At 40.2% G+C, this 72,089-nt stretch overlaps 1 long non-coding RNA gene across 2 annotated transcripts; it reads left to right on the forward strand.

Moving 5' to 3' along the window:
- The first annotated feature begins 2,165 nt into the window (after positions 1-2,165).
- Positions 2,166-31,593, forward strand: LOC119018359. Of its 2 annotated transcripts, none has more exons than XR_005074728.1 (3): positions 2,166-2,495; positions 25,156-25,306; positions 30,171-31,593. It is a non-coding gene; the product is annotated as an uncharacterized LOC119018359 (long non-coding RNA). The 2 variants fall into 2 exon arrangements; XR_005074727.1 differs by having other exon boundaries at positions 30,241-31,593.
- Positions 31,594-72,089: the final 40,496 nt, after the last annotated feature.

Below are 72,089 nucleotides of genomic sequence, written 5' to 3' on the forward strand. Positions count from 1 at the left end.
GGATGGTTCTGTCTTTGTAAATAATGAGCATATTATTGGGGAAATGTGTTTTTTTTTTTTATCTTTTCAAAACTAGGAGCATTAGACTCTGACAGTGATGCTTCTTTGCACAAGTAACCGTTTTGTACTGCCCCATAACAGACACATACCAAACTGCCAAATGAACCGTTTTTTTCTCATTTTCTGACTCCTCCACATAGTTCTGAGGCACATTGTGCCCTCGAACAATGTGTCCTTTAGAAGTAATAGAGGTCTGTGTTGATGTTTTTTTTTCAGGAACTGGCAGACAACAAACCAGACCTTGCTGAGTTGAACAGTTTGTAATTCTTTCCCATACACAAAGTAAAATACTCTATTTAATTTTGAACTCCATTTTTACTCTATGTGTGTAGTTTGTCTGACATTGCAGACTCTTTGGTCTAACCACTACTAATGAGTTAGATCTAATGAGTGAGTTAATTGTCGTGCCCATGTTGAGGCTGGTGGTTTTATTGAATCAGCATGGGTTAATGAGCTTGGCATTACACAGGGTGGATGTTTAGCTCTCTTGCTAATACTGCAGTGGTAATAGTGTTGCACTGTTCCGTAGTGTCAATTAGAGTTCAGCCTTCAATTAAAAAGTTTAACCATTGCTTGTCAGACTGACGGTGATACATGTGTAAGCTTCATTTATTCACTCATTCAATCATACAACATCTGTGTTCCTACGCACAACTAGCTGTACCTGCCCTGCACCATATTACACAGCTGTCTAACAGCAATGTAAAGCACCAAAAATGTTGAATGTGCCCGTTAGTATCGTCATTTGTTGCATGTTAAAACATGATGTAATGTGGGCAAAAAAAGCCTGTGTTTCTTGTTTTATTTAATTAATTTTTTTAAGAGCTGCTGAAACTGTATGTCTTGGTTGAAGCTTGATTCATGTTTCAGGGCTGAAGCTAAGTCAGACCTATGGCGTTGGCTCTGTGTGAATGCATGCCCTATGTTGTAACTTAATGCTCCACTGAGGTGCAACTGCACGTCGGCAGAACGAGGCAGACCACAGCTACTGTGACTGGTCTGCTTTAGCAGTTTCTGGCTTCTTCTCTGGGGCTTCGCAGTGGCTCTTATTTGAGGTGCTAGTATACAAGGGTTTTTGACACGTAGTTTCTCCAGTAAAAACACCATCCTCTTTGGCTGTAGCAATGCCTCCTTCTACCCTTCTTGAATTAAACACCTCCTCCAGAGCCTCTCTTCACTGCCAGAGTGTCTCTGGGCCAACGACCGCTGACAGGCATGATGTCCATGCTCTGTCGTGTATGACCAGTGGACAGTCGACTGGTCTACTCTGCCTAGCTCAGACACAGCTGTGAGCCGAAGAACTTGATGTGTTTACAGCTGGCAATCACCACCACCAGAAAGGCAGACATGCCAACACATACGTAGAGATGCTCACAACATCATAGCCACTGGTGTAGGCATAGGTGCAATCCGGAATCTGCTTTAAGTTTGCTGTGTGATCATGCACAGTGAAAAGGTGACCCTTGCTTTCACGTACTCACAAAAATAAACCTCTTTCATTACAGTGTACATGTTGTATGAAACTGTTCAGTTACATGTTTGTAATCAAACATGAGGGTTGATAAAGAGCAGTAAAGGGGATATTAATCTGTCATTTGGGGTTTTCATTAGCTTGAAGAGTTAGTGAGGACAGGACCTCACTGACTGCGGTATTTTAATTTGAAATTAGTGCGCATTGTTTATCAACTACGTCATGAGTGAGCGTCGTCACGAGCTAACAGCGGGCACCTGCCAAACCGCTGGGTGCATCACCAGGCTGCGACAACGAAGAGACAGGAGTCAATATCTGATTTTTTTTTTTTTTTTTTTTTTTTTTACAAATAAACAAGCAAAACAGAATGAGCAAACTACTACAGCTTCCACTGTGGCCTCAACAACAGACCCGAAGCGTCCATCTCCTCCACGGACTCCGACGACCTGCCAAGCCCCGGCTAGCTGCTCTCCTCCGGCCTCCAGCCAAGCTACCAAGGGCCACTGTACAAGTGAGTGTTGCGGGAGCGGTCTCACAAAGCCTAATCAACCTGACGACCCTGCTGTTTGACTTCGACAGTCCGCCTGCACAGTTGAGCATGTCGCCACACACCATAAAGACATCAGGGATTCAAACCAAGTCTGAAAAACATCAGCAAGGCTTATAAGTGAAGCAATGAATGCTATCCCTGTGGCCAAAGAACTTCAGTCAGAAGTACACGAACTGTTGAAACTGTTTTTCACGACCCCAGTCACTTCAGCATCAGCTGTAAGATCTTTCTCAACACTTCGCCGTATCAAAACATACCTGCGTTCAACCATGCCACAGAGAAGGCTAAATGACTTGATATACAACATACGCCAGGATGTTCTGGCACAAGTGGACATGACTGCTGTTGCAAAGGAATTCATCCAGCTAAATGAGCAACGCAGACTGGTCTTCGGGAGGTTCAAGGACCACTGACGTAAGTGAGTTTTTATTTTTACATAACCCACCTGCCATTTTCTGTGCTATGGCTGCAGTAGGCGCAGGCCTGTTTGTGTCGCTTCCTTTTCATTTAACTGCGCAGCTGCGCTTGTTTTGTTGTTGTTGTTGTTGTTGTTGTTGTTGTTGTTGTTGTGTGTGTGTGTGCGTGCGGCTCTGCACGTCAGTCTGATATGAGTGTTGACTTGTGATGATAATGACTATGATGTTGATTTAGATTCAAGTCAGCAAGATGAGTTGTGGTTGTGGACTGGACTGGATGTACTTTGTTGTTTGCTATAGTTTCATCTGTGCGTTTATGTGTAAATAGACTTGGCTTGTTGTGGGTGAATGTTAAAGTGGGATCAGAGGGGTTAATCTGAGCAAGCATGTGTGCATGTTCATCATGCATACTGTAGATGTGACTGTGTGGTGAATAAAAAAAAAAAGTGCTCCACAACGTTATTTAATACGTCAGTAATATTGTCTATTTCAATGCATATGCCCCCTCACCCCCTCTGCCTGTCTTTAATTATGCCCCCCTTGTTCAGATGTGTTTGGTGGTCCATGGGTAACACTATAAGGTGTTACTGTTGGAGCCATAATCATGTTGCTATAATGTGATTTTTGTAATTTTGACATAATCGGTGCATCTATTAAGTCGTCTGAGTGGACGCACCTCAGCAGCTTAAAGCGTTGGCTTAACTGCTACACTTAAATGCCGTAAACCTTGTTAAGTAACACATAACACTGACACATAAAGTGCAGAGACACCGCCAAAATTCTAAAAAGATACTCTGTACATGTGTTTGTTGAATTACTGTACCAATCATTTTGCGTCTGTGTGCTTTTCATTTCTCTTCCCCGAATCACAATAAGTCTAACAAATTTTCAGCAGATGGGCTGAAAGCGCGACAATTCGATGGCATTAAGTCAGGAGCTGGTGGTGGGTGGAGGTCAGCAGGCATGAAAACAAATATGTCTGGGCAGAAGACCAAGAAAAAGAAAAAAAGGACCAGCCTAACAATCTTCGTAATTCATAATTTTCTTGTTGAGTTGGAGGTTGGGAAGAAGGAATTAGTGATGTGGGGTAGAGGAAAAAAAGATGTGTCTCAAGATATGAGGGAGTGGCAGGAGACCTGGATCTACTGCTGTGTCATTACTGATGAAAGCCTTTGCGCAAGGCAGTGTGCAGGCTTATGTTCCTGCAACTACATGTGGGGGTTGAAGTTTCAGGGTCAAAACAGCACAAAACATCAAAAAAGAAAAAAAAGGGGGGGGGGGGGGGAGACATACACGGTAGCTGCATGCTGATATGATTTTTTTGTTTTTCTTTCCACTGCAGCTTCCCTGAAAACTTACACATGTTTATGTGTTCTGCATCTCCTTTGCCATGTATTTAAAATTACTGTATTATGTAATTTACAATTTCACATTTGGTTTTTGGAATCCAATCTTCAACAAAACTATAAGTAGTTGGCACGTGACTCTTCTCTAATAAAAGCAGATTATATGCTGCATGTATCATGTTATCTTGGATGTTTATTCAGCCCTCAATACGCTCAGTCATGCTTTCCATGGGGTCTGTAGAAAAAATAGTCATAGATACTGATGTAAAGATATACCATCCAATGTCCTGTTACTGTTTTCATGAATTAAGCTCCTACTAGTACTGCTGCATATGTATTCATCACAGCCATCCCAAAATAACCCAGGCCTAATTACTCTGCCACCACTGACGGATGTTTGTTATGAAGAGATCCTTTTCTACAAGCGATAATCCTGTTGTACCACCAAAACTACAATGTTTGGACAAAGCAGAAGGGACAATAAAACGAGGGTTTCACATGATGACAGCTCTGAAAAAGATTTTTTTTTCCTCGATGATTGGCACACTTATCTGCATATAAAAAAGATCAGTGCTTATAATTATACATATAATTTTGAGACAATTAGTGATAATATTGGCTAGTTGAAAGTTGCAATTTTACATTGTTTTTCTTCATTTTAAGAAGGCTATGCTTTGTGACAAATAGTGGCTCTAATTGATGTTCTTGCTCGAATGACAATGTGAAAATGATGTGATGTAAGAAAGAGGTTGCTTGCAGTGATGAAAATACAGACAATTATCACCTGAGACCAAAGCTTCCCTTTGGTTTTACTGTGTTGTAGAGTGAGTTTCAGCTGATTGTATAGCTGCATCTCTGAAAGCTCACTGTACACTATCTGCCCAGCATCAAACAGCAGACGGACACAGTTAGCCATGAGCTGGTCCACAGATTGGAGCATGTAGCAGCTAATGAGCCAGGCATTTCCTTCAGGAGCTGGTAGAGATCAAGACAGAGCTAAAATGGAGAGAATATTGGTCCACCCTTGCTAGTCAACAGTTTTAAATGAAAAGGTGAAAGTTCTTCTTCTTCAGCTGCTCCCTAGTGGATTATTGCATGTTTAAATATTCCATTCACCCCACATACTGACAACAGTGCTATCCTCAGTAAAGAAAAGCAATATTTTCTTACCTGAGACCTCAGAACTAACATCCGAGACAGCAGTCATCGGTGTGTTTTGTGCAGAAATTAAAGTAATGTTAACCCACAGCTAACCAGGCTGAAGCTTTTAAATGTAAATCATCACATAACCGTAATGTCACTTGGTGACATATATTATCTGCAGCCTAAAAGCCATTTGCCAGGCCAGTGAAACAGAAAGAAGCTGATATCTAACTACAAGAAGGAACATGCCTTTCAACTCAAATGTACGGCTTACTAGAGAGAAAGACATCAGATATGGCACAAGCCTTAAAAATTCCACCGATAACCTTCACACTGCAATGCCCCTGAATAAATGTCAAATACTATCTGCTGTTTGCTCAGTGGAACCATTGCATCCAATCTGCCCAAATGGAAGTGAAGAGCAGTGAGAAATAAGTCCTGAAATCACAATGTGAGAGTGCAGACAAGACAAAACATTGCTTCATGTATTTATTTATTTATTTTGAATTGCGTCCCTTAATTGCAGAGGTGTACGCACTACATATGTAGCGCACAGCAGCATTCCTTTTTTTTTAAAAGAAAGAAAAAAAAAAAGAATGCTGCTTTGTTTCATGCTGTGTTATCCATCTTAGTCTGTGCATGTAAAAGAAAGAAAGAGAGACAAATGAGAGTTGTGTTACTACACATGGCTGTGTGACAAGCGCAGGGTTTCAAGGACACATACGCTGACGTCAGATATGTGAAATATTCTATTAGGACAAGTTGAAATTGTCTTTTTCTTCAGGGAAGACTCAAGCAGCTCATAATGAATTGAAGGCAATATCTGTGTCTGCTTTTATCAGGGACAGGGTTATTAGTGTGTTTGAGGGAATGTGTGCAGGACAAGACATGAAACCATGAAGGTCTGCCCTTTGGGGAGTAGGCTTACAGCACTGATTGTACAGTCCTTGAAGCAGCCATTTACAGTGTATTGAGATGATGGCATTCAAAAAGCTTTTATAAACACTTTATGTAAGATCAAACATTTTCTTTTCGTTCCTCTGTAAGTAAGTGAATGCTGCAAAAGGATCCAACTATGGAACTGGAGTCTTTATTTTTTTTCAAGACAGGAAATATGCTTACTTGTCACAGATAAATAATGTTTTGTTATTAAAAGCTTGCTCTTTGTTTTGAATGTTTTATCTTCACTACACTTTTTGCTTTGAGTGCAGTCCTTTTGCACTTGTATGCACTAATGTCAAATGGCTGTAATTATGTTTATTTTGTCTTCTCTTTTCTTGCTCTTCCCATGCGTTGCTCTGCAAAGATCGAAAGATCGAAACCTTAAGGTACTGGAACCACATGTGCTTTTGTTTTTCAAGTTCCTGGATTTATTATTAAGATGAACTATATGCTTGAATAACATCTGAATAACCTTAATATTGCTATGATGATTGTTATCTCTGTATAAAAGCAAGGAATCTCTGTCTATGTGTGTGTGTGTGTATGTGTGTAATGTGTGCCTCAAATGTCTCTGCAGATCAGGATCAGACTGGTCTGAGAGTGTCAATATGGCTGCTGCGTGGTTCAGGGGTGTGCAATGTTTGGACTACAATGATACCTTTAATAAATTATTTCATAAATGCTTCACGAATTCTGCTAGCATTGTCAACCATAGCCATCATAGTCACGTGCGCACCAGAGCCAATCACTGCAGAGCTCACTTCCATGACATGCCTTAAGAAACAAGTGGATTTATACCAGCAGTGGTGTGAGTTGGACCGGGATTTTGCTGGGAGTTTGGTCCCGTTCTGTGCATTTAAACTAACTGTTGTGGATTAATGAGACTAAATGAGTCCGGACCGAGTCTGTTCCAGTCTGAGGAGATCCGGATATGTGAGGACAACAAAGTGGAATCGGAATCTGTGGATGTTCATGTTTAGCTAGCTGCTAGCCACTAGCCCACATGGCCCACCTGCCGAGTCGACGGACCGGATGCACCGGCACGTCCAAAACTGGACTTAGGGTAAATAATGTCTGCCACGCTTTTTTTGCGAACGTTGCCGTCACGTTTGCTTTGTGTCTGGTGCAGGAAGAAATGGTAAAAACAGGTCTTTGGCACGAAAGTGTCTGCAAGCAGCAAGTTTTGTTCCTGAGGAACTGGGGAAGTTGTGTGAGGGACGCTGAAGGTGATGCAGCGGCAGAGATGGCGAGTTTTGAGAGTTGAGAGATTTGTGACATATAACGTGTTTGGAGTGTATAGTTAGTGTGTAATGTAGTGTTTGATAAAGTGTGTTTAGTGTGTAGTGTAGTCGTTTTTTTGTGTTGTGAGTCAAAACAAGGAGGAGACTGCTGAATGTAGAACAGGCAGGAATGAGCTGAGGAGCCCTGAGCCTGAGGTATTGCCTGCATTTGAATGTAAATAGTCACATATAACTTTGTAAACTTCAAAAACAAATGCACAAATTTAGAAAGCAACAGTTTATATTTGCATTATAACTAATGCAACAGGTTCATTAAACATATTTGTGATTTTCACAGTAAAACATTTATTTTTTTCCTACTCTGATTTTCTGTTATTTTGTGATTTTAGGTCCATAGTGTTAATATAGTATGTCAAAATAAAAAAATAACTGTACAGTCACAGAGATTGTGCTGAAAATAATGACACCAAACAAGGCAAGGTAAATAGTTTTTAAGGTGAAATATAATGATATAATCAAAAGTAGTCAAAAACAGCCAATTATATTCCTGACGTCCCACCTTCAAACACAGCTTCATTTGGCCACCCATGATAAAGCTACATAACTTCCCACTTTTCTCTAGGAATACATGCTCCCTATGGACAATGCACTAGCTTTTATTAAAAAGAGACCTTCTCCCTCTTGATGTGCATGTGTTGGGAGGTTTCCTTAGCAGAATGCAAAGCACCTCTCTCTTGTCTTATTGAGTGCATCTAATTGAGGGTTCACACTGCACACTGAACAGATTACTTGACCTTTGAATGAATATGCTGTATGCATTTTGTAGGAGCATATGAAAGAATATGGCCAGAATTTCAGTTTAAAACCTTAAAAAATGACCAAAAATTGTCAACATAATATTAAGAAACAGTAGTGTTAACATTATGTGAAAGGTGTCTAAATACTGTGTTGCAGTGATGACTACTTAAATTGGCACGCTACAAGCATGCAGACTTATATAGTTAAGTGGATATGATGCCTTAGTGCTGCAAAAACACTTATATTTTATATTTTTAGTTGGCAAATAATGGACTAATTAATACAGTTCTTACCACTGTAATGTGAAACAACTCAAAGAATGTGATGTTTTTGTGCAGCTGACAAGTCTTTTTTTTTTTTGGGGGGGGGGGGGGGGGGGGGGGTTAAGCCCTCTACCTTGTATTTTTAAAAGTGTCTGTTTATATGTTTGCATGAATATATAAAAGTGTAACCACGAGAAAGTTTTAAGTTGTAAAAGCAGGGTGATTTTTTAATTCTCTCAAGAATGTGCCACATAAACCATGTTTGAACAAAGCCAATTGAGTTGGCTTTACATTGCAGTAAAGGTGGTCATTGGGGACTTCACCTATAGAAATGTAGATGTATTGAAGTAATGCATTTGATATTCAGCAGGGGAGATATAAAGGGAGGTGATGAGATAAAGGTCTCAGATGTAGCCACAGTATTGCAGCACTTCTACCCCTGCCTAGTCATGCTTGCCTCAACCTTTTGACAACACTGTGTGAATTTGAATTTCCAAGGATCCAAGGTGCCACACATCTCCTCTAACATACACTATATTGCCAAAAGTATTCGCTCACCTGCCTTGACTCGCATATGAATTTAAGTGACATCCCATTCTTAATCCATAGGGTTTAATATGACGTTGGGCCACCCTTTGCAGCTTTAACAGCTTCAACTCTTCTGGGAAGGCTTTCCACAAGGTTTAGGAGTGTGTTTATGGGAATTTTTGACCATTCTTCCAGAAGCGCATTTGTGAGGTCACACACTGATGTTGGACGGGAAGGCCTGGTTCTTAGTCTCCGCTCTAATTCTTCCCAAAGGTGTTCTATCGGGTTGAGTTCAGGACTCTGTGCAGGCCAGTAAAGTTCATCCACACCAAACTCTCTCATCCATGTCTTTATGGACCTTGCTTTGTGCACTGGTGCAGAGTCATGTTGAAACAGGAAGGGGCCATCCCCAAACTGTTGCCACAAAGTTGGGAGCATGAAACATCTCTTGGTATGCTGAAGCATTCAGAGTTCCTTCCACTGGTACTAAGGGGCCAAGCCCAGCTCCTGAAAAACAACCCCACACCATAATCCCCCCTCCACCAAACTTTACACTTGGCACAGTGCAGTCAGACAAGTACTCTTCTCCTGGCAACCGCAAAACCCAGACTCGTCCATCAGATTGCTAGATGGAGAAGCGCGACTTGTCACTCCAGATAACATATCTCCACTGCTCTAGAGTCCAGGGGTGGTGTGCTTTATACCACTACATCCAACACTTTACATTGCACTTGCTGATATATGGCTTGGATGTAGCTGCTCGGCCATGGAAACCCATTCCATGAAGCTCTCTATGCACTGTTCTTGAGCTAATTTGAAGGCTACATGAATTCTGGAGGTCTCAACAGGTCACGACTGGATGTACACAAACACTGCTATCTGCTTACAGTCAGGCGCAAGGTGTTCACTTAGTTGGAGGTGAGGAAAAAGGATGGATGTTCCTCCAGGAAGTTTTTAGGAGCCAGTTTCAGGCCATGTAGAGTCGATTGGTACCTGTTTCTTAGTGTCAATTAGTTTACTGCCTCTAACCCTGAGTCCAGCTACGTGTAACTAAATAGGTACCAGTGGACACCAAATGACCCAAAAAATTAATAAAACATAATTTACAGTATCATGACCTTTGACCTTTCACCAAACTAATTCCTTCATAGGTTAGTTCATCATTTCCTTGTCTGTGGAGACATCTCACCTCAAAATCCACTCCAGTGAAGTGATTCCAAAACTTTTGAAAAAGTGTCACTACAAATTGTTACCAGTGGACTCCAATTAGCACGAAACATGCTCCTAGACACTTTCTGGAGGAACCTTTTTGGGAATTGAACATTTACACACACACACACACAGTCAAGTTTCACCTCTGATCTATCCCGTTCATTTTGCACAGGGACATGTCTTATTCAATAGATCCTAGGTCATTTGACCCATTTGACTTTTTAAAAAATTGTACTATTCAAAGTGAATGGGATCGATCAGAGGTGAATTTTTACATACTGTCAAGGCCATAACTGTTCCTCTAGGAGCTGTTTCCCTATTGGGATGATAGGTGTGCCAAAACCCTTCACTTTGTGAAGTTAAGTGCCTTTGATTTACAAAAACCAAACAGTATTAACAGCCTGAACCTCATCACATGAATATTAATGAGATAACTCTAAACTACTGCTTTTTTTTTTTTTCTTCAAAAGATGATCTTAAAAACATCTTGAAATTGTTGGAAACATTCAACATATTTGGTCTCCTAAGGGAAAACAGATAAACCAATAGAGCCACTGTGCATTGTGAGGACACCAAAAACCTAAAAGAATGATCATTTTATTGACAAATACTGTAGACTGGATTGTGGAAGTAATTATGTTTGCTCACAAATCACAAGCCGTGAGCAGCCTTGATTTCCCCACTAGTGGCAGTCCCTCCAGCCTGGCTCCAGCAAACGACAGTTGTCACTGTCTGTGGGTTTAAAGCCATTGAGACAGATGCTGGAGAGAGACTGGGGGTGGTGATAGAGTGACCTCCTACTGTCAGCCCACATAAATCTGCCATATTACTACAATGTAAACTACAAAGTGTATAAGTCAATGTATGTCTTGCAAACATATGCTTAAAGATGTGATATGCATACAGTATGAGTTACCATATATCAAATACGTCATCATGATGAATCCAGAAGTTGCTGATTTTTTTTTTTTTTTTGATGAAAGTCTTTATAAATGACATTATGAAATTAAAACAAGTTTTCCAGAGCTGATAGCAATAGTTAGTGAGTCAGCCATCTTGCTCCTTTCTCATCTTTGCTCAGAGTTTATATGAGCAGTGCCAACCTGGCAGGATGTACAGCTTGCCTTCTCATGTGACACAGTTCAGACTAGCTTTAACAAACATCTGGCTATTGACAGTTGGAAGTAGAAAAAGTGCTTTATCAACCCAAGCACCAGAATAAATGTTACCCAGATCTCTTCTGCAAAACCAAAGATAAGTAATTACGGAGCATTACTTTGACTTGCAACTGTTACATTTGTTTAATTAGAATCTTCTTTTCTTTTTTGTCACAACACTGTGTTCATGCTCTGGTCAGGTTTACCCATAAAATAAAATAGAATAATAATGAAAAAAATGTTTTGCTTAAAGTAACTGTTTTGGTTGCCAGTATCACATCCGATGGAGACAGTCCAATTTCACCACAAAAACAACTGGAAATGTCCCCAGAGGTCTTAAAAATATCAACTTGTGTAACTGGAACTGTAGTTAGCTGTTTGGCCGACTTGTTGCCTTGCAGTAACTCCACCACCATCCTTTCAGCCTCCTCATGTGAGAGGTCAATAATAAGCATATTATCTGACCATGATTTGCTACATTTGGTACAAATGTTAAACCTGGATGTCTCTGGTTTGTCAGTTATACATCTAGAGTAGGGCCAGCCCAGTCACCAGGATGAAATGTTATCAGTTAATGTTTACTGCAAGGGAACCATTCGTAACCCTGTGTGCAGTGGCAGGTACTTGTTTAGTTTACCGTAATTCCCACTTCATATTACAATTTTATCTATGTTTAATTTTAGTCACTAGTAAAGGATGAAAACAACATCAAATCAATGACAATGATGACAAAATCCCTCTCCTACCTTTGTGTTAACATACAGTAGGAGGGTCAAACAAAGTGTTTGGTAGCAACCTGTGAAACATGCATCTCTTCATAGATCAACAGTGAAGGAAGCAGTGACAAAGACATCCGTGCTTTCCAAACTGCCAGAAAGAAATGGAAACACCAATGCCTTTTCAAGATGTACTGTATATCATTGACTGCTGAAGCACTGAACTTCACAAATTGATATTGTGTTGTAATGTGTTGTGTCTTGTGTTTATTAATCCAGCACCACTGCTCTAAACCTGGATCAAAACACTGGTGACAGGTATATTTTATGAAAAACAAAATTCTGTTTTAAAAATGTGTTCCTTTGCTGATGTTGAAAGCACAAGTATCTGCAGAGACCAAACAAGCCTTTTTTGCGCACCAACAGCTGCTTACCTTTCAACACAGCTCTGGGCTCCATTAAGGAGCAACTACTGTTATGTTGTTCAGCCCTGTTAGCTATAGTTGCCAGTTGAAGTGCCACTCAGTGCCCTGGGGTTCAATGGGCCTCTACTAGTCAGTTTTCTTCTCGAGGGACCAGCAGGGTTTCAGCACCTGCTGTGTTTAAGAGTAGCCATGGTGATATTTCAGACTTAGCCGGCTGGAGGTAATTTGTGGCCATTTGCCTAATGTGTTTGTTAGTACTGCAAGAAGGGGAAATGCAGAAAAAAGATGGATGTGTTACTTTCCCTGTAAATTTTCTACATTTTATTCATGGTAGTAAGTCACACATTACACTGCTGTGTTCCATTATTTTCAGTGAAGTTGACAGATGTCACCTCAGTAGTGTTTATACCGTGCACACATACAAATTTCATCCATTTTTCTCACCAAGGGTCTCAAATGAAGAGTGGATTTACAACCCCTCTGACTCCTTCCGGCAGGCTTCTCTTGACCCCTTTCTTTCAGATCTCTTAAGTCACTTCTCTCTTTCAGTCACTCGCACACATTCTGAACGAATTTTGGACAACGCCTGTGTGCTGTATAGCTTTATGCTTCATCGATATGTAGCTGGAGTACAATTAAAAGTTGTGATGAATAAGCAGAGTGTTCCTTGTGTGAAAGCTACTCCAACATTTTATCTGCTATGACTATAAAAACTGTAAAACCTCTTCACCTAGGGGGCCCAATGTGTGCGCTGGCAATGGCAAATGGTCATAGAGCAAGCTTATTTAAGTGTGAGCTCTGCATATTTGGTGAGAGTGGTTCTGGTAAAAAGAACTATGAGTAGGCGGGGGCTGGCATCAATCATGCACATCAAATGGAGCTGCATTCATTCTCCTAAAAAGCGATGCTCTACTGTCCTTTGCTGTTGGTGCAAGCAGTATCATAAAATCACCAAGTGGATGCAGGCTCAAGAAAAATCTGCTTTCAGCCAATGAAATTGATACTTCCCCTGGTGCAAGGTCACTGCAGTTGATTTGCACCAGCATGAAAATGGGCCCCAAGATATTTTATGGGACAGTGTTCAGCACACAATATACCCAGAGAGGCCTCAAGATGTCACTGCATTTGAATTACATTTCCTTCCATCTTGACTCTGAATCCTTTACTTTACTATACAAACATACAAATATACAAAATTAGAAATTTGAGAAAATACAACAGATGCTTTTAACCCTGTTAAATCCCTATTTAGCCACACTTGTGGCAATAAAGAAGGCAATATGGTTGGTTGTTTGGCTCACAACTTTAGTTATTATTGGATTGTTTGTCATAAAATGTTGGATAATCATTCAGGTTTTATATTTTTGGTTCTGATTGAAATGTCTCAAGCTTAACAATACATCCTGTGGATGTTTATTGCGTCTTTCATTATCAGAAACTCTCACCCAGATGACCAAACAGGGCCTCCCTCTTTAGCCAAAGTCACCTGGTGGCCTGCTCTTCGGTGTCAAAGACTGATTGATGGCTCTCTTCTTTGCCAACCCCACTGGCCTGAATTTGATCATGGCTTTGGCGAGTGACTGACGACATTTCTCCGGCAGCTCCTGGTGCTTGGCGTGGTTATTCTCGTTCATTTTGTCCATGCACTCCTCCCAGGGTAAAAGTGGTTTCTAACATGATCACCTGCCTTGTGGCATTAGAGAAGATAACCATGGTTTGGCAAGGTCTTGTGTTTTTCTCTCACCTTGATTGCACAGATGGTAAGAGTGGAAAAAAAATGCTTTTATCCATTATTATTATTTTTTTTTGACTTTCTGTGTTTTACTGTGACAAAACCCTTGCCTTTGAGCAGCTTTCCACATTGGCTTGGAAAAGCATCACATCCACATCATCTCTTCTTTATTTGCCAAGCTTCCTGTCAGCAACTGGCTGTTACCTACTGGAGCAGCCACCTGGACAGGCCCCTCAGGCTAACAGATATGTCAGCGTTCTCCTTGGCTGCAGTTGACTTCCCCTCACCTGGCCTGTGAATGTAGCCAACTGATCTTTGGCTTGAGGTAAGCAAGGAGAGATGGTATTGAAAGGAAGGAAGTGAGCGCAATATAAGGGAGGATGGGAAGGAGACGGAGGTTGTGTTGGGAGAGAAATGAAGTGAGAGACTGAGCGGCGAGTAAGGGAGGGAGGGGCACCTGGGAGTGGGCCATGATCCAGCGTGGACATCTTGTCACACCTGTAGCATCGTCTGTCTGGCAAGCCTGAGTAAAGAGAGTAAGGGGGTAGCCATCTGCTCCATCATGCCCTTCTCCAGTACGCTGCCATGGGGATTTTTCTTGTCCAGCCAAATCTACAGCAAAGGCCTTGCCGATAGACCATAGCTCCCACCCCTCAGCCGCGCTTCCCTCCTGAGCTGATTAATTTGTTGTTTTTTTTTAAATTAACGTCCTCTGGCTATTGATAGCGTAGCTGTTGATCCAAGTTCATGGGGATTAAGGATGGGTTAAAGTCAGAATATTAATAATACACCACACCAAGTAATACATGCTAAAAGTGGCTGAGGGAAGCTTGTCACTGGGAAATAATCTCCCCCAGTTTCCATTTTAAGGAATATGAGGCTCAGTGCTGACCACCCACTGCAGAATTTAAAAGGCACTAATGTATTATTGAAAGATTTGTAATATGTTGCAGAAAGTGACAGTCTACTGCAGCATATCTGTGTGGTTTTACAGCATTTGAGGATAGAAAGACATCCTGATCAAAGCACCAAAAGTCACTGTCTGGGGTATTAGTAGCACTTCACTGAATGTAGAATCCATCCAGTATTCATTGTGAATATTAATGATTCACCACATATACTGTCTAGTACGTGTCAGCTGTGTTGCTACACCTATCAGACTCACAAGAAAATGTAAGATAGAACCATTAGTAATCATCAATATTTCATCATGCATCAACCCACAGAGGATGTTAAATGTGAGTATGTGTGTGTGTGGGTGTGTGTTACCAGATGTATCAGAGTGTCATCCTTCTCCTGTTTTAGAGGGCAAAGCTGTCCAGGGCTTTTACAAGTGATCTGGGGTTGCTTCACATATACACGTACAGTTAAACCAGTACATTTGTGTACTCGTGTTTTCAAGTTCAGGCAGGCCATCTGAATGTAGGGTGAATAAACCTAGACTTAAGAATAAATGTTGCCATTTTACATTTCAAATGTGTCTGCCTCTCCTTTATATTTCTGCAAACCATGGTTACTTTGGATATAGTCTGGTTAGGTTTGGGCACAATAACCACTTAAAATAACTGTTACTGTTGGCTCTAAGATGGCCGCTATGTCCAAAGTCTTCTGAAAAACATCCAGTGTTTTCAAGCTTGTTGAGATGTCATCTTGAGCAGCTTAGCAGCCATCTTGCTTAGGGTCTCCACCAACTCCTATTCCTCACAACATGAAAGTAAGCTTGTATATACATGTTATCAAAATGTTTTTACAAAGTCTTATTCATCACAATCGTTGCACCTGATATGACACAGAAACCTGATATAACACATGTTGATATAGTAAGGCAACAAAATACCCAAACATGAAAAACACAGAGGCAGACAGGTGGGAAAACAAACAAAACAGACAAACAACATTTTTTTTAAAAAATAAAAAAAAAGTAAGCAACAAATAGAGGGCAATAAAAGGCAACCAGGAGAATTCAAGAAAATGTAAAAAATAGTAAGAAAAACAAACTGAGGACAAATCATAAAGCCACCAATCAGGAATACAGACAACACACAAAGACTGGGGAACAGATGCAGAAACAAATGAAAAGAAAAAGACTTAGAAACAGACACGGGATAATGAACAAATGAAAAGCTATCTTTTCTGTGTACACAGAAAAAGAGCTGGACAGACAGGAAGTGGAAGGAAACATATTACACTTGAGAATATAATCTACAAAATAAGACAGGAAATGGCTAACTCCAAACAGCACCCATAGAATAGAGACATATCACAAATTTAACATAACTGTAACTGGGATGGGTGAATCCGACTGTCCTTTAATCAGCCTTGAAATACAATTGAGAATACAACTTTGAACACAAAATTGCTGCATCTGTTGTATAATTTGATTTAGTGACTCATGGTTCTTGGTCTCTCAATCAGATAGAGTGCATAACTGTGGCCTGTCTATTGCAAGATGAAAAGCAGATTTGTGTCAACCATATAGTTGCATGGTTAAGCATTGCATTTGCTATTAAGATAAAGCCTTATTTACAGTAAGTCATTCATTGGAAGTGAATGAAGTACTGAAGTGCTTTGGTGTTCATCCTGTGTTACAGAAAATCTAACTTTCTCAGTTTAAACACTTATATGATCAAATGTTTATTGGATATGCTTTTGAAATGTGATTTTGCTTGAGTGGTTAAATGTGAGTTATTGCACTTTCAAAAATCAATTCTCTTTAAAATGGCAGTTTCAGAACAATGCATTGATATATAATGTAATATGCTCCACTCAATAAAAAAAAAAAGAAAAAAAGAAAGAAAAGAAATGGCTTTCCTTTATTTCGGCAGCACCGGCAATCATTTTAGTTCAGTCTGTCAGGGTGCAATATTGTGGCTTTTGCACTCATATTATATTCATTGAGATCAACTCATTTTGCTAGGTTTAACTTGATCCCACTGACATTCAAACCACTGCAAACCTTAATTTTATCATCACAATTTTATTTTTACATAATTCTCATGTATTCAGAAAACCGCAGTAAATTATGTCCAAATGTTTTTACAAAGTCTTATTCATCACAATCATTGCACCACACTTTGTGACGAATCGGCTTTATTCAAAAAAAAAAAAAAAAGTCTGAGTCCAATGGATTGGTGTCCTTTTTGAAAACATAGAACTGCTTGGGGGGAGGTAAAGTATGGAAGGATGTGTATTCTGGTAAATACACATTTCAATCACACCTGTTTCCACTACACAGCACATAAAACTCTAGTGTGTATTTGGCGACAGTTCAGCAGTATTAAAAAGGTCAGGACTACGTTCACTTACACTTGATCAGGTACTGTAACAAGTAGGGGAAAGAAAGAAAGTAGGATTTAGTGTAATTTGTAATTTTCTGTCAAAATGCTCCAAACTAAGCTTGCAAGTTGCAGGTTGACAATAAGTCTTGTTTTTTTAATTGATTGATTTGCTGCTTTACATTTACTGTCATTTAACTTGGAATTATTTTTTTTTTCAGTTAGTCATTCTGCATACAATGAAATGTCTTATGTCATCAGTAATCTATGCCAACTTTTCCATACATACCTTTCCAAAATATTTTTTTCCCTTCAAATTGACATTTTAAATGTTGTATGTGAGCTAGAGATTATGATGATTGTGTTTTTAGGGGTTTGTATTTCACGCACTGAACTTCCTGAGCTGTCTATTGAGATACCCTGGCCCTTAATATAACATAAAGTCAGTGGAATGGGAAATAGCCCTTGGATAAAACACATAGGAATAGGTATGTGGCCAAGAACCCTGTGAAAAGGAACAAATTCACATTTTGGCGACTGCATTGCCCAAATCATGTTATCAGATGTGACAGAAATGCCACAGGCAGAACTTAATAGAGGGCAACACAAGAAAGTGTGCCTCGTTCTTCTTTTTCCTGTGTCCTCAAAAACAGGCAGGAGCTGTAACTTGATCAAAATAAATGGATAATAGTGAGAAGGCTTCCCCGTCTCACTCCCAACAGGAGAACTAACAGTATAAATTGTTTTCTATATCTAACAAATCTTCTTTACCAGCCAACAATATACTGGTTGAGAGAACACTTAACCAAGCATTTATCCATAGGGAACTTAAAAGGTGTGTCATTTTTATCTATTTGCTGCCTCTGTGGAAGGTATTGGGGAGGTATGAGTCCAGGAGCTTTGTACATTATTGAAACAGATGAGATATGCTTCTTATTTATAGTCTGTGCAGCATGGTCTTTTCTATTTCTTCACTGTTCCTTTCTTCTCATCCAAAGCCCGGGTGTCTAATCTAATTAATTTATCAAAAGCAATTTATAAAATATTTGGTAATCTTTTGAAGGTTTTTAAAAATGATGTAAAAAAATGATGTTGGCTCACAAGTGATATTAGCATTTTTATCTGCTGTAATGCCCTTCCCAAATAAAATAGAATGTAGCATAAAAGGACTACAGCAAGCTTTGCTGTGTAACCTTGTGTTGTAGAATGACACCCTTACTCTCAATTTTTTAAACCGTTAATCATTACACAAATACCGTTGAATAATTTTCTAAAAGTGGAATGCCTTTTACAAAACTCCTTTTCTTTCTTGACCATGCAAAACAGTAAAAATACCTCTAGGACGGACTTAGAAATTATGGTGTGTGCACTGTATCTACATCTCAACAAAGGCTCTGAATTGTTTTTGTCCTATTGTAAAAAAAAAAAGCATTATGTTTTTAAAAGATTTTCTTGATTAAAAACATGGATCATATGTTCAAAGTTGATCCTGTGTGATATATGATTATGTAGATCTTCCTTGAGGGTGTATAAGAAAGATCAAAAATGCAGCAGCACAGTTGTTTGTAACTGCTTCTACCTGTCTTTCATTTCTTTATTGAAATGCATATTTGATGACACACTTTTTGCAGTAAGGTATTAATCACGGAGTATGTATACAAGAGACGGCCATTTCAGAATATGAGCATAAGTAATTTGTAAACCAGCATGGGACCAACTGACATAAAAACAGGTCTATTATGAATCCCCTTTGTAAGTGCCCAACTGTCACATTTTCCGAGAAAATAACTAGTCCCACAGCTCTTAGAGGAAGCCAAACCCATAAAAACACCCATCCACAGTCAAAATAATACGTTTACATAACTCTCTCTATCAAAGCGCTTATTTTCTGTGCAGTCCCGCCAATATAGTCACCTCTGCTACCGAGCCTGCTGTGGTAAACATAATGAACAATAGCGTAAGTGTGGTCTGACTCCATGCACCCTGTTGGTAAGGACAGGGCAAATTCACTGGCTGAGCATAGTACTAACAGGGCAGACCTTCAAAGTGGTCTTTGAAACAATGAATGTCTGGGCCATGTAGTGAGATCACACTTCATTTGAACTGGATAAAGCTTGGAGTAGTCCGCGTGCTGATACATTAAGGGTTACTTATTAATAATTTCAGTACTGGATGCAAAGGAATATATCTTATATTTATCTATTTTTTATGAATGGAATGTGCAGTTATTTCCTCACCTGTCTTTCCCATCGAACAACCTGATATATTATAGAGTACCATAAATGACTTGTAACTGCAATAAATACCGATGAATTCTGCTCTTTCACATGGACTGTAATGATGGGGTGCAAAATAATAGGGTTGCATTACAATGCAATGCAATTGTAGTTAAATGTACGTACATCAACAAAAATATTAACATTTTAAGCTTCAACTGTGTTTTCTATAGACCAAATCACTGTGACGTTGTAGTAACAACAGTCACTCCAGGCAGAAAACTGGCAGTTGATTTGGTATGAGAGGATCGGCAAACTTGTTTTTCGCTGTTATTTTCAGGAATAACTTTAACATTTAACAACATATTAAACACGGTGGTCCAACCCAGCTGACATCTCTGCTGTTTATTTTATGTACTGAGTTGCTTTGCTTGTGTCTTTATCTGAGATGCACTGATATATAAATATCAAGCGTCTACCTTGCCAAAAGGTGTATTAGGTCTTCGGGCCCCCACACATCGCCCAGACGGAAACAAATGGCCAACTGCCTTTATCCGACCACCCCATTGCTTCTTCTCTGTCCCGTTTGGCAGAGAAGTTGTATTAAACATACCACTTAGACGTGCTGCCAACCCCACAGTACCGTGTATGTTCTGCGCTTGCGTAAGATGCAATAAGCCTCCTTAACAGCGGGTGGCACTAGTCTTGTGCCAGTGCTCCAACACATGAAAACAGGAAATGACGGAACGGAGTACAAACCATAGATTATCAGATTAGAAAAACAAAGCGCACACAATATTGGCTTAGTATTTGTTTTACCTGAGAAGTTAGTGGAATACAATACTTGGCATTAGATCATTATGGCTGAGCTGATGGTCGCGTTTTCTGCTCTTGGGCTCGTTATTATATGAAGACGTCGCAGGAGGGAAAAAGTAATAAGGAGAATTGTCACTTCTGCACCTCCCACACACAGCGCTAATTCGCTAGCACGCTGCCAATTAGAATGGTCATACAGCTAGCACACAAACAATCAGAGTATCCAATGGCTCAGACAGCAGACAGCCAACACTCAGAATTTGCAAGTTGAATCAGAGCAGACTCCGTCCTTGCGGTTCCAAAAGCTTCCAACGCAGCTGAACACACCGAACAGATTTGTTCCTGAACTTGTCCGAGACTCCCCAAACGATTCAGATGGCCAGTGGTTGGCCCAGTGTGTTTCAGGCTTTCCACCTTACAAACTTACATTAGTCAAAGTGTTGATATTAATGAGATTTGCATCATCATCATCATCATGATTTTGATGTATATATTTTGAAATAACAATATGAAAAAGGACAATTAAATAGAATGTAAGCTAATGCAGTACACAGGTATTGGAAGTTGCAAAAAACTGGTCTATCTGGTCTAATGCAAAAGGGGACTATGTTGGATTACAATACATTGTTTTTGCTAGTCCTTGATTTCAGGCGGGGAGTCTTAACAGCATGGAAAGGAAGAGCGGCTGCTGCTCTCATAAAAGCAAAAATAAACAAACAAAACGCATAGGCTAATGTAACGTGTGTCTGAATTCTGAACGATCACCTCTTCACCGGGGAGATCAATGACGGCAGACTGTGGCTTCGCAGTATGATTTTCTGGTCTTGAACATTAAACAGTGTTGAAACTAGTTTGGACAACTTGCTCTGTAATTGCATCAAAATGCTTACCATTTCCTATATTTCAAGCTACGATCTGCTGTCTTAGCTCATGGTGAGATTGTAGACATGGACAGCAGAAGCTTGTGGTGAGTAGGCTGACTGGACGAGAGGGAACCATAAGCACCTGCTGAGAACACTGATAACGCAAACAAACAGAAAGTAATTTGAAGGAGAAGACAATATAGCTTCCATTGTGAGTAATAGATATACTATAGAATCGTATGCTAGAGCAATAATGTAGTTAGCTTCATAACTGGGAAGACTGTAGTTCCACAAAGTGACCCAAACATGCTGCCTTTCTTTTGCTCTTAACGTTTTGTCTTTTCATGTCTTTTCTTTCTTGGTTTTCCCTTGACATCCTTTGCTATGCATCCATTCCCTGTCCTATCAACTAATTTTTCATGCTTTTTGCCCCTTTAGGCTCTTCCTTTATTTCACCCTGCCTCACCTTTCCTTTATCTTTATTTTCAAAATCTCTTTTGCCTCTCGCTCAGTTCTGCTCCACATTTGATTTATCTGGCTTTTTTTGGCAGTTCCCCCCTCTCCACTTTCTCTTAGCCACATTCTCTCCCTCCCTCTTCATGAAAGGTTTATGGAGTAGACAGGAGAGGCACATCCTGGGTGCTACTGATGGAAGAGACTGCAGGACATTAGCTCGGCGATGTCAGAGTAATTTTTTCTCCCCTGTGATGACTGAGAACAGTGCAGGACCTGATGTTCAATCTTCTCTTCTTCCATGCATCCTTGTAGGCACTTCTTCCTCCCAGTCTCCTCCTTCTGTCAGTCCAACGACATTTCTCACCCTTTCCACATCTTTAAAATTCACCAAGTAATTACTTTCAATCTGTCTGTCTAGTGAGGTCTGACAAAAGGAGATACCATTCACTTTTACACAAGAGATCTTGGTCTGATGAAACCAGACTGATGTCCAGAGATGCCATTGTAACATGAGCAAAAATAACTCCCCATAACTCCGGCAACTTTATATCCTGGCATTATTTATCCTAAACAGGAAAAGGGAAATGTGCTGTTGGAGACTGATCTCTTTTCACAGAAAATTGTTTGTAGTTTTGATACGCAGCCAAAGACAGGGACATCAAATGACTCATAAGTTTCTCTTTTACTTCAATGGTTTTCTTTCATGAATGCTTAAAAGTGTGAGTCGTTGAGGTCTGAGAACACCTCCCATACTGTTAACCAAAAATAGGGACCAGCACCCCATCTGCTATTCAAAGGCGCTGTTCCAAAAATCGTGTGTGACATTGAAGTGTCATGTCATGCAGCTTTTAGAGACAAATTTGATCTGTAGCCGGTGCTTTCTTGTAAGGAACTTTTCCAACTCCCCTTGTGACAAAGTCCAGGCCGAAGCCAAAGCTCGAGACCCTCTGAACTTCTAACACTCCTTGAAAGACACAGCCTATCCTTACACCTAAGTAACTGAAAAGGTTGCGTGTCAGTATCTCCCAGAACTACATTTGTCACCTTTTCCAAAACCACATGGACACATGGCAGCATGACAGCACAACATGTACCAGAGACTAGACGGAAATTTTAAGGTTAGGTTTACCCGTGGAACTTCTGTTTCTAAGGTACCTATGCTACTTACGTCACATTGCAAATGTGACGTGGCGTACTTCAATTTGTTAAGTCAAAAACATGCACCGCTGACTTCTCATTTCACACTGAAAATGAACGGCTGTCTCCTTAACTAAAGTCCTCTGCTGTTTTGTCTATCCGCCATCCCTGACCTCCTCCCTTATGGACCAGTTTCTCCTTACTTCCTCCTTTACGGCTGTAACTACTACAGCTGGCAGAGGGCAGCACCTAACAGCACCTAACAGCAAATGTATATACAGGATTTCAATAACCTGCTTGAAGTTTCGGTCATATGGTTGCTTTCCTCAAGAGGGCAGACTGGTGACAGAGACACCAAAGACACCAAATCTTCACATTTTAGAGTGCTCATTCCAGCTTCCAATAATGTCTCCGGTCATGTTCTGCATTGAATAGTGTCAAATACTTGTTTGATGTTCTGCTTAGTAAATAAATTGTTTACTTCAACATCTGTAAGAGTCTCCAAAGATCATCACCAGTATTTATAAATGGGATCCTGTGTCAGTTACCATCACGAACAGCCCTGCTGTCTTTGCTCCTAGCTATATGACCTGCTGCCCAGTTGCTTCAGTTTGCATACAAATAACGCAACTTCAGACTATCTAATTGCATGGAATGGTCTGTGGAAAATAGCTGCTTACAAATACCATGCAGATAAAAAATCAAATTATGTAGTATAAAGAGCAAGAAAGTCCAAGTAAGGTGGTGGTTGGGGTGGATGGACAGATTACACAAATACAGGACTTTCACCCTGGAGAGCGGTGTTTGTGTCCTGTGTGAAACCAGGCAGCTGAATCTCAGAAGGAAGAGCGAATCATCCACTAATCAGAGGGTCGGTGGTTCGAACCCTTGGATCCGCAAGCTGCATGTTGAAGTATACTCTGGCGAGACACTTGACCCCAAATTGCTGCTGCTGAGCCGATCATAAGCTTGGATTGAATCCTCTGCCGTCATTGTGTGTGTGAATGGATTATAAGTGATGTAATGCGCTTTGAGCGGTCAATGGGCAAGAAAAAAGTGTTGCATACATGCAAGCCCATTTACAAAAGTCAGCATTCACTTATTTTAACTTCTCTGAGGCAATGTATTGAAATGATCTTTTCTTAACCTAACCAAGCATTTTTTTTTTTGCTAAATCTAACCAACAAACAAAACCTCACCAAACTGCGAGTCTTACTTGTTTGTTTTCTTACCATGAAGTCACCTATAAGTCTGCTCCCCACAGAAAAAGAAAATCAAATATTGGCATATCATCTGGACACAGAATTGGACTTCAGAGTATGCGCTGCACTCAGTTTTATAATAAACTTGTGTCAAATTTGCAAAGATTGATGATACTGGGTTTCTATGACTGGTGTTTCCACAGTGACCCAGGTCTGATTCCATCTTCCCAGTCTTCAACTGCACTGAGGAGAAGCTAGAAATTCCTCTGAAAACTTTATATTCTAAGTCCAGCAACGGCACAGAGGATTGCACTGGAAATTCAGCTCAGCCTTTTGAGTTAGTGCCGAAGGCTAGGTCTTCTGCTGACACTGGCACAAAAATAGCAACAGAAGAAAAACCTCAAACACACTCACTAATGAGGAGGACACCAGAACAGCAAAAACAGAATAGTGAAAGGACACTTCTTAAGTATATGCTGTTACAAACTGGTTCAATGCTCCTGACAAGGTGGTGGTGAGGGTGGGTGGTTGATGAACATGGGGTGTGGAGGTTAGCTGCACCAGTAGTGTGTGCAATGGATGAATAAGGAATATGTGTTGGTGTGGAGCACATATAGAGAGTGAGAATTATAGGACTGACTTAGTTACTTGTTGAACTTTGTGCAAGCCTAACCCTAGGTTATTAACTATCCCCTTTTGCTGGATCGTGCAAGGGAGGACAGGTTAGTCACTGGCAGAAAGAGACAAGTTGTAGCAATAAATTCTAGCTAACCAATGTCAAACATATGGGGTCATAGGAAACAGAGAATAAACCCAAAAGGTGTACATCACATTAGATGACTGCCAAGTCAGTGACTGCAGTTCCAGACAACGTTTGAATATTGGTAAGTGTGAAAACAGTGGATAGTTTTGACAATGCGACCCCTGCATTTACTCATTTGTATGCTTGACAGCACTTGACATTCTTAAGGAGACCGCAGGACACTTTCCAGATGTTTTTGTGGGGACAAAAATGGGATGTTGTGGGTAAGAGAAAATTGAACCCAAAGAAACATAAATTGCAACATTGAGAAATTTAAGGTTCAACATATCTGTAGTTTGCAGGACTGTACTTTGGCAATAGTTATTCAGATGATTGTGATGCTCCTGGATATTATGTATATGCTAGTGGGATTATGTATCTATTTCAGGGTCCCTAAGGCAGAGCTGGAGGACATGTTGAGAGAACGACATCTGAGCTACCTTGCTTAAACCGCTGCTCTTCAAAAAGGACAGATCTGGATGTACTGCAGAAAGTGAATGAATGAATGAATGGAAGGAAGGAAGGAAGTTTCCAGGCAGGTAGCCATGAATTAATGTATATGTATGTACCCTATAGGGTCTATGAGCTGGTCCTTAACATTGATTCTATAGAAAGGTGGATGACGTGTATCCACTTCCATTTTATAAAAGTGAAGATATGGACGCTGCTCTCCCATGCTGTGAAGGTATTGACGTCAAGAGACATCTCAGCTGTCACTTATGATGTTATACCTGTTTTTGTAGCATCAACTAACTGATGAATACAAAACTTATCAGTAATATAGACACTGAGGGGGATAGGAGCTTCCTAAAATTGTGAAAAAAATATTTGGCATCTCCTTTGATATCCCATCTGCTAACATGGAGTGGGAGGGGTTTATGAGCAATACTGCAGCCAGCCACCGGTCGGTGATGGAGATGTCTTGAATTAGCGTATCCCCAACCAAAATAAACAAATTTCACTGCTGCATTGTCTTGTAGCGTTAGCATGCAGACCCTGAAGAATGAATTCAATGAAAACCCAATACAATACTTTTTTCTATCTATCTATCTATCTATCTATCTATCTATCTATCTATCTATCTATCTATCTATCTATCTATCTATCTATCTATCTATCTATCTATCTATCTATCTATCTATCTCATACATTGTTTCTCATTTAAATGAGACAACAAAGTAGTGTGAAGCACTGGAGAAAGAAAAAAAACTCTGGCTTTAGTTATTAAAAGTACAATTAGTAATTGCTTTTTTCATATCTCGTTACATGGTTTATTTTGATTTGGCCTTTTTTGTTTTTAGCCAGTGTGAAAAAATAGGCCTTCCAGCCCACGTCTACACAGGTTGGTGGCGACAAAGTGTGGTGACACAGTGAGACTGGGTGGTGATGAGGTGAAGAAACAGCAAACCGCAAACCGCAAACAGCAAACATGGATTGTGGTGAGAAGTGCCGACTTATTTACAGTGCTATAAAATACATGTTCTGGCACAATGGCAACAAAAAACAACTTCCGAAAAAACAAACAAAAATGAACCCACAGGTTTTTCAAATGGCATGGACTAGTGGAATGGAATGGGTTAGGGAGCAGAAACGATGGGTACCGTGTCGTTCATTATGATGTTTGCAGATGTTTGGTGAGTAACTGAATGATGTGTAAATAGCGATCATGCATGAAGGAATAAGCGTGTTTGTGTGTGTAGGAGAAGGCAGTCAGTTTAAATGTCGCAGGGAATGGAGCTCAACAGTGAGGTTCTGGAAGTGAAAATGCCATTCATATTCTGAGGATTTAGATTATTGGCCATAATGTCGTAACCATCGAAAGTACCATGAGTTAAGAGATTGCAAAACGATGGTATATGATCCTGTAGAAGCCACAAGTCTGGATGATATCAACCTTTTTTTAAGAAAAACAAGTTTTACCCACGATGTCATGGACAAGTACTACACTACCCACAATCCTATAGTGTAACAGCGTCATCTCTGATTGGTGGAGCTCGCTGTTACCAAGAAATGTTTACAGAACCTGCTAATTTCATGTTCGCTAGTTACTGCTACCACTGAGACTTGTAGTGATTTTCGACACTCTTCTCCTCATCTCTAAAAAACACGCAGTGGGTCGGAAAATGAAATCGTGGTAGCTCTGTGGTAAACGGTCGTAGAATTCCGTGGTAGCTGTAAGTAGTGATTGCGGGTTCGGTAAACATTTCCATGGCAACAGCGAGCTCCACCAGAGACATTGCTGTTACATTCGCTATGGTTTATGGGATGAGCAGTTCCTTTACTCTTAAGATAATTATGTTCAGAGTCTTGTACATTTGCTTTTTGTTCTGTTTTCCCATTTTTTTTTTGCTCTGAATTAAATGTTTTATGGTCACAATTCATCTCGTAGTTTATTGGCTTGGTTCCAGGCTAAAAACTCTTTATATAAGGATTATATGAAACGTCAATGGAGTGAATGAATGGGAAATTCACTTCCGGAACCGGAGCCGTTAAAAAAGTGGGCGGTGACTGTTGAGCTCTATGTCAGGCGAGTTGGGGAAAAAGGAGGGGCTACCTTTTCACAGCCACTTTCAAGCCACGATAAGCCTCTCGGATACAGGGATAATCTTTTTTCGATCAGACCAAAAAACAAGCACTAACAGGAAGAACTTGCAGATAAAACCAAAGCCAATGCAACAGAATTGTATTTTAACATTGGTACATGTTGTGAGAGAGGGATCAAAAGAGAGCAATCTAATCCTTTAGGCATTTTGGGCAGCTGTTCAACTATGTCCCCCCCGCCACACACATGTGCGCTGCTGGTGTGTATGTGTGCGTGAAATTAAATTAATATGAATTGATGTTACATTCAGAAAGCTGTCCTTTCTGTTCATGTTGACATGGTAGTCGAGAAGAGCACTCTTCATCGAGGGTGCGGTAGACAGAAGCAGTGGCTTGTGACTTCCTTCATGTATTTACCATTCGTGTCCCTATTTATCATCTGATTATCCCCTAAAGCTCTGTCCTGCTTTAATGAAATATGGTACAGCAGTTAGAAAGGACACGTCAAGAGTCATATGAGAACTTATGAGGGGATTAATATATTAATGTATATTTTGCACTTTTAAAGATCAGGACAGGATTTATATCGATAGCAGATCTGTTCCCAAACCCACTGGGTAAATTTGCGTAGTGACTAAAATGGCTATAGTGAAGACTGAGCACATGACTTGTTGATGTTACAACAAAAGAGAGTAGTTGTCATTTCTCGGTGAAACTGTGCTTCAAAAAAATTAAAAACAAGACAAGCAAAGCATCCTGAAAAGAAACCAATATCTGTCTTCCCTTTACTCAGTTTCATTTACAACACCATGATTTATCTGTCTGATCTTTACTTGTCCTGGCAAACAGACTTAGTGATCACAAACCTGCTTCTAAAACTAGGGAATCAATGGGTTTCTAATTTGGATAAGGAGCTACTTAAGCAAGCTTTGAAATGATTAATCATTTATGTTTTTGACCTGATTCGATTAGTTTGGGGAGCAGACTTTTTTATGTTCTTCAAAGATTCTTCCTTAGATTCTTTCAAATTGTATCTGTTCTTTTTATTCTGATGATGATGAGATGTTGCCTGAAAATTCTTCTCTGCACCCACAATTTCAACCGTTTCTGTAAACTTTTAATATGCTTTTACTGAATCCAAAATGGACTTCCTTCTTATAGAGTCCAATTTTCCCCTGTAATTAATGTGCTCCAGATTTTGCTGCCCTATAAGAGAATTGCTTCTCTGACACTCTAACACTTTCAAAAAACTTTAATCCATATTATAATTGGGTGGTTGAAGCTGTAAAAGCTGTAAAATACAGTTGGAGCTTCACTGCTGCAGCACAAAATTTGTCAGCGAAAGTACAAGTATGAATTATAACTCAATATGTTTAAGCAAATAAGTTTGATTTCTTTGCAGCTGATGAAATGTTATTTTAGACATCAACACTGGACTTTAAAAATGTAATTAAGCTTCTGTAAGTGACAGATTTTATCAAAATAACTGTCGAATAGCTCCATATCCCAACAGTAATCACTGTTATAGAGTGTTTGGTCAGTAGTCCACATCGTTCTTTCCCCCGCTATCAGTAAGAGACAAAATAAATATTTTGTTATCCCTGCTCACTTTATCCAATCAGGAGAGAGAACTCCATAAACAGGTGGTCTTGTCTGCTCATGAATGCCAGAGAGCAGCATCCCCCTGTTTGCTGCTTTGTCTGGTGATGTCTGATGTGGTGTCCTTTATGTTGTGATGTAGAGACGAGGAAGGAGATCGCCAACTGCAAAAAGGACAGGAAGTTAGCTAAAACGATGACAACGCATGAGATAAAATGACACAGGCGGCTCTAAAAATGTGCAAATATTTACAGAAGAAAAACTTTTGTGCCTTCTGTACTGAAAGTGTGTATGCCACTGTAAATTAGAATAACAATAGATATACTGTGTGGCAGCCTCACCATGGCAATTCCGGCCCAGTCGATTCTTAATATAAATTCTTCTTTTGCTATAAATAAAACATGTTCAGTGTACTCACTGGTGAATAGACAGACTCTGGACTCTAACCCCAACCAATATGAAGTTGAAAAAGCACATTACCCTCTAAGATTTAAGACGAACTCTCAAAAGGGAGTAAATCAAACCATTGTGAGTCCATATATAACTATTTCCAAACTGAGGTAAACAGATATGTGTATTCTTTCAGGTAGCACAGGAAGATACAGTACACACTGACAACCAAAAAGGAGAGGATCAAGATAGAGAAGGTGATAACAATAGGAGCTGCTAGTTGGGTCTGAAGTCATTCATATGTGGACGCATTGCATGTTGTAAGTCAGGATTTATGATCTGCAATAGTCCAGTTGCTGCAAATACAGTGAGACGACAATTTGCTTCAAATAATGCTGCAACAAGGGGGAACCTCTGTGTCTCTACTGAATCACAAACACACACACAAAACAAAACACTGCATGCTAGTCTGAATTAGCATCATAATTCCTTGGAGTTGTGGTGTTTAGTGTGATATATATTTACAGTCACAGAGACCTTCTTCTGGGATGTGCCACACAATATGCCAAGAGACAGGTTTTAATTATGATCTCACCAGCATGCTGCATGTGCCTTGTGTTGGCTCTGATTAGTGCTTAGGGAATCAAGGCTGTAATTGTTTGTGCTAAGTGGAGTGTGTGTGTGTGTGTGTGTGTGTGTGCATGTGTGTTTTTGTGCATGTGTGTCTCAGTGATGAGAGTGGTTGGTCACCCATAGGGCTTATGTTTCTACTCTGAACAGAGGAGAAGTGATTTATTTGCTCAGGGCCACACTGTGCGTCCAATCAGCATCAAGCACCCTAGGGTGACACCATCATGGTCATCTCTTCTGCAGGAAATGATGCAAGCTCCACTGAATTACATAGGGTGTGAGACCAATAAAATGGGGCCTATTCTTGTCACAGCTTCAGATGAGGACCGGCTTCTGGATGCATTGCAGCAATTACTGCAGGCCTGCGCTCCACGGCTGTGGAATTGGGAAATGATCATCTGTGAAGCACAGCAGAGTACCATCGCCTCCAGCACAATAACTCAACATGTCCACTTGGCTATGTCAGCTCTGCATGGAGAGAATGGAAGGAATACAAAGAAGGAAAGAGAAGATTAGAAAGAGGTGAAGAAGAGGAAGAGAATATTACTGTAAAAAACCTCATGTTTAACCCCTTCGGACACTGTGTCCATTGGAATGGAACTATTAAAAACACGAGTTACCAAAAATGTGTTTTTTTCCACTTTGTTTTTATGTTGGAGTTGAGTCAGAATCAGTTAAAAAAACGTTTTGCCCAGTGAAAGAAAATGTGGGTCTGTAAGGGTTAATAACGTGTGAATTACAAGTCTAGTAAAAAGCACCCAATGATTAGTATCATTACTTTGATGTCAGCCCCTTTTCAGAATGAAATGAATGAAATCTGCAAAACCGCCGCTCTGATAAATAATTATGTGTGTATCATATCAATGTTGCTGTGATATAAGTCATGGTCCATTTAGACCACGAGTGTAAGTGTATGAGCTGCCGTTATAAGGAGAAGGTGGGGTGGGTGGTGCTGTGACAACGAGGCAAGACGGGTGGCAGAGAGAGAGAGACCACTGTTCAAGGTCACTCCAACCAGCAAAAATGGGTAATTTAAGTTCCTCTCAGGACATTTTGCAGCTACAAAAACAGGTTTTTTTAAATGAGAAATTGGGTCTGTGCTCTGTCACATGTCTACGTTGGCGACTTGTATTGCATTATGAAAACTAATGATGAAAAAGACAGGAATTGGGTCGGTTTACACTCAGGTTTGTGTTGGCAGAGCTGGATATGTGAAGTTATATTTTCCTAACCCTAACTGAGTCTTCTTTGTGCCTAAGCCTAAACCTAACCAGACAAAAGCACAGCATTGACACAACATGAAACAAAAATAAATTGTTAACATATTTTTGGTTGCCAATGCCAACATTAATTCTAGAGGTTAGGTTATTTAATGTGCATAACTTAATTACAGGAGATATACATGAATACCCCTGCTAAAAAGGGAAGCAAAAGAATATATATTTTGTACATCATATTTTCACATTGTGTTCCCTAAAATCAGGTCTTGTTCCTTGTAAAACTTTACCATCAAAAAATAATGAGAAATAAAATAATGAGAAATCAGCGCTGCACTCTGTGGAGTCAGAATTGACTGGACTCCCTTAATGGATGGACAGTAAGCACCTGAGTGGGAGTAATGCACTGCATAAAATCGTTTCCCGAACCAGGATGAGGCTGAGGTGAAGAGATGATAAGGTCCTATATTGGATTCTGCTTCGAGGAAAGACAGAATCACAAATGATCGACAGTAGGATTACTGGAGGAAAAAAAAAAAAAAAAAAAAAAAAAAAAATATATATATATATATATATATATATATATATATATATATATATATATATATATATATATATATTATTATTATTATTATTATTATTTTAGTCAGTATGTTTTCTGGTTGGACTCAATTAGAGATAGCCAGAGAGATAAACAGATGAGAGCTAATGAATGGAGGAATAAAAAAAGGGGGAAAGACTCTGTTTTACGAGCAGGGAAAATCAAAAAAATAAATTACTGTGACCAGAAAAAATGAGATGCATAGAGAAGATGTGGAATAAAGAGGAAGCTATGATTTGTATCGCCAGGGAGACAAGATGGCCAGCCATCTGCAGCCCTTTTTTATGGGTTTTTCCAACGTGATCTCATCTCCCGATGGAAAAGGTCCCGCAAAGTGAGTGTTTCTGACAGGCCGACATCCCCCTGTGCTGGAAAGGGTTGGAGGGAGCACAAAGGGGGGGCGCGCTTGGAGAGGGTCTTAGGTCAATGACAGTATTAGACACACTGATTGATCCCGTGGAGCAAGGTGCCATCACACCTAATTAATGAGCGAGAGAGACAGTAATGTGGGGTGGCCCTCCTCCACTGACCCGGAAAGGAAGACATGAGGGGAGAACACTGGCTGGATGTGAGACAGAGGAAAACTAATGATCTGTTTATGCATTTATATAGTATGTTGAATAAGCATGGAATTACATTATAGCAAATTTAATGTGTAAGTATGTACATGAAGATGTGAGCACTGACCTGTAGAGGGAGGGCACAGGGAGCTATTATAACTATAGATACTTTCATATAAATGTGATTCACTTCCCATCGAGGCAATAGAAACCTTTAATAACACTGGAAATAAATAGAGTAAAGTACTCTTTCTAAGTTAAACCCAACCTTGTAAGTGCCATTCATGTGGTGTTATGGTTATTCATGTACTTTTTACTGGCGAATGTTTCACCTGCAAGCCAGCACAACTCCAACAAAGAACAGGCTTGATCCTCGTGCAGTCCTCTGTGTATAATGGTGTATACATACTAAAAAATACAACAGTTTTCAGTGAGCCGCTAAGTTGACTGAAACGTTGCATTCACCAAGACTATAACACATCTCTTTTTAAGATTTCATGAGGTGGTGTCTCTTATGGGTTGCAGTGTCTCCGAATCGTTTCACTTTTCAAGTCTGCTCCGCATCTAGTAAGTGAGAGTGTCTGGGCTGAGTGTGTTTCCTTGACAGGGGCAATCTGGCTGCGTGTGGGCATTGATGGCATTTATGTGTACATTTTCAGGATGCGTTAGGGAAACCTAGCAGAAGGATGCTCTGGCCCGGACAGAAATGGAGCTTTCTCAAGGCTTCGGATGAGACGGTTAAATGATTGGACAGGAGAGAGCGAATGAGGGGACTGCGGCGACATTACACCGAGATCTTCCTTAGTTTCTCGCTGATGAAACGTTATTGTACAGGAAGAGAACTCACAAGCAAGCAGTGTGGATGGTGAAAGACGCAAGCTGTCAGTTGAAAAAAATGTCCATGATATGATTTGCAGGGAAACTGTGTGGTTCAACTTCAGAGGAATTCTGTTCATAGTTGATGCTTCTACTGAACACGATTCTTATCCAGCGTCTTTATTCATTGGAAGGGCAGCATCTGTCTTCTCTTTCTAAGTAGTTTGGTTAAGTAACCAGGTGATGCATCCGACTTTGACACTTGACACCGTGGTTCATGTTCTGTCTCGCATCAACAATTAATGTTGCCGTGCTACATTAATATTTAACTACGACAACCAGAAGCCCGTCCAAATGGTTTTAGTCGCCTCAATTTAGCCATACTGTTGCCATGAATGCACACTATAGAAAAAATGATGTTGGTTGTGATGCCTTGAACTTGAAGCCGCCTGAGTTTTCCAATTGGCACTCGCAAAGATTACCTGACTCTCTGAATAATTGACTGTACAAAAATGTGGTTACAAACAATGACAGTTCCTTTTCAAACTCAAAGATATCAGCAAAAATAAATAAATAACGGGAATAGAGTTAAAAGTGTGATGTGTTTATCAAAAAGGGACCCGAATGCAAGACATTCAGAGGCAGGCAGGTAAAAAGAACAAAATGTGACCTTTGCTAAATCAAAGCCAAAGTACACAAAATCCAAAGTTCAGGATACAAACAACAAAAGAGGCAGGTCAAAAAAGCTGGCAACAAAACAGCAATGAGCCAAGAGCAAAACACTAATCTAAGCACAAACCAGGAAAACACAAGAAGACAGTTCGCAGGACTGATGCGGTGTGGGAGAAAAGTGTGAACAGGTTAATTCTTTAATTCTCTCTCACAAGAATGTTTCATTTGTGTGTTGACATGGTTACCCACTTATCCTTCATGCTCAGCATATTACAGACTCTCTGTGTCTGAAGGAACAGCTACAGATGATCCTTGAAGAGATTCCAGACTCCCTAAATGATAATGAGCTCATGGATGACATTGACCAAGAATTACACACATATTGTCTGGTGCTTCCCATCGAATTACATGATTGTCCAAACACTGGTTCCTTCGTGTTCATGGCATACCAAAATCCTCTTTTTTCAGCAGAGCTGTGTTTGTATTAAACTCATATTCAGGTAGCACAACTGGGACTCTGAGGTTATTCTTCTATTCATCAAACTGGAGATTGATAAACACAAGGCATACATAACACATAACAGGCATCCCACAAATGATAAAAAGAAAGCAGAAGAAAGAAAAGACGAAGAAAGGAAGTGGAAAGTAAAACATCACAAATGAGGACACATTTACCAAAATAAATCAGGGCACAGCTAAACCTAAAACCCAAACCAAGACATGAAGTGGTCAAAATATGTATTAAGCCACTGCCTCAACCTGCCCAAAAACTGCTGGACAGAGTCGACAATTGAGTCACCTGACTGAACAATCAGCCTCCTGGATGTAAATAATCAAAGGCAATTGATAAAGCAACTTTAATTCACATGTACATAAAGATTAATATGCTACACGAGAACCCCAAATATGGTTAGGAAAGCTGCAGATGTTGTGCGGCGATCCTCTTACCCTGGGGTAAGGGATTGTCACTGGTTGTTTTGGGTTTTAGTTTGTTTCGTTTATGTTATTGCAAAATATTGATAAAAAACAGTTGATCTCAAAAAGCAATAAACGAAGTGTATGTTCAAAAACACAACCAGCAATGTTTTTTATAGGAAAAAAAAAACGTATCTGAACATTCAGATAATATAAGGGGCTTTGTTCACATCTAACGCTTCATCCACACGGTAATGTCACTACGTATTCGGATGTTATCACAAGGGATTGCGACAGTAGCCGAAGCAACACAAGAGAACTGGGATTTTTCTTTTTTTTAATTTACAGCTGTGTTTTCTCAGGTGGGATCTGGGGCTCGGTTGCTGGGCTGACTCCTGATTCGTAACAGATATTTGTTACATGTGGACATAAATCCCATCAGGGCCCAACAGTGCAGGTAGTGAACAGAGAAAACAGCTGCCCATCAGCTGGGAGACCAGATCCAATTCCCCTGCCTCTCAGTTTTAACTGTCAGAGATTGTTTTCTCATTTTTATCTCCCACGTCTCCTCTTCTTCTCTTCATGCCTGGATCATTTGTCTTAGATTGATCTTGTCTAAGGTTTTTTTTTTTGGGGGGGGGGGTGTTGTGGGATTGAGGGCAAAACACTCAGAATTCTCAAAACAGGAACGTGATTTATTTTCCCTGTGAGCTGAAACTTTCTCCCCCGGGCACTCAAAGCAATAACGGCCTGAATTATAAATTCCGCCTCATATTAATGCCGCAATTTTATTGTAATCTGTATACCCTGTCTGTTGATGGTGGGATTTTTCTTCTAATGTAGATGCCATTCATGGTTTATTTATGACAGACAGATAGAGATCCCTCTGGTTGTTCTGCCGTCACCTGCTCTTGCTTATCAGTGCGTAAGCGATTTGTTAGGCATCATATGATATCTAGTCTATACAGCATATACCTCTGAGAGCTGTTCGTTCACACTGCTGTAAGGATGGTTTGAATGAAATCCCAAAGGTGACCTCAGGTGCAGAGTTTCAGGGAATCCTTACTCTTTGAAGTGTTAAATAAAGGGACGAAGATCAGATGATTGACATCATACATAGTAGAGTTTTCAAAGCAGAAGAGGGATGTTTTTTTCTGTCTGTGCTGAGCGGGTGAAAAGGTGACATGCATCTGATACCCTACGAGGAGAGTCTCTCATTATTGCCTATGTTAGGACCTTGCAGAAAACCTCACACAGCAATTAATCACACCAACCTTAATTATCTCATTATGAAAGACAATTTATCATCAGTGCTCTTCATGGGGAAGGAGCGAAAAAAATAAATAAATGCGTGACTCCATAGGGGAAAAAAAAAGTGAAAGGTGGATATTTGAATAATCCTAAAAGATATAACTGAAAAAATATGCTCTTTTCTAGCTATCGGCTGCCTGTCTCCCTTTTCTCGCTTTCTCCCCTCGTACCTGGTTGGCCGTCTCGCTCGCTGACAGGGACTGTCGAGTGAGAGATCTCTCCCTCGGCAGACGGCGGTGACGCCTCATCAGACTTCCAGCAAGCCCTGTGGCCCCTGATGGCGCCACAGCTGGGTGGATGGACATGATCACTCACTCACAGACAGGATTAACCCCCCCAACTGCATCTGTCTTTGCTGTCCTGTTTCTAATCTCTGTCTCCTGGCCTCTGCCTGTCTTCCCGCTTCAGATTGTCTCTATCCCACAGTGCTCATGTCCATGTCACAGTGGTGTTAAGTCTAGACAAAGCAGGCAGTAGCCCGAATTCTTAAGACTGCTATTTACTGAGCAGGCTTTCACAGCATCGAGGGATTTGCCGACAACACGCAGGGCTGTGCAGTAAAAGTACAACTTAGACTAGTACAACAATGTAAAACTATGTTCTGTAATTGCAACCATTTTTAAATTGTACAATGGCTGCTGTTACATTTTGGATAGTAAAATCATTTTTGTATCGTGGTATGCACGAGAACAAAAGAAAAAAGAAAGAAAATTATTCATAAGCTCAAACAATTCTACATCTCTTCTCATATCAACTTCCCTCCACAAGTTAATGATAAGGCTCCGTAATTGTTACTTTGAAACGCGCCACATGATCAAAGTTTTCAGGATTCTTTTGTCATAAAAAGAACACACTATCATTTAACTTTAACAGCTTGGAAAAAAAAAAGGTCCCATTTCTGGTCTCCAAGATGATCAGACACGGGTTATCTGCGCTGTTAAAGAGAATGCACTCCTTAATTTTAACGTCAATTTGTCTACTGAAAATTCAGTGGTCTCTCTCGACTAAACAGAAAAATGGAAATTAACAGCATCTAAGAGCTCTTTAATCTGATTTAAATATTCTTGTGACAGCAGCCCTTTCCTTTCCTGAATGTCTTGAATGTGATTTTTGATACGTCGTGGCTGTGTTGATCTCTAATGATTTATACAATAATTTATACAAAAAAATTCCATTAGAGTTTTATGCAAAAAAGGCAAAACCTTACGACTACGCATGGTAATGCTTTATGAAAAGAGACACCCTGGAAAACTGGATATCCTGTCGGTGCCATCGCAAGCTGAAAGGTTATCATTAAAAACTCAAATCGAAGGTGATTATGCTTTAGAAAACAAAATGAAGTTTCATTTTATTTGGTTTATGAAAAATATGCCAGACAAAAAAAACAAAATCATATGAATCATTGGTCTGACTAAATGTAAAGTGAGGTGGAAAAAATAACCACGAAAAACACATTATGAATACATTAGATAAATAAATGCATGGACACACAGAGAGAATCCATAAAATGGTTCCAATCCGATATGCGGCGCTAGCTTCAAAGCTCGTTCATTTCATCGCCACGGTCGTTTAGCTTCCCGTGGCGCGAGGCTCACACCGCAGCAATGACATGCATTTCAACCGGCACCATAACACACATGCACTGCCCACTCCGGCAGCACTATTCACACCAGCTAAGGCTTTTAGGGTCCCACCGGACACACAGAACAGTGTCATGCTGTGCAGCTTTGATAGAGACAGCTTAGTTCTCTCATAAGCAAAATGGGTTGGGAGGGATGGAGGGGGGGGTAAAAAAAAACTGACAAAACACTACATCAAAGTGTGGGAGCAGAACAGATACTCCCGTGTGACCCAGTCATTTGCTGTCTCACACATGCATGCATGGTGCACTCCACATGCACGTCTCACATGCCGGGTTTGTTGCTTCACATTTTCTTATGAATATTCCAAGGTGATCTGACTGCTCATTACGGCTCCGCAGAGTTGCCTGTGTTTGCAACTGGGTCATCAGGAAAATCGTGTGCTTCTGCTTCTCTTGCTCTTTTGGTGTTGTTAATGACCAGCGCAGAACACTTTGCGACCCACAAATACTGCATCACGAGTGAATTGTTGGCACTGTGCGGTTCTGCGAAATCTGTCGAGTGTCTATACTTCACGTCCATCATCTCTACTGATGAGCTTATTTTCTCATTTGAACAGTGGCAAGACAGTTGGCGAGACGGCTGCCAAGTAGTAGAACGCTGCTCAAGGCCTACTTGAGACCTTTGTTCGGAGCCATTTCGCTCGGAACAAAAGAGATTATTTTCAGGCCAGACATTTTGTAGTCATCTTTCTGGTAACGAAAGTGGGTTGTTCAACCCAAACCATGATCTTTTCCTCACCACAGCCAAGTGTTTGTTTTTTTTGAGCCAATGACTACCCATACATCAGTTTAAATCAAAATGTGGAGATTCAACATTGAGTGTCCTGCAGACACATACATTGCTAACATACTTTCTGCCAATTTGTTTGAGTGGGCTTCTTCGAAAAGCAGATTTTGGATTTCAAAAACAGTTTTCATTTGTTAGAAATGAGATATTTTGTCTCGTTCACAGCCCTCAAAAAATGCTGAAGTCTTGGGATGGCGTCTGACCCGACCTACAACACCAGAGCTTTAGTATTTGACGAGTTGCGAATGACACTCAAAATTCAACTTGCTTACAAATTGGACCTTTAAAACAACAATTAAATAACTTTGACTAGTTTGTTTGCATTTAGCAACCTGCTGTGAGCCTTTCTTCAAGCTCCTCTATGGCCGATACAAATGAGACGTCGGCTGTTTCTTTATCAAGCTGTAAAATACTTGCATTTTTTTTTTTTCCTGAGCAACGTGTCTCTGTGTGAGCAGACACTTAATTGCCCCATAGGAGGGATTGTAATCATTATTTTATTGATTAAAAAGAATGGCTGTTTTCCAACATGGATCATTAGAGCTGTGAAGAAAAACAAATTTATTGTTATATGTGAAAAGTTGGAACGCTGAAAAGTAAAATAGAACGCACTAACACAACTTAAGGGTCTAATTATCTTTAATTTAAATCCAAAGTCTAAATGGCAAACAGCCATACCCCTCTGCAAATGCTTCCCTCTGGGGAGGCGTGACCTGTCTGGCTCTCTCCAGCGGTCTCCACTTGTCAGATGTTCCACCCATGATACGGGAGCTAATTGGGCATGAAGGTGGCAAACCAAGAAGCATCCTGTACAAGCCCTCTGCAACACACACCTGTCATAACGGAGCTGAACTCAATATTGCAGGTTAAGTTCCCAAGGCTGTGTGCAGGAAAACTTGCCCAACTGGTAAAATACCGATAACAAAAAAGTAATAAATGATCTTCAGAAAGGGATGTGGATGTTGTGTCTAAACATCAGAATGATTTCATATTTTGAATCCAGGATGGAAGTCCCTGTCGAGCTCTCCCATTATGTTTAACCAAATACAGTGGAACCCCGACTTACGAAATGAATTTGTTCCAGAGGGTCTTTCGTAAGTCAAAATTTTCGTAAGTCGAAGCACCTTTTTCCCTGTAAATAGCCTAATTTGTTCCAGTCCCCCCTACCAGTCGTGTATTTCTTCTACAAATATGACTTAATATTTGAAAAAAACACTAAGAATATTCCAAAATACAATCTGAAATGAAGAAAATAATTTATAAATGATAAATGTATTAATAAATATCAATAAAATAAATTATGTATGGACCTTTTAATTCTAAACATTAAAACTAAAACTTACATTTACGTTAATTAATGTATGTATGTACACTGTGCAATGATATTTTTTAAACAATTTTTTAAACTTATAATTTTTTAAAAATTTTCTATTTTATATATTTTTTTTATTTCGGTCGTGGGAAATTTGAAATTAACGTGAATTTTCCTGTATTTGTGGGATTTCGTTACGCGGGCATTTTGCCGTACCACGGGCAAAAATATTGCCGTTAAGTGCCTTTGTAACTTGAATTTTTCGTTAAATGGGGTCTTTGTAAGCCGGGGTTCCACTGTATCAGGAATGTAGAGAACAGCATCGCGTAGAATGAAATTTAATATGAGCCCATGAAGCTCAACAGTGCCTGACCTGACCTCTCTCAGTGATGTCCCAACATACTCGACTGAAGTCTTCCTTCAATAGACTGAGAGTCAAAACAAAGGTTATTTAATCAAACAAGCAGCCTTGTAATATAACTTGCTGTCATCCAGACCTCTTCCTGCAGACCGCTATTGAACCCGAGACAGACTTTGTAAACAAAACGTCTTCGGTGCGAATGTTGAGCGTGGATTACTTGAAATGCATGCGTTCCAAACAAAGCAATATTTGCGACATCAAATATTCACAGTCATCTGTGATCAGCGTACACTGCCATTGATCCATATGGAAAATGCAGCTGCCAGTAACACAGACCTGATCCATCTGTAGCAGGAATAAGAGCGAGGGGAACGTGGAGTGCAGGAGCAATTTGCAATCACACGGAGAAAATACATGAATTTCCTGGAGTGGAGTGTGAAGGTGAAAGATGTTGCGCCTACGTGAAATTGGAAGGAGACACAACTCTTACATAAATATGATCCTTAGACAAGTGGCTTTCTCCATCCTGACAGCTTATTTTCTGGGCAGACAGATGAGCGATGTTTCAATGGGTGTGACAGGAAGAGAGAGGCCGACACTTTTTTTTTTTCCCTCGATGCTTTGAGGACGAGAGAGGCTTTTTTGCAGAGTGGATTCAGATGGAGGGAGAGGATATGTTAAGTGATGGAGAGAGGTTTTCTGATTGAAAGGGATTTTTAGAGGAAAAAGTATTTTGGAAAGAGTTTAAGCAAAAATGGGAATGGGGCTGCGAAGTGGGGCATCCAACGTTTGCATCGGGCCACAGGGATCCTCTCCAGTGTGTCGCAATTTTCTTTCACACCAAAAGAAATATTTAAATGTATTAAAAGCAGTTTGCAGCACCAACCTATTGGTAGGTTCACAGGTGGAAACTGTAATCCACCTTTGAAACGGTCAATCACATATGAATGTATATAATCACACCGTGATTTTTGTGTTTATTGATGTTACTTGTGGTAATCTGTGTATTTAATCTGAACATCTGTTTATCCTTTCCACTTGTAATCAATTTCTCTCTCCCCCTTTCTCCAGCTTGATGCTGATTAGTGGAGGTTATTTACAAAAATGTGAGTCTGTGTATCATTTGACTCTGATGAAGATGCACATGGGGTCGAGATGTTGCTCCAGTCCATCTTGGACCTTGTTCTTGGATTTATTTTTTTCTCTGTCACAAATGACTTTTTTTTCACTTACATTTTAGTTCACACGTGAAACTATTTAGTACACATGTGACACTGATTTTGCATGTGAAGAAACACATATTTCGCATTTTCATTAGGCAGAGAATAATTTTGCACCCCTCACCCCAGCATGTGACTGTCAATAACGCAACAAACCCCTCTGCAAATACAAATGCTGTTTCTCTATTCAGATTAGGTTTTGGTTTTACGTTCTACCTTTAACTTTATATGAGCCCATTTTCGATGGCCTTGGAACACTATCTAATCATCTCAGTAGTTTGTCTCATCCTCACAAATGTATTGAGATATTCGTTTTCTACCTTTCAAAACACACGAGGCCACCGCAACAGAAACTACACGCATCAAGCGATATTAAGAAATTGTTTAAAGCATAACATATACCTAGATATACACAGAAGACAAGAAGAAAGAAAAAAGGTTCATGAGAGGAGAGAGGATAGACCAGGGCAGATAGGCGAGCTCAAGCTTGTCTGCTCAGAGGCATCATTTTAATGTTCTTATGGTGTTTGAGAAAGGAGGCATTTCAGAGCTCAGGTGCAGTGCAGCTGAATGCCGTGGCAGAGCTTTAAAGGTGAGCAGAAGGATTTCTAAGTCAATATGGAGTTGCAGTCTGGAGAGCTGTGTAAAAGTGAAAGTGAAGTGGTTGCAGGTCACTCTTCATCCTTTGCCATGTCAGAGGAGTAACACTGACAATGGGCTCTGCTGATGCACGTGCTCCACCTGCTTATACAGAGATCGAATATGGAACATTTGAACATTGTATTCAACAACACTTCCATATGAATGACAAAATGTTATTCATAACTCTTTATAGACTGACGTTGCAGAAGACAGTTTGTCTTGAGGAAAAGCACAGGTGTGAATGATAACATTTTTCATGGCTGCATACCATTTATGATCTTGGTATTATGCATAGAGAATTTTATTCAAGGTAAGTGGTGGTACTTGAACGCATGTCTCCTACATGTAAGTGCCATTGACTTCAATCATGGGTGGCGGGTTTGTCCTTCAGTCTATGTGACCATGTTAGCTGCCATCTCCATAGTTTTCACTCAGTTGTTTGCTTTTAATCCTCAGTTTTGTGCTGTACTGTTTAGACCACTCTGTATCACAAAGCTCCCTATGGGCACATGGGTTATTTGTATAGGGTTAGGGTAGGGTTTATTAATTGTCTGTTTTTTATTGTTTAATATAGCAATATGAATCCTAGTCCCTGCAGCGATACTGTGTCTCTGCCCACTGGCAGATAATTGCTTTAAAGGTATTTCTGGATCAGCTTACTAGGATCTGTTTAGTAACACTATTTCATAAAAAAAAGTCAGTGGCACACCTGAATGTGTTAAAATGAACAGAAATCCACAGTGGAAAATTAAGTTAAACAGAACAGCAGCTTGTTCCAGCTCAGTATTAAACTAGAAGAGCAACGAGTAAAGCAATTGACAGTATGTAGGCTTAAAAACCTATTAAGCACCTTTTGCTGTCTGTCACAGACTTCCAGTTTCAGTAACACAATTCATTTTATCCAGAGTGAAGCGTTTCAAGATTTAAAAACGTGGAATGTAATTTTCCGATGGCTTTGTTTGGATTTGTCTAAACAGGGTTTCATGTACATTTTAACCTTGTTTGATTTGATCTGGTCAGCTTGATTCAGAATTTTAGCCATCACCAGGTTATCTTTTCAGATCACCCCTAAATCAGCGAGCATTTTGATAGACACCACTGGTCAACCCTCACAGGAAGGATGTCTGCCTATATCCTCAGTTTCAAGCAGACCATGCTCCATATTTTATAGATATTGCTTACAGTATGTCTGTATTTTAAATAAACTATTCACACTGTAACTGGCTGCTGTCTATATGTTGACCTTGTGGTTAGCAGACTAACCTTTACTGTTCTTCAACCGGCTTCATCTAAAATGAATGTCAGGCAGTCTTTCTCATGGTTTAATAGACAAGGCTATTGACGTTTACTTTTCACATTACCTTGATGCGATCTGGATGAGCAATGAGAGTCATTCCGATGCAGGACGAACCGAGCAATCATACATTTTAATAAACAATTCTGTCGTATGCATGGTTTGAGAAGAATGCTTTTGAAACTGTAGATATGCATCAAGGGAAAATATGGCTAAGCCAGCAGCCAGTGTTGCTGAAACAGGAAAAATGACCTGTTAGTAATTTAGAATGAACGGTTTGTTAGAATCTGAAAAAAAAAGAAAAAAAAAAAAAACACACGATGGTGACAGAATAATTAGTGTTGACAAGTCGATTGATAGAGTGTTGGGCTGCTGACAAATTACAATAACAAATTCCTGTTTCTGTCAGCCACTTTTGTGTATTACCATTTCCTTTTATATGAACAGAACGTTTTTACATAGAAATTGACGTCTGAATTGATACAATCTGTCATTTACAATATATGTCGTATTTCTTTGTCAAATTTAGAGATCTGCACAAATGGCATGAGATAACAAAAAAATATGTTCCTGTTCTATATCAGAACGGTTCATAATATGAATGGCGCTGTCACAGCTTTAAGCAAGAGCAATTGACTTCTGTGATGCCACTGCACAGTTGAGACTGTTGTCACAACAACAGACACAGACTGTCTATCTGCAGAAGGTGTCATACCCCCAGAGTAACACAAATGTACAATTGTAGCACTTCAGCAGGTAAGGAAGATGACTGCTTCTATTCATGGTCCAGCCAATCAAATTGATTCCAGATTTAGGAATAATTTAATTATCCTTGTTTTGTGTGTGTGTGTGTGTATGCAGGGAGTTAAAACAGAAATTCCATTTTACAAACTAAACAGATTAATTGATAAATGATTTATCGCAGCAATAAACTATTCATATTGAAGTCAAGAGTCTCTTTTCAGCCTGAGAAAAGAAGCTGCTCCATCGTCTGGTGGTACTTCAGTGGCTTCTGTTTCTTTTGCTGGACAGCAGCGGGGTGAACAGGCTGTGGCTGGGGTGGGCGTTGTCTTGTAATACTCTTTGGGCTCTGTGCAGACACCATACCTCACCAATATCCCTGATGCTTGGTAGATGGGTCCCACTGATGTTCATCTGTAGTGTCTTCCTGTCCAGTGGCTGTGCACAATCTGTGCCAGTATGAGATGTTTCCAGTCTGCTTTTCTAGTGCTCTTCTGTAAAATTTGAAGAGAATTTGGGATGGGAATGTAACAGTCTTAATTTTCTTTAAGAAGTTGAGCCTTTCTGTGCTTTCATTTCTTTTTCTTTTTCTTTTTTTTCTTTTTGCCAGGGTGGTGAAGTGTGATGACAGTGGTCATGGCATCCTCTGTTGATACGTCTGTTCTAATGCAAAATACTTTTAATATACATTCATTCTTAATTTTTTTGTTATAAGGTGAGCATGTGTGCCATACTCAGGGTTTTCATACTGTGCAAAAACCATGTCAGATATACATCAGATCATTTTATGTATGCTTAGATACATGTATAGAGGGAAACTTCAATGATCAAGTGTGTTGTTTCTGAACATGTGGCGAATCATCACTACAGAAGTATGTACCAGACTAGAAATACAAAGTTCAGATATATTTAAATAGTTAATTAGAGGTCTGAGTTGCAAGATTTTGTTAAGTACGAGATAGTGAAGTTCATGTTTGGTGCCTTGGGGATGTGAAGCTTCCAGTCTTTGTGAGTAAGATTTGACTCCAAAGTGTAGAGAGCAAGGATCTCAGCAGCAGATCTCAGAGCGCCATGTTGAGTCACGATGGGTGGAAACAGAGGAGCATATTGAAATATTTATTTTTCTTTACTCGAAATATCTGCCAAGAATATTTCAGCAGTCTCCTCTGGATTCATTAAGCAGTAAGGCTATTGCTTCCATATCTTTCTTTCTTTCTTTCTTTCTTTCTTTCTTTCTTTCTTTCTTTCTTTCTTTCTTTCTTTCTTTCTTTCTTTCTTTCTTTCTTTCTTTCCAGTTGCAGTCTGAAAAAATGGCATCTTTAATTGAGCTTAATGTTAATACATAAATGCTGACAACATCATCACTCAGAATTAGTAAAATGAGATTCCCCACTAAATGAAACACATTAAAACATTTAGAAATGCAACTACAATACTCCTGCAGAATAACATCAACACTGCTGTTGATGTTTTTGATGTAAAGCACTGCCTTAATGAGGACCTGAGCGCGCCCAAAGGGACAATTAGGAGCAATGAGAGTTATGCTGACATCGCTGATCTGTAGAATAATTAACACCTCTGCCCTTCCTGTTATCCCAGAGGAGAGACCTTTTTCACCACAGTGGTGTGTGAGGGCTGCTGTTAAGTTTTACACATTACATTTACACTTTGTTGTAAGTGTTCAACAGCAGTCACACTACAGTAACTTGGCAAGTGTTGTACATAAGTACTAAATAAGTAAATAAAGCGCAGAGTGGCATGTTGAATGTATATATTTGATTCAAGATATTTTCAATAAACAAAAGCTGCTTTAAATCATAGTCTTAGTTTCATCAGTTGCTAAGGAGCAGATTGAGAGAGACTTAGGTTTCATATATTGTTGGCTTTTTTAGTTCTTCATTTATGTGAAGGCTTTACTCAATTTGTAGAGTCTGACGCTGAGTGTTTTTCGAGTGTTTTGGGTTCACTTTTGTTGTCTCTAATGAAAATAACAAACATCATTTTTTATTTGTCATTTATTTTCATATAATTATTCTGTCTTGTTTGCCCCTGTCATTCACAGCAGCAGCAAGTTATAAATTTAATTGGTGATCCAACTACATTTGGCCAAAACTAGATGTACACTTTTTTAATCAATATGGCAAATGCTTGAGTGGGGATCCAAGTTCAGGCTCCATCTCTGTCTGGAGACTCTCCGCCTCCAGTCCAGCCAGTCAATGCAGACTCCGTTCCCCAGGCACTGTTAGTCACCTCTCAATATGACGTAGTATTCAATGCCTGAAATGAAAAGTACTTTCAATACCATTAAATTTTAAACTTGACTGTTTGAAAGCTTGAAAACCTATTTGAACAAGATGATGGATAACTCAGAATTCAAAACCACAGCGTTTGCCTTTTGAAAAGTCACCTGCTTAAATCAGCCAGCACATTATGCAGCAGCAGACTGTTGAAATGCTTAAAAAATAAATGCACACTGTTGTATAATACATTTCTACCTAGAACTTGATATTTACAGGTAACTCTTTAGAAGGTGTCAGAACAACAACAATTAAAGGTTTTATTACAGGACAATGTATGAATAAAAAGAGTTTGACTCATTCATGACTTATGACTCATAGGTGTGTGTTTATTTTCACAAACCGAAAATGTCTGTATTTGACAACCTTGGGAGCGACACTCAACTCAACTGACAATTCTTTGAAGGTGTTTTTTTTTTTTGTTTTAGAAAAAAAAATCCTGCATGGAATTTTTGAAATTCTGTTTTGATACATTTAATTTTTTTTTTTTTTTTTTTTTTTTTTTTTTTTTTTTTTAAAGGTAACTTGCATTCCACACTGTTCAAATATGTTTCTGACAGGTTTTGAAAGATACCTGTGAGCAAAATATGTCCCTAAAAGGTACCGTCAGAAATACTCTTTTCAATACAGAATCTGTGACAACATCATTACATCTAACATTATTTTATTTCTTGGGGGACATTTGGGAGTAAAAAATAGAAAATATTTCTTTGCCACTGAAGGAAAGCAGGACGAATTAGCTGTGCTTAAGAATAGAGGAAATCTCCTGCTGGAGAAATGGTGTCAGCCACAAGAATAAGCCAGAATGGTATGATAATATGCATAACAGAAAAGAACAGCCGTTGTTCCCTCAGGTATCCAATGACTCCTTGTCAATTTAGCAAATTATATTTCCATTATTTTCTTTTCATTCCACTTATTAGAATGGTTGGGAAATTAATGAGGGATATACCCGCAATACAAATTTGCCGTGAAGCGACTTTTTTTTTCTACTCTGCTAATCACAATCCTCTTGAAGGATGGAGTGAGGAACTGGGGAATAAGAGAGAGAGAGGGAGAGATACAGAGAGAGGGTGTGTGTTTGGGAGGGGCGTGCACGGGGAAAAGTTGTGGGGTGAGTTAAGAGGACCCTTGGCAGCAGCTTTAAGAGTCATAGATAAAAGTGAGGAGGTAATGTGACGAGGCTGAGCAGGTGAGGAGCACTGAGATCAGCCTAGAGGAGAGATAATTACACAGAAGCACAGGGATTACCATGATTCTAGATGAAGTGGAAAAGCCATGCAAAGCATATTATTATGACGAGAGGAAGTAGAACTAGATCTGTATATAAGTCATCCTCTGTGGCAGGATGAGAAGGGGGGGGTGGATTCAGGAACTTATTTATCCCTGGAGGAGTTCAAGGTATTTAGGCCTAAATAACAAGCCGGGATACATCAAAGGGTGTCAGCCTGCAAAAAAGAACTCAAAACTTGCCAAGTAATACGATGGCCACAAGATCAGTAAACATTGAGATCATTCATTCTATATAGTACATTTATCTTTTTTATTGAGGACTACAGGAATAGTTGTCATTGTACTCTTCGGTACTATTGGTATTCAGGGTTATGCCTCCTGATCACTTTGAGCAACAAAGAATGTTAAGAGGTCAGTGTTTATACAGGAGTATGTACGTCATGTGTTAAAATATCCATATGGGATCCAAGCCCATGTGGTTTGGATATCAAGGAAGCTATGGTGATATGATGCTATGAAACAAGCCTTTGCTCAGAGGAAGTGAACTCCCTTTCATGCTTATGTCACAGGTTCAAGGAGAGGCCTGACTTTTTTCCAACTACACAGTAGTAGTTCTGGCTCGTAGGGTAGAGCATAAATGTCCCTTCACGTATTTCTGCCAGCTGTGTTTTTCCCAGCACGTAATTAACCACAGTGGGTTGGCAAATTAGTCTCAGAGGAGTGTGTTCTCTTCATGCCCTGGTATGACGTAACATAGACTATATAAACATGCCTGAACTTAGGGCGATGGCATAGACCTAATGATGGTAATTGCATCTTATTTAAAATCACTTGATCTCAGCAAACGCTGAAAAGTATTTAAGCAAAGCATTTTTTTTTTGTCCCGATTTTTGCTGCTATCAGATTGCATGTTTCTTTGACCAACACTTGATTGTGAAAATGTGCCTCAAACATATTATGCTATTTATGATCACCAGAGGATAAATTTTAATAATTCTGTCTTTGCTTTTCCATCAGGTTAGGGCCCGAGCAGGTCTCGAGATCCCCATTGTATTTATAGTGAAGACTTTTTTGTCCCAAATAATCGCATTTTTCCCTGCCTGAACATACCCCAGAGCTCATCAAACTTGGAATATAGGTCACACCTAGTGAAAAGTTTTAGAATCTGTCATTGGAAATTTCCATCATTCGGTGGCGCTATAATCAAGGAAAATGCATTTTGGCTTATAACTGCCATATTCTTTACCACACATTCCAAAACTTTATATCCAGGTGTTCACTGAATTGTGCTGAATCTTGTGATATAGGCCTTGTCCATTTCCCCTACCATTTTTTTCCACTAATTTGCCAAATGTCGCAAAACTACTTTTTCTAACTCCTCCCAGGCAATTTGACCGCATCTGTGGGCCTTTCTGACGATAAGCTATTAAAATAATAGTGATTTTCCAATGCTCAAGTTATTAAATAACAACTTCCTGTGCAATTTGCTCAAAACAGGAAGTGTTGCACATCTCCACATTGGTCTGTCCGAATGACATGAAACGCACATGAAAGGTTACTACTTCCCCATGAGCCCCTAAGGCTCTGTGCAAAATTTTGGCTGATGACCACCAGGTAGCATTCTTTAAATTTAAGGATTACCACATTGGTAGGTCAGATTAACATGAAACTTGGTACAATTATTGCTAATGCCCTCTTGACGATAGCTGGTGAAAGTTGTTAACATCGGACTCTACAGTGCCCCTTACATATTAAAAATCCAAGCCCTGCCTCCTACATGCACATACATGAATGACATTTGGTATGCATATGTATCATGGCCAGACACACAAAAAACACTCGGGGCCGAAAACTGTCACTCCAACAGGAAGTTGGCCATTTTGATTCAAAGTTCCCATTTCACCCCCATTTCCATGCCTTGTACTTTAACGAACTCCTCCTACAGATTGAACACCACAGATTTCCAATTCACTCGGTATCATCCACAAGCCTTGAACGTGAAAAGTTATCAAAAGCTTTCGCCTCCGCCAAACATGGTGGTTGTCATGGTGCAATCCATTCTCATGCTTCAAGTCCTTATAATTTCAACATACAATTTCCCATGTACACTAAATTCATCACACCTGTATACAATGTCACCCTAATACCTCCACGCATCAATACTGTGTCATATCCAAAGCAACACCTACTGGACACCGGAATTCAGACAAACATCATCCTATTTACATGACATGTATAGGTTTTTTTCTCCATATCATACACTACAAGATGATGCAACTAAATGGTGAGCACATCCTCTGACAGCACCGCCGCTCAACGCGCGTGGACTGGGAATCAATAATCAAAACATAACTATCCACAAATTAGTTTGGTGTTCACCTGTAGTCCATTTTATATTTATGTAGATTGCAGGGAGTTCTTCTGACTTCAATGTACATTATTTAATACTGGCAGGAGCGGGCCACCAAATCATAAAGGAACAACTTCCTCATTCCTCTCTGGACCAAACTTCATGTTTGATAATAGTCCAGCCCTGAACACATAGGCCAATGTACAGACATAGTCACAGTGCCTCATGTTGGACACAGGAAATGACATTTAACCCCTTCCTGCACTATTTATGTCCCTTCCATCAGATCGGGTCCACAATACAACCCTTCCCCCTACCTCTTATCCTGACCCTCTGTTCAGTGCGTTCACACCTAGGGGTAGGCTGCTACTGTACATGGCCAGCCATCCAAACTGAGGGTTTTTTTTAAGCACACTTCAAACACTTTGTGTTCAATGTGTGATGTTCATTTTCTTTATAACAAGCATAACATAATTACTACGAGTTTGATGATGTTGATGTCTCAGTAGTTAAACGGAATCTTTAATTGCCTTTGATTTCTATATCACTTTTCCAGTCTACAGACCACTCAAAGCGTTTTACAACACTTGTCACCTTCACAAACACATGGCGGAATGAAAGGGTACGTTCATGGCTTGCTGATGAAAGCCTTTAAAGCATTGCAAGTGGTCAGCTTATAGAGCAGTGTTCTCTTTTGATGACTTGATTGATAGTGTGGCATTGCAATGAATTGCAGGCGTACTTTCTTTTATATCACCATCAGATAAATGTTGAAATGTGTTGTGATAATACCAGGTTCAGCACAGCTGAGGGCAGCATACTGGTAATGTCCAGTTGTGTGTGTAAACGTGAATGCCATTGATGACTACCGATGATGTGTGAGGGTTGATGTTTTTCGGAGGAGGAGATTTCAACCACTGCCCATTGTGCCCAATCTTTGATCTGAGGGGCAAGGGGCTACTTGAAAACAAGGGGTAGGGGTAAAGGCAGGAAAAATGGGATTGAGTCAAAGGGTGTCTGGGCAGCAGGGTGGTGCTGGAGCCAAAGTTGATTGATCCACTGTAACTCTCAAGTTCCCACAATGGCAGCAAAAGAAGGGAAAAGGGCATAATTGGTGGCTGTCAACAGGAGTGATTCTCCATTGCCAGTGTTGCTCAACTGAAGGTCAACCTGAGGAGCAAGGTGCATTAGCTTCAGATTAAACAATATTTCACAAAGACAAAACATCAAGACTCAGTGGCAAGGGTAAGCACTTAAGGGTCAAATGTGGGCCAGCCTCTTCCCCTTTGCTCACCTTCACCTTTTAGAATTGAAAATGTAGGAAACCAACTGTAAGTGGCAGGACCCATGAGACTTTAGGCCACTTCCAGGTCCTGCAGTCACTTGAACTCCCTCCTCTGATCACATTATTGTCAGTCCACGATTTATACTACCCAAAATGAGTTCCATCACTTCCCACATTTTGTTGTTGTTGTTAAGTCCATTGCTCCATTGCTCAAGTTATTTTAGCTGGAAAGATCAGACTGAGATACAAACACAAAAACTGTACACAAGCATCAGAGTCCACAATCCTAACATCAGATGGCTTTAATTGGTCTTGGATTTTCCTGATTACTAATTTTACTGTCATGAGAGGAGTTTGTATGTTTAATTTCGACACTTCCACCACACAGAGTCTCTGTTATGTTCTCCGAGCCTCACACTGAAACATCACCCTGACTTGCCAATAGAAGTGTGGCGAGAGTGCTTTCACAGTTAGCACAGCAGATTTCATACACAGCAGTAGATCTGACATGAATGGATTTTTAAATTTTTTTTTCTAACCAAAAGTCTTGTGATCAGTGTGTTTGGCTTCATCGCAGTGTTATTTCCAGTGGTGTTTACACTTTGGTAACTTTGGATTTTTTTGGGGGGTTGTCTACTGTGATGTAACCCGTGGGGTCAAAAGTAAATAAAAGGGTTTGTAAGTGAGAGAAAACAATCAACGCATCATGTGATTACCTTCTGTCGTTTGAAATGTGTTTCTAAAAGTTGACTGGTGTTTTGCTCCAATGCCACATCACTGGTACCAATTCATACTGCAGTTCTGCACCATTTCATGCTGATCAGAAAAAGGATGAAGAGTTATGCACTCAGCACTGTTAGCATCAAACCCACAGTGTTCTCTGTTCTTCGAATAGGTGTACTGTGTTGTTTTAAACATTATTATTGTAACACAAAACCTCTCAAGTTGACACAAAATGCACCTATGCGAAACACTGAGTGTTGGAAATGTTCCGTTGAATATGCACAGTACATGAGTACTGTTGAGCTTGCAAGATGCAGTGAGATACTCATGAACTATCTGATTGCGAGAGACTAAAAAATGAATTTTCACATCGCATTGTTTTATTCATGACGGAATATACCGCTGACAGTAGCTTGTTTTATAAATGCATTCCGTACTGTGATACGTAATGACATATATTGCAAATTAGTTTCATAAGTGTACACAGAGAAGCAGGAGAGCATGGACCATTTTGAAACAGCCCCTGAGGCAACTAAATCTCACCCTCCTGTTGTCACCTGGTATTTGTATTTAGATATGTTATCAAGATAATAAATTCACCGATCTTGCCTTTGTGTTCACAGCTGTTTTTTTTTAAAATGCAATTTAAGTTGGTGGCAATAAGCTGCGTTTAAAACTACTCTGACTAGATAAATAATATGTGCCGATCAGCCGCAAAGATGAGTGCAATGAACACCGTGGCAGTTATTTTATTACCGTATATCATTTATTTCTAACCTGTAATGCTTTCATTTTTGCCTCAGCTCTGTTGAATAACACATTTTTAGGTCCTTTCATGTCACAGAATAGATTTATAATCTGTAATTAGAAGCTTCTCTCTTTCAGCCTTCTGGCTTTGCTCACTCTCTAAATTTGAAAAAAACATTTGATGTTAGATAAAAATGAATGTCTTTGAGAGTGACAGTGTACAGACACCGACAATTTCTACATCTAGGTAAGATCCAAACACAATGCGAGCTGGACTACTTGCAGATGTCGTCAGGCAAATCTGATCCCATTCTGATCACGACTCATTTCAGTCTTGCCCCTTATCTGGATGACGTCTGTAGATACAGATCATATTTAAATACCAGATGTAAATGGGGTTTAAACATTTCAAACAAAAGTTCTACATCAGGTAGAGTTGTGTGGGTTATACTTTAATAAAAGCTCAGGGATATCAAAGTTTGTGAAATATTTTGATGCCCTAGAAATGTCATCAAATTCCTGAGGACTCCATCCTAAACGGGGCTTGCGAGGTATAAATATGCTTTCATTTTTCATCCTCTGTCTTGGCAAGGCGCGCAAACTATCCTCCATTTGCTAAGGTCTTTGCCAATAAAGACAGAAATTTGATATCTTAAGATAACAGAAATGATATTACCCAGAAGCCATAACTGAGTCCTGTCAGGGAGGAGACGGAGTGAGTGATTGCCCCCAGTTATGCAAGAGCTGATCTATCCCATTAGGGTTTGGTGTAGGCGCAAGCCCAGAGCGTGTGCCGCTGAGGCTCACTAGCGGTTATTGCCTGACACGAAAATTCTTCTTCAAGCGTAAAGTGTCAGAAAGTAGGATTGATGCCTCTGCTCATTATTGCTTCTGCATTTTGGGGATGAGAAAGGTAATATTAGGTTGGAAAAAAAATATGAATCGCAAAGCCATGTGATTGATATTTCTGGGGGCTTTGTGGCAGTTGAGACTTCTCCTGATATATAAAGGAAAAGATACCAAAATAAGAAAATAAAATAGCCACTTTGAAGAGCAAAATAAAGCATAAAGAGCTTACCTCATACATATATGATAATTAAGAGAGGGACAACCTTCTCAAACCCTTTGGAAACTGTATTCGGGTACACACGGAGCTGCACACAGACCTACAGTGTATACATCCTGGCACATATTGTAGTAATATAAATGCTGCTGGCTGTTGGGAGCTCTCAGGAGTCTTATGACCAATTTATCCGCTTGATGTGGTCCACACTCTGCGGCTTCCACTCACGCCATATTTTCTAGGGTAGATTTACAGCATTACTGCGAAAGTGTTGAGCTAAGGAGTCGGTTTCCGTTGCAGCAAACAATCGAATGTGTTGCAGAGAGGTGGTGGATGGGACAGGGCCCTGGCTTGACCTTTGCAGGAAAGAAAATGCTTTATTTACACTAAATCACAATATTTAAAATGAAAAATGCCGGTCATGACTTCTCAAAGTAATACACAGTGCTATGTACAAAATACAATACTGCAGCTTGACCTGTGCAAAGTTATTGTTGCTGGCTGTCTCATCACTGTATTGACTTCCCTTCCTCAGGAAAGGCATCAACTTCTCTGCAGTGACAGCCAGAACAGAACAGCCAACTTCCACCATGATTTCTGTTTTTTTTCCCCATTGTGGTTCATTCTAACAGAGGGATGGCAGATGTCTCCTGCAGACATATTCAGCACTTGCCAAATCAAACTGAAACAATTTGGATGGAGAGATAGGATTCCCGGTAAGAGAATAAATACATGACCCTTGCTCAGAGGGTCTGAGTTCTACCAGTATGTATTAGAGCATTTATCGTTGCAATCTCCAGTAAATCTACATTTAACAAAATCATGAACAGATTTGGGTGTGGATACAGAATACACAATAGATTAGGGCTTTTTCAAGCTGGGGACTTGTAGTAACAGTTCGTCCAAACACTCTGGGATTAAAATGACCTTTCCAGACATCCAATATTCACAGAGGGGAGGACACAGCGCATACATACATTTCTGTCACATTTCTCTCCATTTGACTGAGGTAAATGTAAGTGTGACATTAATTCTGAGAACGACCACTGTGACTTGTTAAAATACATTTCAATAGTATCTTTGGTTCAGTTTAATTGAACTTTACTGGCTTCACTGTTAACTTGTGAAACAGAATTTTCAAGCATTAAATCTTGCCTAAGAGTCACAGTGAAGCTGCAATCTAAACTTGAAAGTAGTTTGAAATTGTGTACAGAGATATGTCTGGTAAAATACAGTTTTGGGCGCAACTGTAATGTAGACAAATCATTAAAAAATGACAAGTGCAGAAAACAGTATCTCTTATCTTCCTTATCCTGTGTTGCAACAAACTGGCCACCACTTTGGGGGCAGATTTAGTCCACTCAGTCCCCTGCTTTAGACATACAAAAATGCTGCCTTTTTTCCCCACAAAAAAACAGTTTTAGTTGAAAAAAATCAAGTCCTCCTTCCTCCTTTAAATTCTATAATTTCATTTATAATGTTAACATCCTGATGTAAGAAAATCATACTAGTTGGGTGTCAGGTTGTTATGCCCACATTTTCCAAGTGGCCCTAGCCAGTAATGACAGCTGTATAGTCTGATTTGTGAATACATTGTGGTGACTGTGTCTTTTAAACCATAACATCGTCAGTGGTCTTGACATAGTTTCAGACACCGTTGGAGCCACATGCTGTTTACCAATCAAAGACAACAAAGACAGATGGGAGGTGGCGGAAGCCCCAGGGAAAAGGGCTTATGTCTCAGTTTCCCTGCAACAATGGGGCACGTGCGCTTGGTATTGTCGCTATTGTTCACTCACACAGTGTGCATCAGCTGACCAGAGAACTACATCACATCCTGTCTCGGGGCTATTGATCTTGAGGTGCAGGGCCTCGCGTTAGTTTAACGGATGACAAGGTTTCCCTGGCAATCTTCAGCTGTGAGAGGGGCCCCTGTGACCCTGGCGTCTGCCAGATGCATCATTCAAATAGGAACAGGGAAGTTATGCTCGCCTGTCCACCAATCACATCCTGATATTTTGTAGTGTTTTGCTGTTTTGACCAATGAAATTCAAGCCCCCCCCATCCTTAACTGTGTGAACATGTACAAAGCTGTAAGTTGCATTATATGAGAGGGTGATGGCAGGTTGAGTAAAGTTTTATTGAATTAGAGAGTAAAGCATGCAAGGCTGTTAGACATCTACAAAGGAATATCCTTTTTTAAATAATCAACCCTTTTATACTTGACCTGAAATCACATTAACACTAAACTGCCTTAGATGAATGGCTTTTATCGGAAAGTTTCAGACTGACCAAGGACTTTTGTATAGGCCAGTACAGAAGTGACCGAAGCTGTCTGTTTGCATTTGAAAAGCTCATTTTCTTTATGAATACATCCTTCCCTTTTTCGTGTTGTGCTCTGTGCTGGTCAAGGCGGTTGAATTAGAATTCCTCAATTGAAAAAATGTATGGGCGGTTTCAATTGGCAGCTGGGTTAAAGAGTAATAAAAGCAGCTTGGGTATTGAGCATGCTGATGAAGGAAACCTCTTTGAATGGGAGGAGTTGGGCTACTTTCTATTGTTGGCCATCTGTAAGTGTGCCTCCTACACACACACACACAAAGCCACACACACTTTTGGGCACGGGCCAGAGGGTGGTGTCAATAGACTAACTGGGGGATGGGCAGTTTCTACCGTTGATAGTAATTATTTTCTTAAGGGTTCTTATGTGGCCTGTTTGAAAAGAGGGGGGTTAATGTTGAGAGGTCATTTAAGGAAATGGAATTCACCTCCGTTGGCTGAGGGGAAAGTTTTGCCGTTGAGATTTGACAGGCACTGAGACAGTCTTGTGAGCAATGGAGTTTGCACAGCACAACTGTTATGACAGAAGACAATCACCAGTTATCGTAAACCAAGTCAGCAGTAATATTAGTGAATTGACATCATCCACTGCAGATAATCACATGACAAATCTAACTGGCAACAAAGCTCTTTTGGTTTGGCATTGGTTCACTTCTGTATGTTGTGTGTGAATATGTAAGAGCAGACAAACACGGTGTAGAAACGCCTGTTTTTCATGACCATCAAGCTACTTTGCAAAAAACTTATTTATTTATTTATTTATTTATTTTTTTTTTTTTACAAAAAACAAATAAAAAATAATCAGAAATTCATTAATCTGCTTCCTCAGGATTGCATGGATGGGGCTTAGTCCCACTTTTTTTGTTTGATGGTGACCTGGCAACAGAACAGATCCTACCAACTGTCTTCAGATTTTAATTTGAATAAAGCCAAATCCTGATTGGTGCTCTCTAGTGACATCACCTTTTTCACACTGGAGCACCACCCACTTCAAGCCATCGAGATGATACCAAAGCAAAACACAGATATCTCTAAATCAAATGAGACACATCAGGGAAAATCAAATAATCAAAATATTCAAATAATTAGAATACTGAAAACTCAGCGCAAGACCACATCACCTGTAATGAAACAAGTACAATATTAAGCTTAGTTAGAGAGCTGTAGATGAAATATGCCTTTTATTATTAGTAAGTGCAGATGAGCTGCACACTGGACTTCTCATGTGCATGTTATACTAATACGCCTAGACGTGAAACCATTATCTACTGGTGTGTACTCACAGCAGGTGACAACTTGCAAAGCTTTATGTGGGCTCACACTCTCAGTCTAGTACCATTCTGCAGGAGGCGAGTCAACCAAGGCCGCAACAACTGAGCCTGATTGACCTCAAACAACTCTACAAGCAGACAAACAACAAAGCCCTGATGTGTCTGCAGATTTTTTTTGGGGGGGAGCTGATAGAGATGGCCATTCCTGCCCCATCTAGAAGCCACTGAAACATCAAAGAAGTGAAAGTGTCTTTCAAGTCTACAGGGGAAAGCCAGTCACCTGATTGCACTGGCTCCAGTGGCTCTTTTAGTGTGAGTACCTAAGACAGTGTACGTGTGGTCAGTGTGGCATCGGTGCAGATTGGGCCTTATCTTTCCTTGAGAACACGAAAACAGCCAAAATAGAGCCATTTCTCCAGTCCCCAGATTGGAAGCTTCTGAAAATTCATACTTAAACCAGCTGGCTGGGAAAAATTACTGATCTATTGGGAACCTTAGAGAAACTGAGTTATTTGAGTCCTTGGGCAAGACACCGAACCCCAAACTGCTCCTGATGTGGTGGTCGGCACCTTGCATGGCAGCCACCCCCATCAGTATTCACTTAGTGTGAATAGGTGCTAAGTCGCTTTGGACCAAAGCATCTGCTAAATGCCCTAAAATGTAAATGTAAATGAGTCCCATGGAGCTCAATATTGACTGTTCATGGGTTTTTAATAAAGCTTTAATTCTGGCAAAGTCTCCAAAACTGCCGCTGCCAAACCATACACAGAAAACCTGCCAGGTTCCATTGTATGATATGCAAGCCACAAACACTTTTTCTTCAAATGTAATTCTTTCAGTTTTCTGTTGTGAAAACACTGTTCATGGTCTGCTTAGGGTTGGGCAAACCACTCGGTTAGGGTTAGGAAAAGACCCCGCTCTGTTGCTACAAACAGAGCCAGTACATGTTCTGATGTGTGATCAAAAATATCCAGGGGCTTCTCAATTACAAATGTTGAAACACCATCTTAAACATCTTCAAGAAACACTCCAAAATATGTGAAATGGGTTTACCTCCAAGCTAGATGCGAACAAAAGTGCTTGTGGTTGGGGCATGTCACTGTATTCTGCACCAGCAGTACAGAAGAATTTGACATTTAAAAAGTAGAAGTACAACTGGAAATCCACAAAAGGAGGGTAAAATGTCAGAAGATCATTTTTTGAATTGCATGAAGAGTTGTCCATTGTGTGTTACTGAATGGCCCCCTACAAATATTGAAGCTGTTTGGCACATTGAATCATCAGCTATCCAGTAACAGTTTGTACTGCGAGGGTGTGCTCATTTATGCAGTTGGGGGTTATTTTTAAGATTCTGGGGCATGTTTGCAAAAATGAAAAACAAACCAAAAAAACGAAAAAAATCAAGGTAGGTACCCATGTTGGCTGAAGTAATCCAAAATGTGGTATAAGTGAACGCTCAGATTTTATTTTCTTCCCACCGATAGCTCAAGGGCATGTTGCCAATTAAATCTGAGTGGAAAACTGAATCACAGATAAAAAAAAGTTCAGACAGATTTTCAACAAAGCCACAGAGTAGAAGTGCCCATGGCCTAATTCTCCACTGTACCAGTAGGAAAGACAGAGTCAAATTCTCTTCACCAACATTATTAGTGTGAATAGGTGCTAAGTATGCAGTGTAGGTGATGGTTGACATGCATAAAGCCATGAGTACTGTACATGAAACATTGATTTGAATTTATTCATTTTTTCCTTTCAGCGTTCTGTTGAAGAGTACGGGGGCTGGGGGGCACATGCCAAGATACATCGGACGAAGGATCCAGTAAATACATCAAAGTAGGAATCCCACTTTTGCTGGAGGAAAAGCTGAACTTTTTCATTTTTTCTTTAAAATTAGTAGTTTAATGGCTAGCAATCTGGTGAACTGATGTCAGTGGGATTTGAGCTGTGTGTATAAAGTAGGTAGAGAAATGCATTCGTCAGTCAGGACGGACCCTACTACAATGTTAACTTATCATTAACAGGACAGGGAAATAGCTAACATACTGAAACTTTCAAGGTATGTGTCCTTTTTAATATAATTGTTGCTTTACAAGGGCATAGAAATACATTGAAATCAGCTCATGCTGTAAATGCATTTACATTTTGGGCATTTACAAGATGCTGCTTCATACAAACATTCATAAACTGATGCCGGTGGCTGCCATCCAATGTGCCGACCAGCACATCAGGAGCAGTACCTTGCCCAAAGTCACTTTGACATTCAGACCAAGGAAATCGAACCAGCGCCCTTCCGATAACCAGACGCTGGCTCTACCCCTGAGCCACAGTCGCCGGCAATGCGTAGATGTGAGCTTTAGTACCATATTTTCCCCTTGCCTTGTCCTGGCTTTATTGTGATAGGGCAAGAAAGAGTGACAGGAAATGGGCAGAGAGAGTAGAAATGACATGCAGAAAAGAGCTACGCGGTGAATCCAAACCCTGGCTCACTGTGGCAAGACCACAGCCTCTATACATGGGGGCACACACACTACCCATTGAGCTACTGCGGCAACTCTAAGGATGTCATCCAAGTAACTCTGGAGTTCTTTCTTTCTAACACACTAGTAGATCAATCATCGCAATTCACTGAGGAGGACGTAAGTTGTCGTGTTTGGATAGCGCACACAGAGGCAGGATCAGTAGGAAGGACCGGTCGCGGTTTTAGCGGTGTCCGAGGAAGTCGCCATCCTGCTCCCAGTGACAACAGCTGATAACTCTGGATCACCAAGGACAGAAAACTGCAGCTGCACTGTTGTCGCACGTCTGGCCACACCCCAATCAGTGGAGTCAAAGCTGTTAGAAGCTGATTGAAAACACCTGCATGCATTATCTGTTATTATGTTGGTACACTTGTGCACTGAATGAGTTGCATCTGGGGCTATTTCAATACCTGTTATTAAACGTATTTCTCTGCAAAAATTCAGATGGCCACGTACAGCAGGAGCAAACCCAGTAGATTTCAATGCCATTAGCCACCCTGCTCAATAATCAGCTTCATTTGCTAAGAAAACAAACTGGGGCCAGATGGCGAGGCTGATGAGCGTTCATCGATCTGGGGTCCCGCTTGCATACTTGCTTAATTTTGGAAATGGAGGGGATGGCCTTCTGAAGGGTGAGGAGGGAAACTCTGGGGCAGATGTGCCTTCCCTCCTCATATGCTAAGCACAACACTCAAAATATGAGTGGTATGAGAGCTTCGGAACAGCACTTTGAGTCTGAAACAGCCCTCCAGTATGTTCACTTCAAAACCGCTGGGGTATTTTTGTAACTGCAGCCAGTGAGAGGTCTAAGCCTGTGTGAAACAGAACTTCTCATCAAGACATAACGTGGAGGTTTTACCTTCAATTTAGTGCACTTTGGTCTATTAAAATGTGCAAATAATGTTTTAATAGTCTCAAAGCCATATTTGATAAGTCACATCTGATAATTATTGTTTGATGAGCTCTCACTTCTGAGGTAGAGGAGACTGATCCCTCATCTAATCTCAAAGTGGTTTTATCCAAGTAATATTTAACCTGCAGTGTGAGGTAACGTCCCCTCTGCCACCTTCATCTTTGCATCTATATTTAAAACAATAAACACTGCGTAAACCCCTTACCAAGTGTTAAAGTCAAACATTCAAGCAAAATGCAAGTTTGATTTTAATGGAGAGTGTTTCGTAATATTGCCCTTATCTCGGCACTGTAATACCACAGAATAGGTCTTAATATTTAAATCATTTTTTTTTTCAAGTTTCAACAGATACTGAAGATCTCAGAATTAAAAGTGAGCAGCAATTTCATCTGGATTTGACCCGCGTGACCCTCCTACTTAGGCTGAGATATTAGTCTCACATTCCTGTGAGGTAGAACAGGCAGCTTATTAAAAACAACCCTTCATTACCATAAGACATAGCAAAGCACTTGGCTTTCTAATCTTAGGGAAGCTCCAGATGAATATCTATCCATAACCCAAAACTTGCTCTGGACACCGCAGCAGAATGCAGAGCTTGCCTGAGAGGAAAAAAAAACAAAAACGCTGGTTGCTGTTGATTTTTAGCCGCTGTTGTGGTCCAAATAACTATTGTCTCCATGAAATCTTGTTTAGTCATGCTACGACTGTCCTTTATTGGCAGAGACATGTTTGTTGAATATTGGTGGCTGAGAGTGGAGGAGGCAAAGCGGAGGGGAAGAGATGGAACAGATGGTGTCAGGATCAGGGTTGCAAACATTCAGTTAAAGTTAACATAAAACAAGGGAACAGAATTGTTTTGGTGATAGAAACGGATATTAACCTGTTCATTAAGCTAATTTTCTGAATGAAACAGACACTAAGGATCTGATTACGGTCTTGTATTTGGAAACCAAAATGACCGGAGGCATGGGAGAACCTGAATCCACGCCAGGGCATGACAAATGCAGGACGGCAATGACACGCTGGGTGAATACCAATTGATCTGGATATATTGTGATGGCGAGTGCTGTCCATAAGAGCTGGCAAGCCTGGCTTCAACTCTACCGGTAGCAGGAGACCATGAAACAGATTGAGCTGATTATGCTGATTATGTTAGCAGGAAGGGAGACAAGCAGCACTGATAGCAATAGAGGAAAGGCCCTCGCCTTCTTATTTGCTGGACATGAGGGTAGATAGAACCATTATGTTTGTGTAAGCTGCTTGTTTTAATGGGTTTGACGGAGGTTCCCGGCCTTACTGTAGGAGTTTGTTGGGACACAGCAAGTCAGATTCTGATTAGGCACTTTTTGTGTGCACAAATGTTTTTGCAAAATAATGGCAAGCTTACACCATGTACTCTAATGAGGCCGGATGCAGTTTTTTTAGTGAAGCGTGGAGTATCTTCCTCTTATGCTTTCTGTGTCATATGCTAGTGCAATTAATGCTGCTTCACCCCAACTCAATGTGTGTGCACGTCCACTTAGGTCCTGTGGCAATTACATGCTTGGATCATATAGATATGTGTGACACGCAGCTTAATTTAGAAATGACAAGGCTGCCATACAGGTGGCTGCACTTTGAGCCTGCATTGCTGCATTTGTAAGCGTGACACCACTGGATGTTTTCAAGGAGAGCAGGGGACATTTCCAGCCATGTTTGTGACAAGACAGTGAATGTACCGGGCAACCAAAAACCAAATATTTTTCACTGGAAGTCAAACTATCTCCAGTCTTGTTTGTGGCAGCCAAAACAGGTATTTTTAGCCAAATTTTCCTCACCCCTGGTTTTTCTATGCCTAGATCTTGTTAGCGCATAAGCACAGTGTGTTGTGACAAGAGGAATATAGAAAATTAAAAAAAAAAACTAATAAAAAATTATCAATGGTTTTGCAGAAATGCTCTTAGCTAACATTTATGAAATCATGTTCCCTGCCTTGTGGTCATTGCAGCTAATTAATTTTAATTAACACACTTATTATTTTCTTGTGGGCTTGTCATCTATACATTCCAGTATCACCAGAGACAGCGACCTGCAATGTACCTGACAAACCAACACTGCAATACTACTGTGACATTAAGGCAGCATGAAAAAGCCTCCTTAACTGTGTGTGTGTGTGTGTGTGTGTGTGTGTGTGTGTGTGTGTGCGTGTGCGTGTGCGTGCGTGCATGCGTGTGTGTTCATTTATAGCTGGACTGACACAAAACGAGCCAAAACACAACATTACATGCAGTTACCTGGAAACAGTATGACCGAAGTCTCAGTAATTTGTGGAGAAGATTTTTACAAAACACAATAAAAACCTCACTTGACAGTAATTAAAAACAACAGTCAGAGGAATATAAATCAGTTGAGGGTTTAACTCAAGAACTGAAGGAATTGTACATGTTCTGATATGTTCCTGGCTCCCAAAAAGGCCCAAGGTGTCAATTTCGTGGTTTAACAGGTTGCTTTTTGGGTACATGGCTGAAAAAAAAAATCTTTTAACCATGATTTTCCTTCAGTAATTCATACAGTCTGATTCGGATTGGTTGAGCATGAGCATTCATTTCACTGCAATGCATAAAAGGCTCCAAAAAGGTTTAAATATGTGGGGAAAAAAATGAGAGGAAAAGGAACATGATCCAGGCAGCCTTGGTCTGGTGGTATCCTTTGTATGATGGATTCAATCATTTACATCAGCTACGCTTTTCTGGGGCTGTACTCAGTGGTGCAAGCAGCAGACCTTCATTTCAGGAGAAAAGCCAAGTTGTTGCTACTGAGAATACTTTCGGGCAGACAACCAGCTTTCCTTATCTCCTCATCACTTTCGCTGGAGATTGATGGTAGATTAGGATAACAAGAAAACCTGTTAAATGTATTTCTCATCATATGCAATACATACACACCTGTCACAGCCCACCCAGGAATGAGTTTGAGAAAAAGAGAAGGCTTGTTAATTGCTTCGTTTCCTACACGGAACTTAAGAAAGCGTCTGTTGCAGAGGCTTCCTGAATGAGAATGGTCTGGAAATTTAACGCCATGATACTGCTTGCTTATTATGCCTTTAAGAAGAATATAAGACAAGTATAAGCAAATTACATAACATAACAATGTGAACCTTAATATCTTCGGATTGTAATCTGGCAATGTGGAAGATGGTTATCTGTCTGTCCTTCCAGCTTAACCAATTAGTGTCAAAAACAAGCAGATATGCACAAACCTCTGAGTAAACATGGCTTCGATACCCGGCCTTGTGATCGAAGCGAAAAAATAAGAAAATAAAATGTGACCCACAAATAAAAACAAAACGCCCTGTTTTCACAGTACATTGTTGTGTGCTCAGTCCACTTTCTCGCAGAGCGCCGGATGTAAATTGGCTCCACACAAGCTGTGAATTGCTTTTAATCCATAACTTTAAGGTGCGATTGTGTGGATTGCCGCCAGAATCAGAGGTGGGCGATAGAAAGGCTACGGCTTCAACAGAGAACACAGGGTTTTTCCTGTTCTTCTCCAAGCATTAATGGCTGGAGCATTCCTATTACCTGCTCTGAGCCCTGAAGATGGGATTCCTGTGGTGCAGGCCGGGAGCTGCTCTGCTGCGCTGCATTGTGATGAGTTCTCCACTGATGTTTTCTTGCTCTTGCTCCTCTCAACTCTGCCAGTCCTACTTTTCTCTCCCGCCCGTCTTCAACCATGGTGTAGTCGCTTTCTCAATACGTCTATTGCTTTCATGCTTCTTTTTTTTTCTATCCTCTTGCTGGCTCTGTGTGTACTCCTTTTGAGTGTTTTCTCCTCGCGTGTTTGTACACATCTCACTATTCTGCATGTGCCGTCACTATTCCTATGACCGAACTACGACTGTGGATGCGCGCCGAATGATATCAACAGCTGCAGTGAAAGCTGAAAATTTGAATCATTTGCGGGTCGGCTATGAATAAATACATCAGGTAATCAGTTGTCACTCTTTGATTTGGCCAAGTCGAAACACAAATCCACAGTAATAGAACCATACGCCAGCAACCGTCTAAGTAAGATTGTTCTTCTGCATGTCATTGTGATGGATCATTCTTTAAATCAGGAGCTTTGCAGTCGTTATGAAGCTAAAAGCAAAAGAACATAATTTATCCATCCATTATATTCAGCTCATGAGGAATAACAGTTCTGTCTTCAGAGAAAAGGACAGACATTCTAGTCTCTTTGGTCCTTACTGTCAGTTTCTCTCCTTATTTTCCACTTCTGTCCTCTTCCCCATTTTCCTCTTTCTACTAATGCCTCTCTGTGTTGTCACTCCACGTCCCACTATCAGACACCGTCGTTGTCTCGTCTGCTCATGCTCTCCCGGGAACCCTGTTTGTCTCCTTATTCCCTCCACATCCGCCTCTCCTCCTCTCACTTTCTTCCCCAGGAGTCTCCTGTCACCTCCTTCGGCTCCCGGTAGTATGTCTTGGAACAAACAACCCAGAGACAGAGCTATAATATGGACAGAGTTAAAATGAATATAGACACTGGAGGATCTGGAGAGTATTGCATCGACCATGAAATGCTTCAGTAATATGTGCAGCGCGCGGATTCATCTCCAGTGCTCCTCTAATTAAAACTCTGAGTGTGCGCGCATGCTCGTGCCTTTGGGTGTGCCTCTGTTCGTTTGAAATATTCTATGCGATAAGCAAAGATGTCCATATTCCCCAGACAGCCCCGTGCTGCTTCCCCAGGCTACTGCCCCGCCTACTGTCACACCCATCCTGGGGGTAGTTCTGACATGGACGCCTCTTTTGCTGTGGGGTTGACAGGAACTGATATCTCCCCCATCTGAGCCCGCATGAAGTCTGGGTCTCTCATCACTGGGCTGGCTTCCTGACAGCTCATTCATTCAACCAGGCCCCACTAGGCTTTGCCCCACTGCTCACTTCCTTAACTGGGCCTCTGTAACAAACCTCTTGGCTGTGATGACTGCAGAAAGCAAAAGGGTATAAAACCTGTAAGGCGCCCTGGTCTCAAGGGCCGTAAGGTGGTTGAAAAGAAAGGGGTGGAGGAGATGGGGCTAACAAGGAAAATGAAGTAAGGCAGAATGAAGAGAGATGTTACAGTCAATAAGTAACCTAATACAGCAGTGGTGGGCAGAGCAGGCATTCCTCTTCTCGGTCCCTTGTGGTTAGCACAGCGAGTCATTTTTCAAGTTAAAAGAAGGATTTGGGTTAGATGGGGAGGCCCATGAGAGTCAATGTGGCATTTGCACTATGCATTGGGTACCTGCTGAAAAAAGAAAGGAAGGCTAACTGTAGAGCTAATAATGTTGTATAAATAAATACAAAGATACATAGATACATAGATACATAGATAGATAGTCTTATGCATGTCTCGTTGAATTAGTCTTACACAGTGATGTCCACTTCCTATCTGTGGATATGTTGCTTCAGTGTTTGTATGTGCAAAATACTACACAATGCATTGCTTACGACTGATATTGTTCACAATTGGTGCCGATATCTAACCTGGCTAGAACAGGTTTTCTTTTTTGGGTGTAACAGTAGTGTCAGCCCTGCCTTCTGACTTCTATATAATAAAAAGCACCAAAAGACACTATAATGTAGTTGAGAGAACAGAACGCCTCAAAGTCAGAATCCCGCCTTGACGTAGCGATGCCATAGCGTCGCGGATCTTCGGTTGGCCATGAATAACAGCCTCCGGTTGGTGAGTAGAGGCGGGGCTGGGGTGCAGCCAGATGATGGTCACCCTGCTTCTATCTCGCATCGCGTGTCTGTGGAGAACCCGGTGCTAAATCACTTAGAATGAGTGGTTGATGATGCAATAGTATAATAATAAGTAGTAGAACATAAATATCAAGTAATCATGTGAAATGACACACTGTTCAAGTGTTTACTTCTTCTGCCCGCTCTCTTTCATAACTGAGCAATCTCCACTCAATGATTAAGGATGCGGGACCTTGAGTTAAGATGTTTGGTAAAATAAGTGCTTCCGAGGTCAGTAACGAAACTTGAAGCTCAACATTCACATGCAGTTGAAAACTGGATTTGTACATGGGAGAATTGTTCATGCCTTTAGTCATATATCATTTGAAATTCTAACATATCTGTTAAACCGTGTTATCAACCATTCCTTAACCGTTTAATCATCAGTATAGGCTATGCCTTTAAAGTGGTTAGCCATATACTGTATAACATTTACTTTACTCACTAATAAAAGTGTTGGCAAAGAAAAACAGAGAGAATGAGAACAAGAGAAGCAAAAAGGGAAACATTCTTACCACAGGTGAAAAGAGTTTTTTTCCCCTCAGTTTGCTGAGAGAGAATATCAAATATAACAATAAAAAACACACCTTCAATGAGAAGACTAAAGGCAGAAGACACCGTTTTAATCACTCAGACCTAGATACTGAGGAGCTCAACCAAAATAGCTCTGTGTTCCGCCCCGCTTATTCCCTCACGTCTGAGTGGGTGCACCGTTGCTGAATAACCTCCTCCACGCTCTGATGGTGGCCAGCTTCTACTACAGATGGAGGGAAATTGGATGGATAGAAAAAGAAATAGAAATAGGACAAGCTAGGCCTGAAGCAAATAAAACAGAAGTGGGAATCAATTTTATCATCCAATTATCATTTTGGCCTGACCCCTGTGCACTCAATATTACTAGCTTCAATAATAGATTTAAAAGTGCTTTCCCAACATCCTAATTATAATTACTACATAGAAACAGATGGCCATCTTATGAGATGACTGTTTGGGCACAGTGTTGTACCGTAGTGAAATCAGCTATCCAAACACCCACATGCGCATGTCAATCAATATCAAATGTATCAACCTAACTTAAGTGAGGTTCTTCAGAACACACATTTTATTTACTCAAAATACCAAAAACAGACTCAACATGAAGCCCATCAGGGAAGTCAGCATGATTAATCATGCCTTGCTGAGAAATTATCTGGCTGTCACTGGCCAGGAACCATCTGAGAGCTATATTCCTCAGATGTAATGCTTACTGTTGTTGGAGGAAAAAAAAAAAATATGTGCAGACAATCTAGTGCCACACAAGTTATGCTGATAGGATCCCCACACAGCGATCTGCATTAACTTGTGTGGTAGATTAAAAATACTACTGCCATCAACAGCTAAACGTCTACATTTTTTACTCATTTTAATATCCAAAAGCAAGCAGTGTAGTTAGGGGAAAATGTAGGGTAGAATTCATCAAACTGTCAGAGAGTCAGACTTTCGAAAAAACAGTTCCTATGGAGAAGTGCTGGCACAGCATTACAAGTCCTGCAGGAATTAACTGTACAGACATAACTAAAGCAGTTTGTGGCACTGACGGGCATAAGTTACGTGGAATGATATCACATTTCCCTGGGTTGCATCAAATCAGTGACAACACAGAGGATGTTAAGTATATTTTCTGGTTAGCTGATATAAAATCTCAGATAATGGGAGACAGGGTGCAGCTTTGCAGTTTGTGCGATTATCTCAACACCCACCTCCTATTTAATGAGTTGGCAACTGGAGCCCTAAAATAGCTGAGAAATGAATGTTGTTGACATTCTTATTTTTTTTTATAGAAATACAGTTACTGGATCACCTTCATCTAAGATAAGCATTTACCATATTGATATATATTTTTATATTTTATGAAGTATTTATATATATGTATTTTAAACTACCGAGAACATAATCCAAATTGTATTTTGTCAACCAAACTCCTATGTTTAACACTTTTGTTTATCATGTCTTTTGGTGACATTAATAAGATGGCATGCAGTAATGGGTTACTGTAAACAACTGTTGTATCAGTGACTCTGGACTTTTTTCATTGTTAATGATGCCAAACTTGCACAATACTTCTACCATATGTTGCCCGTTCAGCCATGGTTTGTTGCCAGACAGTCACCGGTAAACACTGAGTTTGTTGGAGAAACTAGATGAACTGAAGACTGGAAAAAAGTGCCCATATTTCAGTTTACCAGGTTGATTATTTTCTGTGCAATATGAACACGTTTTCAACTGATGTTTAGAGCTTTCATGTGGTATTTCACTACCTTAGCTCAGCGGGTAGAGCAGGTCGGCTAGTGATCGGAAGATCGCTGGTTCAAATCCCAGCTCCGGGCTGAAGTGTCCTTGAGCAAGATACTGAACCCGAAATTGCTCCTGATGTGCGGTTGGCACCTTGTACACTGCCATCAGTGAGGGCCCTGCGATGAGCTGGCGACTTGTCCAGGGTGTACCCCCCCCTCGCCCAGAGACAGCTGAAATTGGCTCCAGCAAAACCCCCGCGACCCCATAAAAGGGATAAAGCGCTTACAGACAATGGATGGATGGACTCTTATTTCATAATGTCTCCTCTATTTATACCTTATCATAATCTTTCTGTAGTGTGATATTTCTATTCTAGAAGAGCAATGCTTAACTCACCTAATTTCCTCCTCAGGGATCAATTAGATATTTCTCTTTCTTTAAGAAGTACAGAGGCTTGACTTCTTCATCACTGTGTGACAAGTGGAATGCTTTTCAATATCAAATGTGGGGATACATCTTCGGCTTGTCGTCCATTAGCTACAATCCCAAAGATAATTATTGTACTTAGTTGTGCATTTTGATGACAGTAGAATGAGAGGCAGAGATAAGAACAAATTCACACATATCTAATTCTCCAGCTTAAAGAAAGGGTAGTTCCAGGCCCCACAGGTCTAGAAAACACTACCCGATGTATTATATGTAGTAGCACTTCACTTCCCTGTTGCACAATGCAGACACATGCCGTTTGTTGAACAGCAGGGATCGTTGACCTTTACCTCTTATGAGCTTTTTCTGTGAACTGTGCAGGCCTGTTTATGTGCCCTGTGTTTGCCTCTGTCACTCCTGGACACTCCAGTGGCAGCCAACAACGACCTCTGCCAGCATGTCAAAGACCTGAGCTGCTCTCAGGATAATGGACAAATTATGCAAGGAGCTGAACAAATAAAATGAACATGTTCCTTCTTAACTCCCTCTTTCTCCCTTTTCTCTAGTGATGAAAATGTGATTCCAGTGCCGAAAGTTAAAATCTATAATTCTCACACACAATCTGTATCGGAGAATAACACTTTGATTGAATCAGCGTAGGGTCCTTTTGTGTATTGAAGGGTGAACTCAATTCCTCAAAGGTGTAATCCATCTACCTCGAGCCCCATTGAGACATTAAAGCAAGGCATGCTCACAGCGCAACAATTCTTCTCTTTCAAAGACTGAGAAAAAAAATCCATTCACGCATTGTACATGTTGCCTCAAAACATGCCCTCTCTAAATAAAATGATGTGATTACTGATTACTGCTAGAGTTCACGAGTGGATTTTATCCGGCTGGTCAACTCTGTTCCTCTCCTCTTTCCAGATTAGCCCTACACATCGAGCTGGTCATTATAACAGCCTCGTGAATTTGTCAGGTATAGTCTTTTAAATATTCCTGGATAAACTAGACGTCTGTAACAGTTTTGTTAAAAGGACCATAGACTGTCATGATCTGTGGGGAGAGGTTTTTTTTGTTTTGTTTTGTCACAATTTGTAAAAAAAAAAAAAAAAAACACAAATAGTGATGACTATTTATACAGTAATAGAAGATGAGTGTTTTTTTTTTTTGTTTTTTTTTGTTTTTTGTTTTTTGTTTTTTTGCCAGATTTGCTCTGGCCATGGAGACATGAATGTGTTGATATATTTCAGACTGCAAGACTAACAGAACAAAATTCTCATCCATACAGCTCATCACTGGCATGGCTGATAATAGTCCAACCTGCCACCTCCATCATCAGTGTACAACCTCTGAGATGTTTTTTCTCACATATATGTCTGAACTATCAGTACATATGCATTCTTACCAGGAAAGTCTTGATGTATTGAGTAATAGGACTAACGTAACAACTTCCATTCTGCGATGGCAAAAAGATGGGTATTACTTGGTATTTGTAATGGAGTTTATACAGCTATATCTTTGAAATCATTATGTTGAAGGCCTTTTGGAATAAGGTACCCTCACCCACTTTGCTTGGTTTAATGGAGAGGGATGGCTTACATCTGCTGGGTTGGATGGTAGCTTTTCCACCACTAAAATTGATGTAATTATTTTAAGTGTGCCAGGGGAGGCACTGCACAGATGCAGGCCAACAGAATGTGGCTGAGGTTAGTAATAAAACTTCAAGTAATTGTAAGAGTTTCCGTAGAGACTGGTAGTAATCCATGTGGGAACCATGCAGAGATTAAAGCGTTTGACCTCGGTATGGACCCCTGCAGGCAGTCAGGGCCAGCCGAGTTTCATTTATCTGGATAAATGACACTGTAAACAAACGGACTCAACAAAAGTGATGACTTAACCTTTTCCTCTGTTTCACTCTAAAAGCTAATTTAGCACCTTGTCTTGGTGCATATTTTAAGGCTGTGCTTTATATTTTGTCAGTTTCCGCATAAAAAAAAAACAAAACTCTGCTTTGTCATCAGCATAACTTTGTTTAATCATTAATTCTAATCCTGCAGTATGAAAATGACACCAGGTTGTTCTTGTATACTGTCGTGATACCTGCAGAGATGTCTGTCATTTCTTTTTCTTTTTTGCAACTGGCCATAACTTTAAGATCCGCCCAAACATGTTTTTCAGACATAAAAATACTGCTGTAAATAATTTGTCTGATATTGTTTTCAATTAAATAGTTAAATTAACTACTCATCAATCCTTAAAATACCATAAATATGCAAAGACTTTTCATTTCCATACAGCTTCCAAGTCCACCATGCGCAATGAAGGCCTCAGTTTTCCATGAAGCACTCTATTTGCATACTCGATCGAGTTTGGCTTCAAAACTGTTCAAAGTCAGCTTACACTTGTAAGACTTAAACAAAGAATTAAGGTGAGCACAGGTAAATATTTCCTCTCCAGCATATAAATGTTTAAAAAAACCTTCTTATATTAAATTCTGCACAGAAATCTGTTGGCACAGTGAAGTTTAAACATCCAAACAAAAAACCAAACCGATTTTGGACTTGGAGGGACCTCGTCTTTGACAATTAAACCTAACTTTAGTCAAACACAAGGATTGCCTTGATTTAGGACTGTCAAAAACTAGAGGAAAGAAAAAAGAAGAATACAATACAGCCACAAATACATTACAATAAAAGTACAGGAATATGTGTGCTTTTAAATCAGGAAGGAGAACAGTTTTTTTTTTTTTAGTGTTAGGCTTAAGTCTAAGATAATTCCCTGGCATTTGACATCATTGTCAACCCTTTTTCTCATTTTTACCATAAATGTTTCTTTTTTGTATTATTTATGCATGGAAAA

This window comes from Acanthopagrus latus, chromosome 4, assembly GCF_904848185.1.
Source record: "Acanthopagrus latus isolate v.2019 chromosome 4, fAcaLat1.1, whole genome shotgun sequence".
NCBI classification, from domain to species: Eukaryota; Metazoa; Chordata; class Actinopteri; order Spariformes; family Sparidae; genus Acanthopagrus; species Acanthopagrus latus.